General features: G+C 44.3%; 1 protein-coding gene across 3 annotated transcripts; it reads left to right on the top strand.

Moving 5' to 3' along the window:
- The first annotated feature begins 41289 nt into the window (after positions 1 to 41289).
- On the top strand, positions 41290 to 53158 carry Lrrc55 (leucine rich repeat containing 55). Of its 3 annotated transcripts, none has more exons than XM_045142212.1 (3): positions 41290 to 41519; positions 42565 to 44095; positions 48924 to 53158. In XM_045142212.1, the coding sequence occupies exons 2-3, from the start codon at positions 43396 to 43398 to the stop codon at positions 49157 to 49159; spliced, it is 936 nt and encodes a 311-aa protein (XP_044998147.1). In that variant the 5' UTR covers positions 41290 to 41519; positions 42565 to 43395; the 3' UTR covers positions 49160 to 53158. The 3 variants fall into 3 exon arrangements, with proteins under 3 accessions (XP_044998147.1, XP_004667794.1, XP_044998148.1); XM_004667737.3 differs by having other exon boundaries at positions 41290 to 41624; XM_045142213.1 differs by lacking the exon at positions 41290 to 41519 and adding an exon at positions 41793 to 41845.
- The last annotated feature ends 18931 nt before the right edge of the window (positions 53159 to 72089 follow it).

The raw sequence follows: 72089 nt of genomic DNA, 5'->3' as shown, positions 1-72089 counted from the left end.
TGAGGGCAATATCACCTCCAATCTTCCTTAAGTGTAAAGCACAGCAAAAAAAAAAAAAAAAAAAATGTAGATATGGGATATATAGTACTCAAACAGATACACATATATTGGTGGCAATAAATTCATGAAGGGGAGAAGATCAGGAAAAAATTGTTCCTGCAGTATTGATAAGCAGTTGAAACATGGTTCTAGGTTATTCATGCTTTATACAAAATCATCATACAGCACCAAACCATACACTATTAAATGATTGATAACACATGTGTGGCTCTGCATGCTTAACCCTATGTGTGATTTTCCCAGGGAAGCCTCAAGCCTGAGTCCCTGAGTCTGTATTTTTGCATTGCAGTTAAGTAGGTGGAAACCCTGAGGCCTAGCAATCCCTTTAGACAGGATCTGAGTTACACAGCTGTGAAATAAGACAGCAACACCAACTCCCTCCCAAGCTCATCATCTCCAAATGCCACATAAAATCCTTTCTCAGACAGCCCCTTGTTCACTCACGGACCAATGTCCAGGCCTTGCTTTGAGATTACACTGGTATTCTCAGGGCTTTGAGAAGACAATGATGACTGGTAATTAATTGCAAGACAATTCATTTTCTCTGCGCTAGACACCTTCATTAATTCATACACTACTCCTAGCAGCTTTCAAATGCAGATATTCTTTTGTATGTGTGTATATGTGTACATTGCTTGTGTGCATGTTCATGAGTGATCACAACAAAGTGACTAAACCGCAGGCTTCCCTGTCATCCTTATGTCTCAACGTAAGGGCTCAGGGGTCCTCCAAATGTCAGCATGCTGTACTTCTGGTCTCTGACAGTCTGCCCACCCGCACCCAGGTCTGGAATACAGCAAAAATGAGACAGTGCACAAGAAATGAAAGAGGGGGAAGTGGGGTCTGGAGAGAAAAGGCAAATGAGAAAAGGAGACAGGAAGGGTCTGAAGGAGAAAAAAGGGAAGACAAGAGGAAGGAAACAGGAACAAAGAGCAGAGGTTCAGATGCTGGAGCGAGGGGAGAAGGGAACAACTGAGCTGAGCTATTTTTATGAACCTGAGAGCTGCTGATTTACATGTTTTGAATCTCTTTGCATATTGAGGTCAGAAGGTTCCAACTTCTCATATGAGAAGGAATAGGAACTCATTAGTACAACTTTCTGGAAGGCTCTTCAAGCTCACTGTTCCCTGTTCTTCCCAGATGGATGGGGAGGGGTGGCAAGATCCAATCAATCAATCCAACAACCCATCATGGAACTGTGGCCAGCCAGACACCAGAACCATGTTCTCTTCACCACATCTCTCCGTCAGGGTTCAGATCCTCTAGGGCCTTAGTCTCCTCATCCATAAAGGGAAGTTAGTGGGCTAGAGGCTCTGGAAGGACCCAAATGAACTCCTGACAAATGTGCTTATAAATGCATTCATAGAATAAGCCTGTATCTCAGAAGGTTGGAGAGGGTAATGATTATTAACTGGGCATCTCGAAGAATTATACTTTATTCTGAAACTTTGGTTGTAAAAAAAAAAAAAAAGGAATGAAGGTAGGGAGACAAGAAGGTAGGAAGGGAGAGAAGGAAGTTGTGCCTTCTCAAGTTAACTCAAGCCCTTGCCACTTGAGTTGTTCTCACAATTCCCTTTGAAGAAAGTAATCATAGACTCCTCATTCATATGTTTTCACAAAGTTAACATTTACAAGCAAATAACTAAGATTTTTCTTGGCTATTTACCATCAACTATGATATTGGGGTCAGAGCTATGATTTGAAGCCAGAGTAGTCTGAGTCTATAGGTCTGTATTTCACTCTCAATTATTTCACTATACAAATCCAACAAATAAATCGAGCGAAAAAGGAAAGCTCTGTCTCCTCTCTCTCTGTCTCACTCGTCTTTATTTCTTTCTCTCTCCTTCCCTCCCTCCCTCTATCCCCCTCACCCTTTTCTTGGCACACCTGTTCCACTATCCAGGCACAAACAGTTTAGGGCATGCTATTAGCATACACACAGTCTTAGCATAGCAGGAAGTGCATTTGATTCTATGTAACTTCTCAGTTCAAGTCTCTCCATCAACAGAATGGGTGGTAGTCTGCATTGCTAAGTTCCAGTTCTCCAGCGGCAGTATGCTTTGCTCAGTCACTGGGCTGACTACCTTTGAGTGACCTCTCAAGTTCCCACCCCATCCACCCAGGCATGATTTGGAGACCCAGGGACAAAGAGAACTAACAGGAAAATTAGCAGCCATGGCTTAACAAGAGGAACTGGAAAGATTGTGACAGGGAGATTCTTTAAGGGAGTTCACTCTAAAAGACACTGATCTCATCTCAGGGAAGCCTTTGATAAAAGCAGGAGACAAGCTGGGTGTGGTGGTGCAAGCCTCTAATCCCAGTACTTGGGAAGCAGAGGTAGGAGGATCACTGTGAGTTCAAAGCCACCCTGAGAATACAGAGTGAATTCCAGGTCAGCCTGGACTAGAGTGAGAGCCTACCTCAAAAAAACAATAAGAAAAAAAAAATGTAGGAGGCAGTGTCTGCCCTCAGCCAAAGGGGAGAACAAGTAGTGAAGATAGAATAACGTCAATAGGAAGAATAGGTGACTACCCCCAAAAGAAGACAGAAAGAGCCTAGGAGTCCTTGCTGGAAAAAACCTTCATTGCCTGTCGTGTGCCTGAAGAAGCATCATTAGAAATTCCTGTGGTGGGCTGGCACCTAATTCAGCTCATTAAGTGTAATGCTTGCATGGCATGCATAAGGACCCAAGTTCAATTCCCAGAACCCACATAAAAAGGCATTTGTTATAGCAGAGACAGGCAGATCCTTGAAGCTTACAAGGTAGCCCATCTGGCCTACTTGGTGAAGTCCATAAGGGAGAGACTCTATTTCAAAAACGCAAATTTAAAAATGTATATGGAATTCCTGAGGAACAACACCCAAGGTTGCCCTCTGGCCTTCATACAGGCACACACACATACATGCACACACTGAAGAAAAAGCCCTGTGAAACCTGGATTGGGTCACTTAGCTTCACCCCCCTGTGAGCAGCATGATGAGTGACCCTCGACATTTTGCACTGGTGAGAGAGTAGGGAAGTTATTAGGTGATTATGAGAATGTGCATGGATGTCCTACACATGCTGATGGCTACCTCCACTTCTCCTACAAATAACTAAAACATCTGGACACATGGATACCCAGATAAACACTATCTTCACCAGTCTTAATTACAGCTAGCTGGAGACAAACACTTCAGTCCAGAACAGTGAATTATGAGCAGTAGTTAGGGTTCATGCCCTTAAAAGGGAAGAAGAATGCTCTCCTTGCTTACCGGAAGGTTCATGTGGCAATGGGAGCTGAATCAGACTCATAGCCATGAGAAAGAAGATGCATCTTGAAGAGGGATAGAACCAGCTAGGGCCATGCTCCCTGAGCCACCAGGCTCATGATCACACTGATATTTTCACATGGTTGAAACATAGTCACTTCTTGTAGAGTAGGAGTATTTGGCTTTTAGCATGACAGTGTTTCCTGGCCTCCGTTAATGGTGCCTCTTGTACGCATGCCTATGTCATTTGGTAAGCACAGCTTGGGGCCTTCCTAGAGCAGGAGAGGAAGGACTTGAGCCAAATACCCTAGGGAAAGTTTCATCCCAGTTTAAAGCCCTACCTTCACTGCTCTACCTCTGCTCTGAAGACTTGATTTTCTGATCATGAAAATAGGATTCATAGCTTGACAGAGTTTAAAGGCCTTTTGGGGAACAGGAAGCATTCTAAGAGATTGATAAAACATTGGCATGTGCTGAACATTCCAAGTCAGAGTCAGAACACTAAGTATTTTCAATGCTCAGCTTGCACAGTGGTTTGTTTTGGAGAGACTTGCACTCCATATCAGCCTTCTCTTCATCATATAGCCCACTAACAGAGGTGTCTCACACTCAGGGCATTTGGACAATGAAGGTAAAAATATCTATCCAGAATGATTCAAAGGAGAAAGCAGGCCCAAGGGAGGAAACACAGCCTGCACACTCATAATTTCAGTTCACTCTTCAAAGCCAAGTCCTGCAACCATCCCCGTGCTTCCAGTCAGGCTGAATAACTAAAGCCCCAGAGACATGTACATTCTTGGCTTTTCCCAAACTGTGAAAAAGAAGTAATTGATCTCCCTTTGTCTTTCCCAGTAATCAGAAGAGAACAGAGAGAACCAATGCTCTATCAAACCAGACATATAATGGTGGAGGATTGTATGCCATGAAGATTTAGGGAATAATTCTGAAACCAGCAATGAGTGCTGCACAATCAGTGCAAGACAGGGGATTGGTAGGTGCTCAGTAGGTAAAGCGCTTGCTGCACAAATATGAGAGCATGAGTTTGAGTCCCCAGCACATATGTAAAATGCCAGGTATGGTTGTACATGCTTGTAATCCCAGCACTGGAGAGACAGAGACAGGAAATTCCTGAAGCTTAGTGGCTACCAAGTCTAGCTGAATTTGTGAGCTCTACATTCAACAACAGACCCTTCCTTAAGGAATAAAATGGAAAGCAATTAAGGCAGATTCCACATGTCCACCTCTAGCCTTCACAAACAAGCATACCCACGTGCCCATACACCTCACACAGATGTGCACCACACACATTCCAACACACGTACACAACAACAACAACAAAAGAAAAGAAAGGGAAAGCCCACTCTAAATCTACCTCGTTCTCTCAAAGAATAAAAGTGAAGATGAACGAGACTCCAGGGAGGGACACCAGAGGCAAGGGAATTTTCTTTCCCACAGCAGAACTATCACCACTGACATCGTAGATTTTTAACAATGTCTGTGATTAGGTGGACAAGGAAGAGCTGACACTATTAGGAAAGTCATGAACAAGATATGGCCTCATCACCGTCCTCTGGAGATCAGCTGTTGAAGAGGGGAAAATGGTAAATTCCAAGGTGAGACAGCTCAAGAGCAGGATCACCTACAGTAGTCTGCTTTTGCTATCTTCCCTCATTTCATACTCTCTTGCAAGAGACCATGTTGTTTTCTTTCCACCTGAACCCAGTTGATGTCTCCAGAAACACAGTTTATCTTATTACACACCAATGCCACTCCATTGTTATTGCAACGAGACAGGACCCTGCTTCCTGTCCTTACCATCTGGCCACCTGCTCCATTTCTTAGTAGTGCCTCCTAAAAATATTCTTCTCCAGTATTCCCTGAAAAGTTATCAGATGAAAAAAAAAAATCAAAGCAAATCTGCCTAAATTGGCTTTTTAGCAAAAGATAGCTTATGATGGACAGTAGAATAGAAAATGAAAAGTCTTAAAGACAGACAAACTTAGAATAATAATAATGATAAATTTTTTGTTCCTGTGGCTAACACATATTATTACCATGTACTGTCCACTCTTCTATTCACTTTACATGGATTGTCTCATTTAATCTTCCTAGTCCTCTAAGTTAGGTAGCATTATCATTCCTACTTCACAGATAAGGAAACTGAGATAATTTAGCCAAGAAACAGCAGTCAGTTTATTTATCCATTTGCCCAATTCCTTCAGCCAACAGGTATTGAACCCCTTCCTTCTCCCTGCCCTTGCTGCTTACTGTAACCTCGGGCAAAGCACAGCCTTTTTTCCTCCAATGCCTGATCTTTAAACTGCTTCTGAATAAACATGCATGTCTTCCCCATCTCTCCCACACTCAGTTCAGACAGATTCAGACATAAGAGACATAAGGTGAAGAAAAGAAGAAAGACACAACTTGAGAGCAGAAGAAATGAGAAGTGCAGCCTGGTTGTCTTGAGGACAGATGACACAAACACACAAACAGAAAAGGCTGCCTGGCAGATACTGGCATTCAGAGAAAGCTGATGAGACGACAGACACTCAACCAAATCTCATGGTCCCAGCGTTGCGGCTCTGGGCTCTGGGCTCTGACAAGAGCTAGAAAAGATGGCCAGTTGTCAAAAATTTGCGAAGTCCTTAACTCCAGCATAGACAGACATTCATACGGATGAATGGATAGATAGATAGATAGATAGATAGATAGATAGATAGATAGATAGATAGATAGATAGATAGATAGATCGTCAGATAAATTAGACTAAAACACTATTCCAGATGCCTATCTACATTATTCCTCTGAGGAGGTGGAAAAACAGTCTGATACAGGCATTAATCTCCTGGCAGAAAATAGTCATACAAACCCTGCTCTGGTCAGAATGGCTCCTTAGCTTGTTCTAGGCTGAACAGGGGCATAAATTACTCCATCCAAGGAAAGCTTAGCTCATGTAAAATGGTGCCTTCCTTCCCTTTCCCACTTCTGAGCTCAATGTAGAGCTGAAGAGCTGACAGTCATCTCTCTGGTCTTCTCCATTATCATGACTATTATCATTAGTATTTGTTCAGTAATTACTTTGTAGCAGGCATGTTTCAAAAGGCTTCATTCATGTCTGTTTTCCATAAGGCTGTCACAACAGCCATACACATTCATAGAGTCCACCCACCATTTTGCTCCACTCTCTCTTTTACCACAGCACCCTTGCAGGCCTCATGTTTCAGACAGGGATGGCTAAAAAAACATAACCTCGCCTCCCTTGTACTTTAATAAAGTGCGAAACAAAGTTTTGTTGTGTAAACCTACTGAGAACTCAGGGTTAATGAGAATTGTGTTTACACATGCAGAGAATTTATAATCCTTCCTGATATGCAGTAAGCACTCCATAAAGTCCAGCTGCTGTTAACACAATCCCTAACCAGCTGACCACAGATACAGAGCCCCAGAGGCTGGGCCTTGCTGAGGTTGGCATTCATTCCTCCAATGTGAACGTTCACTTGACAGAGCAAGGACTGGATGGCTCAATATTTGCAAAGGGTTCTACTGGTTTCTTTAAGAATTAAACAACAACCCAGACTCCTGTGAGCTAGAAAATATCTTAAAGGTCGTTCTCCCTGGGCTTAACTCCTTTCTCCCACATTCACACTGAGGGTTCTTCCAGCCTCAGGTGACTACCCCAGTGAGATCTGATGCTTTGTACTTGCCTGAATGCATCTCCAGCAGCACCTGGCCTGGGCGGTGCTTCTTCCTGGCACAGACATCAACAGCCCAACCACATAAGACCCATCAGGCTTGGTAACAAACCAAACTCCTGATATCCGAGCACCTATCGAGGCAAAGAAAAGAGGATTGCAAGTTCCAGGACAGCATCCTCTAAATGGTGAGACCCTACCTCAAAAAAAAAAAAAAAAAGGCATGATTCATTCATCCATCTCTTCAGTTCATCCAGCAAACCGACATGAAGGGGCTGAGGAAATGGCTCAGCAGATAAATGCTTGCCACACAAGTGTGAGGGCCTGAGCTCAGATCCACAGACACTATGGAAAGCCAATAGCTCTATCTCCCATCTGCAATCCCAGTGCGCCTACAGCAAGATAGGAGCCAGAGATAGAAGAATTTCAGAATTTTGTAAACAGACAGCCTGGTGAACTCATAGGAAAACAAGAGACCCTGACTCTAGCAAGCTGAGGCTGTCCTCTGACCTCCGTGTATGTGCTATGACACATGGATGCTTAGCCTCACATACACACACAAGAGTTTTAAAAAATAGATGTTGACTTTAATCCCAGCACTCAGGAGGCAGAGGTAGGAGGACTGCCCTGAGTTAGAGGGCACCCTGATAGTACATAGTGAAATCTAGGTCAGCCTGAGCTAGAATGAGACCCTACCTGGAAAATAAAAAAAAAAAGAAAAGAAAGATATTCACTCTTGCCTTGTGCCTGGTCTCACTGCTCACTAGTAACCTCAGGCAAGTCTCTTATGCTGAACATCCAGTGTCTCATTTATAAAATTAGAGATGGGTCTGGGAAGGAAGCTGAGTCAGTAAAGCACTTGCCGAGGAGCTGAGTTCAGTTCCCCTTACTCACATAAAGCTGCAGGGCATGGTGATGTGCACCTATAACCCCAGTGCTGTGGAAGCAGAGAGAGGGATATCCCTGAGGCTTGCTGGCCAGCCAGTCTAGCCTGTTAAGTTCCAGGCCAGTGACCTTGTCTCAGAAAACAAAACAAAACAGGTGGACAGCGTCCCTGAAAATGAAGGACAGCAGAGGTTGTCCTCTGACTTCAACATGCCTGCACACACATAAATGAACACACATGCATGTATACTCCCCCACACATGTACCCCCCAAAAAGAAGAAAAAGAAAGAAAGAAATAAAAAAGTGTGGTTCTTTCATCCACTCATCTAATTGATTCAGCAAACAGATATTGAACCCGTACATTTCACCAGACTCTGCTGCTTACTGTGACCTCACACAGGTCAGTTACTTTTCCTCTCCAAAGCCTCATCTATAACATCAGAGTAACGAGAGCAGCTAATCGGGACTGTTTTCTTAAATTAAATAAGGTGCACCGGGTATATCCCACAGAGCCTAGTGCACAGTGAGAACTCAACGAATGTTAGGTTTCACTGTCACCTCTGTAGTGGTTGCAAAGTGTTGGGAAAAAGAGAAATCAAGCCAGTTAGTATAGGTCTGAGAAGTACTGCAAAAGAGAAGGTACGGGGTGCTGCAAAAACGGATGGCTCTGTACTTGTTTTGATTACTGTATATCAAGAGACCTCTTTGCAATGCAGGAACATGCAGTTGGCTATTCAGGGACCCTCATGGAGCTGCTGGCGGAGGAGGCACCAGAACCAGGAAAATGAGGCACAGCTCAGAGTGAAATGCAAATGGTGATCCAGGGGCAGGTTATGATGGTGCTTGGGACCACGTACAGAGCAGTCACCACAGTGTAAAGGAAATGGGAAGGATGAGCATGGTGGGTAAAAAACAGACAAGTCAGAAATGTCTTGTGTCACCTTCAAGCCTCCCCACAGGGAAGAAAGCACAGCCGATTGCTGCAGGACAGCAGATGTGATGGAAACCAGGCTCCTGGGAGCTGTCTGCAAACTGGAATCTTGCTATGGACCACAGCTTCCCCCAGTGCTAACAGAGGGGGAAGGGCACCAGGAATGAATGAACCAGCCCCCACCCTACCTCCTGCATCAGGGCCTAGTCTCACTATGACGTCAGACCAGCCAAATGGAGCTGAGGGAATGGGAGGTGATGGGCCCAGGCCCTCCCAGCACGTAGCCAGAGCCTCCTTGGTTGTTGGTTTATGTGGTCTCATCGCTTTTTTTTTTTTTTTTTTCAGAGAAAAGCCTGGGAGGAAGGCTTTCATCACTCTATTCATGCTGTTTGCCTGCTGGTTCATTGATTGCCCTTCATATGCTCTGGCAGTGGCTGGGATGTGACTTGGGGAGGAAAGGCAGCCCTAGAGTGAGTAGCAGAGTCACCCAGGTAGTCTATCACCTACCCCTGCTTAATTTACAGTAAAATAGAAAACACTTCCTCCCTGCGAAATGGCAATGATTCCTACAGAACCCTACTTAAACTATGGGAGTTCTTCCCTGATTGGGATATTTTTAATGTTTAAGAAAACAAGGCTTCCTTTCTCCTTTAAGGAGCTAAATCTGGGGCCTGGGGAGATGGGTCAGCTGGGTAAGGGTAAGAGTGCTCGCCACACAAGCATGAGGACCTGAGCTTAATGCCCAGCACCCATGTAAAATCTGAGCATGACAATACATGCCTATAACTCCAGTCCTGTGGGGAGCCGAGACAGGAGAATCTCTGGTGCTCACCAGTCAGCTAGTTAGTCTGGCCAAAAACAGAAGCTTGGGGTTCAGGAAGAGACTCCATCTCAAGTAAATAAGATGGAAGAGTGATAGCGGAAGACACCTAACATTCTCCTCTGTTCTGCATACATGTGCATGGGATGCATGCATCTGCACATGTGTACACACCATACAACCATACATGCACACCACACCACAACACATGCTACACACACACACACACACACACACACACACACACACACACACACACGGCAACAACAACATAAAAAAGAAAAGGTGAAATCATGTTGAGGAGATAGTTCAGTGGGTAGTGCTTGCTGCACAAACATGACGACCTTAGTTTGGAACCACAGCACCCACATAAAAAATCTGGGTATGAAGGTGCACAACTGTAATCCCAGCATGGGAGAAAGAGACAGGTGAATCCCAGGAGCTGGCCAGAAAGCTCTGGGTTCAACAAGAGACTCTGGCTAAAGACATTAAGAAGTCTGGGAGATTGCTCAGTGGTTAAAGGCTCTTGCTTCCAGTCTGCTGGCCAGAGTTCAATTTCCTAGCACACAAATAAAGCCAAACACATAAAGTAGTGAATGTGTCTGGTGGTAATTTAGAGCAGCAAGAGACCCTGGTGTGCATGCATGCACACGTGTGTGCACACACACAATTATTTTTTTTTAATTTTAGAGACAGAAAAAGAGAGAGACAGAATTGGCAAGCCAAGGCCTCAGCCACTAAAATTGAACTCCAGACACCTGCACTGCCTAGTGGGCATTGTGAACTTGCACTTGCCTCACCTGGGATCTTAAGAGTAAAATATGGGTGCTTAGGCCTCACAGTCAAGTGCCTTAATCGCTAAACCATCTTTCCAGCCCACAAATATTTTTTTTTAAAGAAATTGAGGTAAAGAAAAAAGAAAGATGCCCAAACATTGACCTCTGACCTCTAGGCTCCACATCCACAGGCATTGTACACCCACATACACATTCACTCATATAACTATTCAGGAGCCAAATCATTACATTACTACAGCAGCCCTGAGTGGTGCCTAGGAAAGTAGAGGAGAGGGTAGTGATGAGAGAGTTTACCCATAAACCAACACTCAGCTTCTCCCCAGCATCCACACAGAGGACCAGGGCTCCATTAGCATATTTCAATGAGTGACAACAATGGCCCCCATCGGCTGCCCAGTGTGATTCAGTACTTCCACCAACCTAACTGGGTGGGGTGGTGGAAAAAAATATCCATTTCTATGATATATATTCCATTTAACCTTTAGTAAGCCACAGCATCTCTCTGAGCCTCGGTTCTCTCATCTGCATAATGACCTGATGGAATTACAGGGGAGATCGGATAAGATTACCATATATCTGGCAGTACTAAGCCCATTGTAAGCACTCCGAACCAGCAACTACTAAAATTCTATCATGTACCTGTGACTGACTGTAGAAGACTTTTCCTTTCTAAAGATAAGAAAGGACCCAAGTGTAATGACACAGCTGGTAAAATTCTACTTAGTAACCCCTGGAAGCATGACAGACTCGTCTTTGTGTCTCTCCATGTTACTGCTTCCTTAGATTTACGACTTCCCCTTCCATATTCCAATTATCACCATAGCATCAAAACTGGCAGAGAGGTGAGCTGCAAAATAGACATTTAACAGGTGCCCTTGCTTCCAGAGGGGTCCAGAGCATGGAGAAAGTGAAACATTTTGTCAGTGACTCAGTGGAGAGCTCATTTGCAAGCAGAGCTAAAATGAGAAGTGCCACCTTCACCAGCGAGGCCAGAGTGCCCATGCCTGCTAACCTGGAGAAGTGGGAATTGCAAGTAGCAAACAAAAAATCACACTGCCACTTGGAAACCTGCCAATTGCTACAATTAGGATAGAAATAATCAAAAAAGTAAGTCAGGTGTGAATCAAATGCTCTGGTGCTGCATGGAGGAATGGAATCATGTTGTCAACCACTCTTCTTCCTGAGCAGCCCCCCACACTGGATTCTAGGACATGGTTCCTTCTTAAACTCACCTGTCATTTCCAGCCATACCTGCCCCCACTGCCCCCAACCATGCTCTGGCTTTCCCTTCTTTTCTGAAGCCCTAGAGCCTGGTCCTGGCTCTCTGCTTCCACTGTCCTATGGAAGGTATCCCAGCTCTCCTTCTACTCCAAGCTTACTACAGAAAACATTAAGCTAACCTCTCTAACTCCAACGCAGCATCAAATCTTCCACGGCTCACAGACCACCTTCTTTTGCACACCTTCAGATAAACCAGTCAATCAGCATTCAACTCCACCAGCAAACATCGAATGAGAATCTGTGGTGTGCCACACATCAAACTGGGTGCTAGACATGTGGAAGGGGAGCTTGCATACCCATAGGCAGTCAATTGGAAAGAAAAAAAATAAGTTAGTAAATCTTAAAAATTTGAAACTATGGGACCTGAGAAAGTGGCTCAGAAGTTAAAGGCACTTGCTTTCAACGCCTGATGGCCTTAGTTCTATACCCCAATAACCATGTAAAACTGGATACATGTCTGGTATTTGTTTGCAGTGGCAAGAGACACTAGTGTGCCTACATACACACATAGATATGCAAGTGTGCACAAATATGTAAATAAATGAATATTTGAAAGTGTGGGAAATATTAAGAATAGGACACAAGCTAAACTAAAAACAATTAGGGATGGGAAGGAAAAGTCGTATTTTTTACAAAGTAAGTCTACTCTGCAACAGCAGTACTGAAGCCAAGCCCCAAAAGGTAACCAGCAGGTACCTTCTTACTAACAGCTTTGACATGTAGCAAGGATATGAAATGGAGGGTCTCTATTTTGTTGGTTGCCAAGCAAAGGTTTAAAAATAGAGAGATAGTAGCCAAGCACCATGAGAGAAGGTATCTATCAGCCAGACATCCAACTAATTACCTAAATTGTTCCAACCCTGACATTTGTCACCAAGCCTCTCCTTAGAGGTATGCAAGTAGGAAAATAATGACAAGAAAGTTATTTTGTAATTACCCAGCATGAATTATGACTCAAAGAGGCTATTTCCAATGGGTACTTTAGAGTAATTTAGTTCAACATTATTTGAGTTTAATTTAGTACAACATTATTGATGCAGAAAATCTCTGGGACCAGACTCAAAGAGAAGGCCTCCCTATCAGTCTGTCTGTGGACATCAATTTCATTAAGCCCCAAATGCCTTCTTTGTAATGGAAGGGGCAAGAACCCCTGCTTTGGGGGTTGTTCAATGGGTAAAGTGCTTTCCACACAAGCATAAGGACCTGAGTTTGATCCCCCAGCATCACATAAAAGACAGAAATCATATCATGTACTGCAATCTCAGCTGGGGACACAGAGACATAAGACTTCCTATGGTTTCATAGCTAGCTAGTCTAGCCAAATCAGTGGGCTCTAAGTGCAGCGAGAGACCCTTTCTCAAAGAATAAAGTGGAGAGTGATTGAAGAAAAAATACTCAATGTCAACCTCTGGCACCCATATATATACAAACACACATGTTTACATACCACACACACACACACACACACACACACATTCCTGCTTTACCAGATTCACAAGCAAGTTGGAGAAATCCAGTAAATGTATGTAGAAAGGCTTTGTGAGCTAAAAGACTTCATAAGAGGTAGCTTTTCATGCCTTCCTTGACTTGAAGGATTCCTTTCCCTTTGATTACCAGTGACAAAATAAAATAATTTGAACTAGTTTAGGGAAGAAAACAACATAATAAAAATAAAAAACAAAATAACAAAAATATAACTAGGATTTGCTAGTTTTAGGTATAATTTGGTTCAGCAGCTCAAACACTATCTCCTGAATCCCAAACACTCTCTGTCTTTTACTCTTCCCTATGCTGGCCCCCTGGACAGGCCATCATGATCACTTCCAGTTGCCCTAGACTTACATCCTCCTAGGCTCAAACTCTTGAGATAGGAGAACAAATCATTGTTCCTCTCTCTTTCTTTCCCTCCCTCCCTTCCCCCTTCCCTCCCTCTCTCTTCTTTACCATCCTTCCGTCTCCCTCTCCCTCTCATTCTCCCTCTCAATAAACCATGTCTCCATAACATGCCTAACCCTTAAATAAGAAGTGCACAGACCTTGGGGGGCGGCGGTGTAGTGTAGTGGTAGAGTGCTTGCCTACCATTCACAAGAACCTAGGTTCAATCCCAGCTCCAGAAGTTTAAAAGGAAGAGGAGGAGAAGGAGCAGGAAGAAAAACCACATGGCCTAAAAATTAGGGGGAGATGGATTTCTAGAGAAAGAAAAATATGAAAGGAGGATGGAAAACAAAAATACCCCCGTAGCCTGAATCCCTTCACTAGAAAACTCCCAAGTCCGAATTCAGTAAATAAGGAGAAAGTCAAGACAGGTGCAGGTACAAGCTGCTTGAGAATTAAGTCCTATAGAAATTCAATGTTAAACCTTCTCTCCTCCCTCTTCCTGAATATCTCCTTCCCTTTCAGACTACTCTGCTGCTCCGCCAGGCAGCCACTGCAGCCTGGGAACACCTGGGCTGTGAATCTCACCCACTTTTATAAGCCTGTGCACTATCCATGAATCAACAATTCTATTTTCTTTTTTTCCTGGCTGGCTTCTCTCCTGCACCATAGTTTTGGCTTAGGTTTTCTCTTTGGTATCAATATATGTAAAAGATGCAGAAGACATATAAAACCATGATGATTGCTTTAAAAACAAAGTGGTAGGGGCTAGGGTCGTGGGGTAAGCTTCACAGGGAAGAATTATAACAAATCTTAAGTAATAATTAGGACTTTGCTAGAACAACAATGAAAGAAGCTCATTCTGAGCATGAATATTGAGATTCAAAAACCATTTTATGAATACTGAAATACAAAACTATGTTGATTTGTCTTTTGAAGAAATAAAACTCTTTTCTCAACCCAGAAGTTACATGCCAGTGGCCCATAGACATATTGGAATGGAAAATGTGTTACACTTGGCCCACAATGAATTTTGTGAAACTTAAAATAGTTGCCAACGCTTAAAAAATGGTGAGATTTTTTTTTTTTTTTTTTTTTTACCTAAGGACCCAGATTTCCAGCTGCTCTGGAAAACTCAGGAGCTCTGGCAGTCCTTGACCTGAGTTCAGGGATAACAGTCTGCATGGAGCCACACCTGTCTTCCTTAACCAGAGCAGGAGCCACATGACCTATGGCCTTGTTCCTTGCTTACCTGTTCGCATGCCTGGCACCTGTGGCCATTGAAGCTTATAATTCTTTTTGCTGCTGTTGCTATCAATTTTTTCTTTATTAGTTATGTACATACTCAGTGTGTAAACAACACATGATGATATCATCATTAGCCTCCTCCCTGTCCTCCCCCCTCTGCAGGGACCCTCCTCATTGGGGAATGTGTGTCATGCAGTGTGGGGATAGCCATCAGTTATGGGTAAGAGGCAATGTCTCTGTGCATAATGACCCAACATGTTGCTCTAACATTTTTTCCGGCCCCCTTCCATGAATTTCCCTGAACATGTTGGGTTCATTTTAGGTCTACTTCAGCGATGAGGTCTTGGGTGCCTCTGTGTCTCTGGATATCTGGTTTGGTAGGTGTTGAGTGTTCTCTATATCTCTCTCCTTCGCACTTGTGCTGATATCAGGCTCACCAAGAAAGCAGCACTCTTGTTTATTTCCCCAATTACTCTATGGTTTCAAATGGGGCCCTGGTGAGGTGTGATGGGCTGATTCTCTCCTCAGGTTCTGTATCCATCTGAAAAGGGGAAACAGAACCTCCAACAGAGAGTGAAGTCAGCACTAGATAAATGGGATAACCATTATTATTTTAGAGAGAATTGAATAGGAGTAGGCCCTCTTGTAGCCCAAGATTGGTGGGAGCTTGATAGTGGAGAGTAAACTCATTTTTTTGTATATGATTCTGACTTGTTTTGCAGCTCCAGCTATGGGTTCCATTCCACTGAGCATATCTACTAGCCAGTTCAAGAGCAGTCAGTTACCCACCATGGCTGTGTGCCACTATTGCACTTGGATGAGCATCACGTCAGGTTGTTTGCTGCTGATAGCTTAGACCATGAGTTGCTTGGACATATGTTGGCCATTTTTCGCCAGTTGCTCATGTAGCACCTTCTGGCAGTAGACAAGATAACTGTCCAGGACTGACTCTCTTCCATATTCCATCCAGGTCGCTCCATGTTACAAACCTACAGCATATGGTGTCTTTGGCAGTATGGTCTTACTGTTAACCTTTGGTGGGCAATCAAGTGCTCTGACAGAAATCTGTGTTCTTTCTGGGAAACCTTGTAGGTCTCTCTGATCAACAGCTCATTGTGGATGTTAACAGCAATCTGGTACTGGGAGTTACAGGCCAGCTCCAAGGGAAAAGAAGGAAGAAAAAGATAGGTAATATAAAAAAGAAAGAGAGAAGAGAGGGACAGAGAGAGAGAGAAACAGGAGAAGATTAAGGTTAGTCTTCATACTCTCTCCAGGGCACTTTGATTTAGATCTTCTCTCTAAGGACCCGATAAAGGTTCAACCTTTTAGTCTGTCTTTTAGGATATAGGATGTTATTGTACCAGTTCCATTTGGGTCAAGTTTTGTGACACCCCCCCCACCACCTCCCCTTCCATCCCACCCTCCCTATTGCCGGGTCCTCGAAATGCGTATTAGGTATGTCAGCATCTCAGGCAGACCCATGTTAGGAGCCACAGATGAGTGAGACCATGCAACAAGTACCTTTCTGTGATTGGTGAGTTCACTGAGAATGAACTATTCCAAGCTCAACCATTTTTCTTCAAATTTCATTATGTCATTTTTTCTTACTGCTGTGTAGAATTCCATTGTGTAAATATACCACATCTTGGTTATCCATTCATCTAATGATGGACATCTGGGTTGATTCCAGTTCTTAGAGATTATGAATTGAGAGTTGAGCAGCTATAAACATGAGGTAGAGTCTTGCTCTAGCCCAGACCAACCTGGAACTCACTATGTAATCTCAGACTAGCCTTAAACTCATGGTGATTCTCCTACCTCCATTTCTTGACTGCTAGGATTAAAGGCATGTACCAACCATGCCCAGCAGTTTTTTTTTCTTTTTTATATATTTTAATGTTAATTTATTTATTTTAAAGAGAGAGAGAGAAATTGAGTGCACCAGGGCCTCCAGCCACTGCAAATGAACTCCAGACACATACGTTATCCTTTACGTCTTCTGGAATCAAACCTGTGTCCTTTGATTTTTTTTTTCAGGCAAGTGCCCTAACAATTAAGCAACTCTACAGCCCTGGAGCTTATAATTCTTTTGACACAGAAACTAACCATTCATTCTCCAGATCAATCCTGATTATTATCACATTAAATATATGGAGTATCACATTTATTATAACAGTATAATCTGATTTAGAAATTCCCACATGAAGTCTAAACACTCAATGCACGCTAGATTGATCTCAACCACTTTTCTCAATTTTGTTGATGAAATCTTTTTTTTTTTAATTTTTTTATTTGGAAGTGAGAAAATAAGCAATCTGGGGCCTCTAGCTACTGCAAATGAACTCCAGACATATATGCCACCATGTGCACCTGGCTTACATGGGTACTGGGGAATCAAACCTGGATCCTTAGGCTTTGTAGTCAAGCACCTTAACTGCTAAGCCATCTTTCTAGCCTTTGTTGACCAACTTTTGAGACAGAAAAAAAAAAAAAACGTCAACAGTGAATGTTCACCATCTCCTAACCCATCCTTTCCTGTGACTACATATTCTTAATATACATTATCCCAACAAGTTCTACACTCCCCCAGTGTCAAACTTCCCTAGATCTTCATGGTCTACCTTGGAGGGAGGCCTTGTCCCCTAGGTGAACCACCGTGGTTTTCATTAAGCTGCCCCTCCTTTCCCAGGGTTCTGCAGAGGAGCGTATTTATTCCTACCTGGCTCGCTCTTTGCACCTGCCATGTTTCTCTCCAGCACATTTCTTTTTGATTGTCTGTTTACATGGCTGCCTCCTCTACGCCCACCCCAGACGGAGAGTCTTGAAAGCAGAAGCTGTGACTGATTCATCTTTGCATATTCAGTGCCTTTCTGTATACCTTGGCAAATATCAGACACTCAATAAATTCTTGCTAAGTGAATGAAGAAAGGAACAAACACATGGAGAACAACTTGGCACCCATTCGTGGAATGTCACATCTTGGCAATTGTAATGAAAGAACATCATTCCATTGAAGCTTTTCTGTCTATAAGGACTTGCCCTTCCTATGAATCCCTGTAGAAGTATTTTCTGATAGGTTCTAGATGACTGATGAGAGGAAGCATGCTTGAGGAAAGTCATATCTCGTGGGCATGGGCAGAGAGCTATTTACAGAGATGGCCTCAGTGCTGGTCGCCGACATTCCTCACTCCTGCAATTACAGGCCCCAAACAGCAACCTTCTACAGCCCAGCTCCCAACTCTTCTCCAGTCCAGGCAGACAAATATTAACTCCACAGTTGGGACACCCCAAGCAGAAATCTGGGATAAACTTCAGCTTTTCACTTAGCTCCAGCCACACCAGGGGCATTTGTCATTCCTACCTCAGGGCCCTTCTTCTTTCCACTCTCTCTGCTTCTAATACCCTTCACCTGTGTGTTTTCAGGACTCATTTTCTTGCTTAATTCAGACCAAAGACCACTCAAATCCTCCTCTGATCACCAAGTGAAAACACCGAAGTGTTTTCCACTTCTTGCCAATTCTGCTATATAAAGGAGATGTCGAAATAAGGGAATTGGAGACTAGAGAGAGATAGGAGTTAATGTCATCAAGACTCTACCTCTCTTCTGTATCTCTTGTCCTTGTTTCTGCTTCGTTCCATTGTCTCCTACCCGAAGGCAACCAAGACCCATGAGTCACATTCTTCACAATGACAATTGACAGGAGAAGGGCATTTTGTGCCCTTCCCAAGAGAATATTGTGGGTGGTCTATCCCATTCCTCACCACAGTGAGAAGACATGGTCATGTCTAGGTCCTGCTCCAAGATTGCCTTGCTGAGGCCTTTTTGGTTTGCTTCATTCTCCAACCTGTCACTGTGACCAGAACAAGAAATATTCATGTGCCCAGGCCCGGGTCACATGCTAAGAACAGGGAAAGCTCCATCTGAACCACATGATTGAGACTGGATGGAAAATCAAGATGTGGGCTGGATATAGCTCATTGGCAGAGTTTCTGCCTAGAAAATCAAGATGTAATATGTCTCCATGACAGAGAGGGCCACATGGATCCTGAGCACACAGGTGTAGCCTCTTTGTTCCCAAAGCACTTGTTCTCATCCTTTCTTTAGATCCACTAAATTGCCACAGCAGTTCTGTATGAATGTCCAAGTGCTGGAGAGATGGCTCAGTCACAAAAGTGCAAGCATGAAGGTCTGAGTTTGATTCCCAGAACTCACGTAAAAATAGCCAACATGGGAGTATGTGTTTATAATCCCAGTGCAGGGGAGGCTGAGAGAAGCACATCCTGGGGCTTTCTGGCAAGGAAGTTTAGCCAAGTTGGTGAGCTCTAGGCCAAAGACACACACTATCTAAAAAGAGGTGCTCAAACTTTCTGAGGAACAACATCCAAGGTTGTCCTCTGACTTCCACAAGCAAGCACACATACATGGACCCAAACACACACACACACACACACATACACACACACACACGCACACACACACTTTACAAAAAATGAAAATAGAAGCCAGGCATGGTGGTATACACCTTTAATGCCAGCACTCAGGAGGCAGAGTTAGGAGGATCACTGTACGTTCAAGTCTAACCAGAGACTACATAATGAGTTCCAGGTCAGCCTGGGCTAGAGTGAGATCCAAAAAAGAAAGGAAGAAAGTAATAAAATAGTAAACTTCATGTTGTGGTCACTTTGGTCAATAACAGAATAACAGCCTCAGTAGCATATATTTTTCACAGGATGATATAATAACTCAGAAAAGTATTTGGACTCAAGCCAGCACCACAGTAAGAGGAAGTGTTGCTAGTGGTCATGTTGGGGTCCTGCTCCAGGATTGCTTCTGATAGTGAGTCAGTAAAAGGAACATGAGACTTTAGGGCTGGAGAGATGGCTCAGACACTTTGCAGGCACTTGCCTGCAAAGCCTATCTGGGTTCAAATCCACAGTACCCCAGTACCCATGTAAGGCCAGACACAAAAATGACACATCTGGAGTTCCAGCAGTGGCTAGAGGTCCTGGTGCACCCATTCTCTCTCCCTCCCTCCCTCCCTTCCTCCATTCTCTCTCTCTTTCTCTCTCTCTCTCTCTCTTTCTCTATGTGTGTATGTGCATGTGTGTATGTGTGTTTCTCTTCTCTCTGACTCTCTCTGCTTGCAAATAAAATAAATTTGTAAAGCACAAAACAACATTAGACTCTAGGTGTCAACTCTAGGCCCGTTTCCACTGGTTCAAGCTCCTATTCCTCTGTCCTCAGCCACCAGACAGGTGAAGTGAGGAAACCAGAAGAGTTTGTTATTATGATCCTGGCCGCTTGGAAAAGGAAGGCAGCACACTGTAGCACATGAAGAGGGCTGCTTAGCCAATGCCACAAAAACCTGGAAAGCAGAGCCAGCCAGATGGCAGAGACAAGGAGCAGCCAATGGGAAGGGAGTTTGCAGCCAGCATGGCAGATGCCAGGAGGCTAAAGCTATTCTGGGATGTAGGCAGTGACTGCTCCATCACCCCAGTCCTGCCAGTCCCTACTTCTGTACAGCAGTGAAGATGTCTCCGCCACCCTCCTCCATGTTACTGATGTAGGAACTGGGGCCTGAGACCAGAGCCAAATGGTCAGACCAAAGGCAATCAGTAAAGAAAAGAAAATGACTAAACATCGTCTCTAAATATGGCAAATGCTTAGTCATTGTCCTGATTGGAACTCTACAGTCACCACACCCACTCAGAACACTTCTGGCACAATTGTCCCATGTTAATAGATGAAGAAGCTAAGGCGAGGGAGGAGGTATGGTCCCCCCCCCACACACACACACACAAGAACCTATAGCAGCATGAAGGGCAGATGGGCATCACGTGGTGTATCAGTTCAGAACTCCTTCACTTGAGCTGCCTACCATCATTCCTCGGATCATCATCCTTCCACCTATGGAGCATGTTGTGCCTGGGCCTCCCTGGCCTGATCGGGTCTTGCCCTCTTGCCCACATTTCTTGCTGAAGTTGCAATCGTGTTTCCCACTACAAGCCCTCATTCCTGTGGTAATGCACCGTTTCAGTGTATCCTTGCCCTCCCCACCCAGCTGTCTTGGGTGAATGGACTCAAAGCCTGAGCTAACCCAAAGAATCCAGGCCCTGCCTCTTCCCATAGCCTCTTTCAATACACTAAGCCAACATGCCTCTCAGGTAAAATATCTTGGCACCAAGGTTCTTCCCAAAGAGATAGCAAAACAAAAAAAAATGCATAAGAAAGAAATTCTTTTCTGTTTTTAATAGATCTCAACCTTCTTTGCACTGTCCCTACCTTTTCTACCTGAGTAGACAACAAAATTTCATTCAGTTCCATCTTGCCCTCAGTGTAGAGCTTTGTGATAAGGACACAGATTCCGCATATGCCAGTTATGCCTCAGTCAGAAGACATTCTGCCATTGCCTATGATCTGAACATGCCTCCTTTCAGCTGCCAGTGTCCCATCTGGAAAATGGGTTTGGTGATGCAACCTCAGAGGGTTTGGCAACGTGAGGGATTTGGCTCTGTGCCTGGGATACAGTGAGTACTTGGTGTCCTTTAGTCCCAGGCTGATGGAAATGTCCACACAACACAGAATGAAAATGGACACTGCTGCAGCCCACCACTTCGCCTGCTCCTCCCAACTCCTCAAGCCTGCTTCCCCAGAAGGCCTTCTTGGGCGGCTGTCCTCTGCACCACTTTCCCTTTGGAAACATGTGCATCTCCATTTCCCATCCACTCGTGCTGACTTCAGCACCATGATAACAATTCTGAGTTGGTATTAGAATTGTCTCCTCATCTAAAGCCACAAACTTCTGTGATGCAGAGCCAATGAGTTGTCATCTCCCTCTGGCAGGGCACACGCCAGGGCCAGACTTGAAATGTTATCAGTTGAGTTGGTGGAAAGTTGGTAACTGTGTGTGAAGAATACAGATTGAATATAGATGGGAGCAAAGCCATCAAAATAGAATCTTCTGTCTCTTTCGTGCTTGCTCGCTCTCTTCTCTTTCATGTTTATGTTGTATGCATGCATATTTTGCATTATCAGTGCATGTGTGTATGCACATGCATGCGTATGCACACAGGTCAGAGGTCAAAATTGGGTTCTTCCTTAATCAATCCCCACCTTATTTTTTTTTTTTTCAAGGTAGGGTCTTACTCTGGCCCAAGCTGAAGTGGGATTCACTATGGAGTCTCAGGGTGGCCTCAAACTCACAGCAATCCTCCTACCTCTGCCTCCTGAGTGCTGGGATTAATGGCATGTGCCATTAATGGCTCCCCACATTGTTTTTTTAAACAAGATCTCTCACTGAACCCAGAGCTCACTGGGCAGCAAGCCCTAAAGATCTTCCTGTCTCCACCTCCCCAGCACTAGGATTACAAGCATGCACCAACATTCCAGGCTTTTACATGGGTGTAGGGGAAGTGAGCGAGATCTTCATGCTTGTGTAGCAAGCACTTTACCATCTGAGCCATCTCCCCAGCCCCATCCACCTCATGTCCTTTTTTGTCTCTTTTTTTGTCCTACAGAGTAGGGTCTCTCTCTAGCCCAAGCTGACCTGGAATTCACTCTGGAGTCCCAGGGTGGCCTTGAACCCACTACAACCCTCCTACCTCTGCCTCCCAAGTGCTTGGACTAAAGGCTGCACCACCACGCCCAGCTTCTACCGCTTCTCTTGCTCCTTCAATTCTTTGAGGCTTTAAGATGTTTATTACCCAAAGAAGGAAACATTAGCAGCACATGCTCAGAGTGCTAGATAGTTTAGCAAACCTCTGAGTGAGGAAGTGCTCTTTTCCATCTCCACAGATGAGTACCAAGGCTCAGAGAGGTTAGGAAACTAACCCATGCTCATGCAGTGATAAGGAGCAGCCATGACTTTCTGTGGCACAGTGGACACTCCCCTCTCCACCAGCTGCCAAACCACAGCAGACTCAACAATCCTTCCCCTTTATCAAATGCTCCCCAATGGCTGCCTTGTTCTATGTATGCTTTTGTTATTATTCAAATGTGAAATGTCCTCACTTGGCCCCAGCTGGTGGCACTTTTGAGGAGGCTGAGGAACCTTTGGGATGGGAGGCATGCCTGGCAGAGATGGGTCATCAGAGGTGTGCCTCTGAGGGTACAGCCTGGCCCACTTGTGGTCATGCTCTGTGATTCCCGTTCTGCCACGATGTGAGAAGCACATCCACAGGATCCCACCACCACCGGCCAGCATCTCTGCCATGGTGAACTTTATCCTCCAAAACCATAAACAAATATAAGTCCTCCCCCCATGAAGTTTTTCCTGTCAGTGTCACAGCACCAAGAAAAGTACAGTTTTCCTAATACCCTTACCAAAACAGTTAAGAAACCCAAGTGACTAAAAAGGCAGCTCTACCAAATCTCACAGTCTGTCCTGCAGCCCAGCTCCTTCCAATGTGTGAATGCTCAGCCCTTCCCTGTTGTTTTTAAACAACGGGCTTTGGTGGTCAAACTTTGGAGAAGGAGGACAGGGCTGAGAAGACAGTGAGCTTTATACTGTTATTGTCTAGGGGCTAGACACTGATTAAAGAACTAAAAGGCAGGGCTGGAGAGATGGCTTAGTGGTTAAGCACTTGCCTGTGAAGCCTAAGGACCCTGGTTCGAGGCTCGATTCCCCAGGACCCACGTTAGCCAGATGCACAAGGGGGCGCACACATCTGGAATTCGTCTGCAGTGGCTGGAAGCCCTGGCATGCCCATTATCTCTCTCTCTCTCTCTCTCTCTCTCTCTCTCTGCCTTGTTCTCTGTCTGTCGCTCTCAAATAAATAAATAAACCAAAAAAAAATTTAAAGAAAGAACTAAAAAGCAAGAAATGGTAGAAATTTAAAGACATGGAAAAGCTTATCAATGCAAAAATTAGAAGTAGGGAAATATAGACCAGGTTCTAGAGCCAGAGTCTGTCACCCCAGTAGGACATACATTTTTATTGAGTGAGCCTTCACACCCCTGTGTCCTGATTGGTCAGCCTAAACAAAGATCAGAGCACTTATTGGTCCATTATTTGTCTCCAACTTTGTGTATCTTAGACATGTCCAGACAACCCCACCAAACAAGTCCTCTGGTGAGAAAATTTACCCACACCTCCTTTTTCTCAGGGAAGAAGAGACAGGAAGTAAGCTGCCCTCTCCACCAACTTGGAACATAGCAGGAAAAGAAAATAGAAGTTTACCTAAGGTCTCCTCTTCCCTATATATCTACCTAGCAGAGGAAGCTACCTAACTCTTATGATCTTTCAATACCTCTCCAGAAAAATGATAGGCATCCTCTCCATTTTTCAGTTTATATGGGAGTGTTCTGCTTTGAACTCTGAGTGGTAACCAAAAATAATTCTTTCTATTTAATAAAGATAATGTTGGCTTGGAACATTGGGAAGAAAATGACCCAGATATAAATTTCTTTTCTGCAAGATATAAGCTGTTTTGGGGGGGAGACTGGGGTTTTTTTTTTTGACAAGTTACTTAATTCATTTCCTCCTAACTTTTCTCATACTTAGGTTTCATAGTTGTGTTCATCACTTTTCTCATTGCTCAACAAAATATCTCACAAAAGCGACTTAAGAAAGGGTTTTCTTGGCTCACAGGTCAAGGGACTGTAGTCCACCACGGCAGGGAAGGCATCGCGGCATGCTGGTCATGTCATTACTTCAGTCAGGAAACAGAGATGGTTGAATGCTGGTGCCCAGCTTCTCTCCCCTTGGCATTCGGTCCAGGGCCCCAACCCATGAAATGGTCCTGCCCACAGCTAAGGGGGTCTACCCATCTAATCAACCTAACCTAAGAATTCCCTCACAGACATATGCAGAGGTTTGTCTCCTAAGTGATTCTAGACCCAATCAGGTTGACAATAAAAATTAAGCATGAAGAATACTACAGGGACTTTAGCATCCAGTATAAAGTGCATATTTAATGAGTCAATGGTCATAAGCTTTTCCACATAGCTGTGTTGCTTTCACCAAATTGTCTGATGTATCTGAGCCTCACTTGCTTTCCATCTACAGTATTGTGATTTTAGAAGGAAAACCAAGGGGGGAAAAAACACTTTCCTTTACAGGGCTGCCCTAAGAATGAGAAGAAATAGTCTGCATAATCTTATGCCTGGCATGAAAGGGTGTTCAATAACGTTAGCCATGCACTGATGGCCCCAAACAGGCATGAAGATGGCAGAGCTGAAGTTCCAATTCAAATCTTGTGTCTCCAATTCAGCCACGCCTGGGCAAGAGTGAACATAATAAGGAAAGGAAGAAGTCAGCCACAGTGGTCTCACCAGGGCAGGCAGGAAACAAGTCACTCTATATGTGGTAGATTTTCTGTGCCTGCTCCAGGAGATAGATGACACACCTGTTTCCACATGGTCAGGTAAGAGAATCTGGGTCCTGGTGGTGGCAATGGCCTCAATACCCCAGGGTATTGCCAGGAAAAAACTCCAGCTGACAAGACATAAATGGTAACCATCTTATAAATACGCCCAGAAGGAAACCTGACACTCTCCACAATTCCTGCTCCTCATCTCCTCTTCCTTAGACACCAAAGCTCTCTCCTTCCCCACCCCTCCCCCCAAAAATCCCTCCCTTCATCCTCTTCTCACACTCCTCAGCATGCCTGGGAGAAGGTGTTCACCCTGTCTGAATGTGTCAGAGGCATGATTTGGAGTCTGTGGCTGGCCACCAGCACTCATGAATCTAGCTAGAGAGTCAAGGAAATACAGGCCCCTCTGGGCAGCATCAGAATTGCCCAATATCTGCTCGTCCACCATAGCACCTGGTCCCTGGCAGCCAACATTTCACTTTCTGCTTCTATTGATGACATTTTTGGCACACAATTTATCACATTTTACTTATCATGAATTTATTAATGGACACTTAGGTGGATTTGATATCTTGCTTATTGTGAATAGAGTTGCAATGGTTATGGGAATAAAGATAATACTTCAATAATCTTATTTAGTTCCCTTAGGATAGCTTTGCTTTTTTGAGTGGTGGTGTGTGTGTGCGCACACATGTGAATATGGGCAGGTTCATATCACAAATGCATGTGGTGGTGAGAGGACAACCTTGCCCTCCACCTTGTTTGAGGCAGGGTCTCTCATTGTTCACCACGCTGTGTTAACCAGGCTAGCTGGCCCAAGAGCTTCTGGACAGTTCTCCTGTCTCCTACCATAGACAGGTACTCTGGAATTACAAACGCTAGCTCTTCAGTGTCCAGCTCTACATGCATTTCGATGACCCAAGCTCACATTGTACAGCAAGCCCTTGGCCCACTAAGCCACCTCCCCAGCTCAAGGACAGCCTTGCTTTTCGTGTTCGTTTTGTGAAGAATTTTGTAGCTTTTCCATGGTTTCAGGTCTTCCTGTCCTGCCCCCACCCTTCCCAAGCAGGGCCCTTGTCTGTGTTTCTGAGCTACATCTACATCTGGTGCCTGATACATAACAGGGACTCCATAAACATTTGATGACCAGCTTATGAAAAAGCCTCTTTCTGACCTCCCTTAGGTAAGACAAAAGTGAGGCTCATAGCCAGCTGCTCCCCAGTCCCTCCATTACAGATTCCAGGAATACAGGCCAAGCAGTCAGCCCTCAATTTAACAAGTACCGTTTCCTCTTAGCTCTGGAATATCAGGAAGATGATTAAACCTCTACTCTTGTACCTTGATTTGTTTTTCTCCATAGCATTTATCATCCAGCAAATAGTTGTGTGTTTTTGTGTGTTTGTGATGAAAAAGGAAGTAAGCACTTTGTTTTGTTCATGACTAAACAGGATGAGCTAAAATATTTAACATTTAGACATCATGGACACTGACCAATCAGAATGGATATTGGCTCCATGTACTGTCCAGGGTTATGTGGTGTATAGCGCAATGTAATTTGGCTATACTCCAGTGCCTATGATGAGTTTGCTGTTTAGTAGTGTTCAATAAATATGTGTTTAAGGGGGTGGGAAACACAAATCTAGACCCAAATGGCAATGGTACCATAAAATTCTACATCCTAAAAGGCAGACCAAATGGCTGAACCTTCACCAGGCCCTTAGAGGGAACACCTGAGCCACAAGACACTGGAGAGGGTATAATGAAGACTGACCTTAATCTTCTACAGCTTCTCTCTCTCTCTCTCTCTCTCTCTCTCTCTCTCTCTCTCTCTCTCTCTCTCTCTCTCCTCTCTAACTCTTTTATATTAGTTATCTTTTTCTTCTTTTTCTTAGTGGGCACTGACCTGTAAGTCCCAGTACCAGCATGTGGCTATCATCCACAATGAGCTTTTGATCAGAGAGACCTACAAGGTTTCCTAAAAGAAATACAGATTTCTGTCAGAGTACTTGATGACCCACCAAAGGTTAGTGGTAAGACCCTACTGCTGAAGGCACCTTATGTGGTTGAGAGTAAAATGGAATGGCATGGCTGGAAGCTGGAAGTGAGTCTGTCCCCAGACAGTCAGTGCGTCTAGTGCCAGAAGGTGCTACATCAGCCACGGGGGGAAAATGACCAATATCTGTCCAAGCAACTCATGGTCTAACCTACTTAGCCACAAATAACCTGTGGTGATGCCCACACAAGTGCAATAGTGGCACACAGCCATGGTGGGGAACCAACTGCTCTTGATTTGGCTAACTGATCCCCTCAGTGGCACAGGACCCATAGCTGGAGCTGGGAAACAAGTCAGAACCATATCCAAACATAAGCCCACTTTCCATTATCAAGCTACCATCAATTGTGGACTACAAGAGGGCCTACACCTATTCTCTATAAAAAGTAAGGGTTATCTCATTTGTCTGGTGCTAACTTACTCTCTGTTGGAGTATCTGCTTCTCTTTTTCAGATAGATGTAGATCCTAAGGAGAGAGCCACCCCATCATACCTCAAAAGGGCCCTGGCTAAATCTAAGAATAATTAGCGAAACAAGCAGGGGTGCTGTTTTCTTGGTGAACCGGCTACCAGCACAAGGGTGAAGGAGATCAACACAGAGAAAAATCAACTCCTACCAAGTCAGAGATTCAGAGACTCAGAGGCCCCCAACACCTCATCACTGAAGCAGACCAAAAATGAATCCAACATGACTCAGGGAAATTTTGTAGAAGAGGGGGCAGAAGGAATGTCAGAACCAAATGTTGGGTCATGATATGCAGAGACATTTATCCTACCTATAACTATGGGCTAACTCCACAATGCACGACCCATGCAGCTCAACAAGGAGGGGACAAGGGATGGGGGTAGGTCACAGATGAGCCTAATAATGGTACCAAACTGACTGTATTCACTGAGTACAAAACTAATTAATTTTTTAAAATTAAAATAAATAAATAAATATGTGTTTAATAGATGGGTGAAATTAAGTCACCCTCTCTATACCCTCCTGGAAAAGATCGGTATACTATGGTTACCAGCATATACATTGGTTACTCTTTGTTCTCACAGAGATCTTCTCCAGTCAGCTTAGAGATAGTCCTTTTCTCTAGTCCCAGCCTCTTCTCATCTGCAGTCAAGATGAACTGCCCATTCATGTCCCAAAAGTAACAGCATCTGCTATTCCTCCCTCCTACTATGATAGAAAGTGGATGTAAATGCTAAGTTTGTAGTTCATCCCTTTAACTCATTTCTCTTTATTCTAGCAGCACAGAAACTTGTCTGTCATATCTGCCAGTGGGGAACAGTACTGCCACTACATAGACGTTTGGCCCGCAGAGCTTGCCAAGGCTCCCAGAGAAGGGAAGCGCCCAGCAGGCACAGCTGGCCTGATGCTTGAGAGTGAGACACCCACTGCTGCAGCAAATGCTGCTGACAGTTCTGATCACTATGTCTCAAAAATGGAGAGCACAATAGTGAAGAAAAACGCTGTACCTGCCCACAAATTACTCATAGTCTAGCAATGGAGACATATAAACAATCACATTGAGAACTCCTGGCTAAAGAGAGGGAAGAGAGGTAGAATTGCATCTTCTTACAAATTTGTCTTTTCTCCTATAAAATTAACTTCTTGGCAAAATACTTAGCAACTCGAGTTTTATGCCAGTGGATACAATTCTAAGTCATGTATCTCCTGGGGTGTGCAGGGCAGTGGCCATTGCTTTAGGAAAGACTTGGCCAAGACAATACTGGTGATGAAAGGTGATTCCTTCCACCCACTCATTTCCCATCTGTCCTTCATGCCATGCCCCCACAAGAGGGGTGGGTACCAAGGCTGGGTAGGCACACACACTACCCACCACATTATATGTGAATGCACTTTACCTTGAGATAATCATACTCATGAGAGTTTGTTGTTTATGCTTCCAAGATATCTACATCCACCCTCCCTATGCTCTTTCCTATGTACACACTCAGTAGAACAATTAACACACACTCATGTACACACATATACCATTTTATACCCATATAAGTATAGAAACTTTAGCTCATGTGTGAAAACACTTTTATATAAACACACACACACACACACACTCATTCACATGAACATGAAATTGTGAAGAACGTCAACATCAACTGCCATTCACAAAGGCAGGGACAGGATACATCAAAATGTGTAAGTATTGGAAGAGGTATCCAGGAGCCAAAAATACTTTTTTTAAAAAGACTAAGAACTGATCACAAGTTAAAAGGATAACGTGGGACTAGAAATTTCAGTCATTAAAATCTTTTCCTGAGTTTGCTTTCTAGTACACACATAAAATGGACATGGTGGCATACACTGCAGTCCCAGCAGTGGTGAGGTAGAAATGAAGAACCCTGGAGCTCACTGGCCAGCTAGTCATGCCTAATTGGTGAGTTCCAGGCAAGCCTGAGACCCTGTCACACAAAGTAGATGATGGGGCTGGAGAGATGACTTGGCCGGTTATGGCACTTGCCTGCAAAGCCAAAGGACCTAAGTTGGACTCCCCAGTATCCATGTAAAGCCAGATGCACAAGATGTCGCATACATCTGGAGTTCATTTGCAGTGGCTAGAGGCCCTTGTACATCCATTCTCTCTTCCTCTTTCTCCCTTTCTCTCTCTCTCCCTATTCTTCTTTTTTCCCTCTCAAACAATTACATAAAAAATTGTAGGAGGTGCTTTTAAAAAAAAGTAGATAAACACTGGAGGAATGACAACAGAGGTTGTCCTCTGGCCTCTCCATACACACATACACTCATGCATGTTTACATGCACCCAAACACAGACATGTGCATGCTACACAAAATAATTAATTGATAAATAGATAGATAAATGACAGAGAGATGATGGATACACAGATGATAGATACATTGATAGATGATAGATAGCATGGGTCTTGCCTGAAGAACAGTGTCTTTATTAAGAGTGGTCCTATGCTCACCTCTACTAACTCTCTCCCCTAATAATAATAATAATAATAATAATAATAATAACTGCTGTTGATATTGATAATAATAAAAGCTGTTGAGAGTTGACTTTGCTAGGCTATGCTGTGTTTTATGTGGGTCATTTAATTCATCACTCTCAGTCAAGTACTTATTACTACTATTACTCTAAAGTTCTTACTGGTCACCACTATGATATGTGGCTTCCCACCCTGTAATGCTGCCTCCCAAGGTAAAGAAAAGGTCATAATGAGTTAGCCACAAAGAGCATCCAATCCCCTTTCTATGGTGATACATCTAAAAGTGGAGACAGCAGTGGTTCATTCACTCAGCTTTAATAAATGTCAGAGAACTGTGCCAGGCACTGTGTTTCTAGAATGCAACCCTGTAAGGTGAAAAAAAAAAAAAAAAAAAGATCAGACCATGATGGAGATGATGAAATGATGATACCAAGGCTCAGAGCATGAAGACAGTGAGCCATGAAATAAGTGGGGGCTGACTGTTGCTCAGTGTTATTTCATCACAGGATACTGTGTTTTAGTGCGTTTCGTTCGTCAGAAAACTAATGCTTTTCTCATGGGGGTTTCTTTTTGATTTGTTTTTTTTTTTTCTTTTTTTTGGTGTGTGGAGGAGTGTGTGTCATGTATACACAGTATGTACCTCGTACACCTGTGGGCAGAGACCAAAGGAAAGTGGCAGGTGTCCTCTCTAGTTTTTCTGCCTTATTTCCCTAAAACGGAGTCTCTCTCTGAACCAGAAGCTCCCCATTTTTTAACCAGACTTGCTTACCAGAGAGCCCCAGGAAACTTCTTGTCTATGCTCTGCTCTGTGCTGGAGTTACAGGCATGTTCATCCACACCCAGATTTGTACATGGGTGTTGTGAATTGATTGGACTCAGGTCCTTGAGCTTGCACAGCAAGAACTCTTACCCACTGAGCCCTCTCCCCAGCCCACTGGTGTTTCCTTTATCTCAATAAAATGCTTACTCATAGTTCTGCAGATCAGAAGTCCTAACCCAGCATAGCCTGATTTGATACCCAGGGGATCACACAGCGGTCATCAAGCTATGGGCCACCATCTCATGTGAAGCTACCTAAGGTTGGTCATCTTCCATAGCTGTCCAGGTAGTTGACAGGATTCAGACCCCTGAAGTTGTAGGACTGAGCTTCCCATGTCCTTGCTGACTGCTGGGCAGGAATCAGTCTTAGTGGCAAGAGTTGACTTTATAATTCTTTTTTTTTTTAAATTTTTTGTTTATTTTTATTTATTTATTTGAAAGCAACAGAGAAAGAAAGAGGCAAATAGAGAGAAATAGAGAGAATGGGCGCTCCAGGGCTTCCAGCCACTGCAAACGAACTCCAGATACATGTGCCCCCTTGTGCATCTGGCTAACGTGGGTCCTGGGAAATCGAGCCTCAAACTGGGGTCCTTAGGCTTCACAGGCAAGCACTTAACCACTAAGCCATCTCTCCAGCCCAACTTTATAATTCTTTGTGTGTCTCTTTCCTTTCTCCCTGCTAGCAATAGGAAAATATACCCCTAGCCAAAGACCCTTTCAGAAAGGTCCAGGTCTGCTGGTAGTGTGAACCACCTGCTGGAAGTAGGGTAAATGTGTTTTTGTGTGTGTATATGTGTGTATATAGGTGTGCACATGTGGAGGCCAGAGCACAACCACGGGGTGTTGGTCCTTTCCCTCCACCTGGTTTGAGACAGGGACTGTCTCGTTTTCCACACAGGAAAGATCACATTCTCCTGATCCTGCCTCCCTTTTCCACAGGCACATTGTGCCATGTTTGCATTCAGCTTCAAAAGGATTCTGGGAAATCAAAATTCTAGTTATTAGGCTTACAGAACAAGTGCCTTTAACCTCTAAGCTCTCTCCCTAGCCCCTCATATCAACTTTTAAACTATATTAAAGCCATTGAGTGATTGTGCAACATAATTTTAAATCTTCTAGTTAAGCAAATCTCTCATCAATATACTTAAGCATTTCCCAACAGTAACATCAACATCTAGGTTTTCTTTTTTGTTTGTTTGTTTGTTTGTTTGTTTGTTTTGTTTAGTTTTTGAGACAGGGTCTCATGTGTCCTAGGCCAGTCTCAAACTCACTATGTAGACAAGGATGTCCTGGAACCTCTGAACTCTTGTCTCCACCTTCCAAGCACTGAGTTACAGGCATGCTCCACTATACCCTACTTATGCAGAGGATCAAACATGGGTCCTTGGATATGATAGGCCAACATTCCACCAACTGAGCTTCATCCCCAGCACCATCATCACCATCTTAATATCAGCATCTATGCATTTGTGACTGGTTTTTCCCAAATGGCTTACACTACCAGCTCACCAGAGTCTGTGAAATGCTTCTTTAAATTGTGATAGCCTAGAAAAAGTCATCTTTCCTATTTTTAAACTTTCCCAACAATGTGAGATATCAGTTTTTATTTCTTTCTCTACCATCATTCTCCTAATGTTTCATACTTTTCCATGAATAAATTTTTTATACACTAGATTAAATTAATTTTGATGTTTAATGGTTTTCTGTCATTGTCACAACCAATTAATGAGGCATTCAGAAAATTGTAATAATGAAAATTATTTTTCAACTAATTTTATTTACTACAACTTCTTGATTGATTTCTGTGCATTTTCACAATAGAGTAAATTTGTTTTTGCTTTGATGCAGAGTCTAATGTAGCTTAGGTTAGCCTTTGTGGTGGTTTGATTCAGGTGTCCCCCATAAACTTAGGTGTTCTGAATGCAAGGTTCCCAGCTGATAGAAATTTGGGAATTAACACTTCCTGGAAGCAGTGTATTGTTGGGGGTGGGCTTATGGGTGTCATAGCCAGTTTCCCCATGTCAGTGTTTCGCATACTCTCCTGTCCCTGTTGTCCACCTGATGTTGGCCAAGGGGTGATGTCCACCCTCTGCTCATGCCATGATTTTCCCTGCCATCATGGAGCTTCCCCCTTGAGCCTGTAAGCCAAAAATAAACCTCTTTTTCCTAAAAGCTGCTCTTGGTCAGATGATTTCTGCCAGCAATGTGAACCTGACTGCAACAGTAAAGTGTAATTGAGGAGTGGGATTGCTGCTAGACACCTGACTGTGTGGCTTTGGCCTTTTGGAGCTGATTTTTCAAGAGGGATGTGGGAGGATTTGAAACCTTGACCTAAGAGATGCCTTGCAGTGCTGTAAGTACAGCTTGATTGACTATTCTGGTCAACCTCAGACCTGAATACAGGAAGAACTGTGGACTGTGAGGTTTGACTTATGAGGGTGAGAAAGAGCTTTGCTTGGACTGGGCTAAAGGCAGTTTGTGCTTGCATTTATGCCCATGTCCTGAGAAGTGGTGCAGGGTTGCTTTGCATAGAAATGAACTGGTGTGAGCAGAGGGACATGACACAGAAAAAAATGAAACCTTTAGGCCTAAACTGCTGCCTGCTCACCTGCAAATTGTTTGAGAGATTATAATCTTTGAGATTGGGCCAGCCAACCTGCACTGGGACAAAAGAAACAATGTAGACTTTTTTTGTTGTTTTTTGGGTTTTTTTGAGGTAGGGTCTCACTCTAGCCCAGGCTGACCTGGAATTCACTATGGAGTCTCAGGGTGACCTCCAACTCACAGCCTCTGCCTCCTGAGTGCTGGGATTAAAGGCATGCACCACCACACCCAGTTTGTAGACTCTTTTGAAGGGGCCTGAGTGCTCAAGGAGTGTCCTGTTCTTCAACGTCTGCTTTATTCCCCCCTGCATTAACAAATTGGCACCCTACTTGGTATTGTGGAGTATAACAAATGCAGGAAAGTGAGGGCCATTCAATTTGCAACACAGTCTTGTGTTTTGAAAATGGCCATGGGCAGTGTGAAGCAGGTTTGCTGGATGCCTGCTTAGAGACCCAATGGAGCTAAGAGGATGAACCATGAATTGCAGTGGAGACCCAGTGGAGATGCTGGGACCATGAGATGGCTGCTAATGAGAGCTGCCAGCCAGATGATGTTTTCCAGGACTATGAGTAGACTAGCTGGAGGGACAGGATTGGAATGCCAGAGACTTGTTGCTGGTTAGAATTATCGGACTTGGAGATTTGTCACTGGCTAGAGTTGTTGGACTTGAAGCTACAGATTTTGATGTTTGCCCTGGTTGTTTAAATCTTGTATTGGCTGAATGTTTCTTTGCTATGCCCAATGCCACCTTTTGCAGTGTGAATGTTTATTTTTTGCTATTATGGGTTTTGAGGGATTTTCTTTTTCTTTTTTTTTTTATTATAGCTACGTTAAAAGACCTTAGACTATGGAGATATATGAACATCATTTGGATTGATTAAAAACTATGGGGACTTTTAAAGCTGGACTGAATGCATTGCATTTTACATCATGGATATTTATCAGTTTATGGGGGGCAGGGGCAGAATGTGGTGGTTTGATTCAGGCGTCCCCCATAAAGTTAGGTGTTCTGAATGCAAGCTTCCCAGAGGATGGAGATTTGGGAATTAATACTTCCTGGAGGCAGTGTATTGTTGGGGGTGGGCTTATGGGTGTTATAGCCAGTTTCCCCAAACTAGTGAGTGGCACATTCTCCTGTTGCTATTGTCTACCTTATGCTGGCCAGGGGGTGATGTCCACCCTCTGCTCATGCCATCATTTTCCCCTGCCATCATGGAGCTTCCCCTCGAGCCTATAAGCCAAATAAACCTATTTTTCCCACAAGCTGCTCTTGGTTGGGTGATTTCTGCCAGCAATGTGAACCTGACTGCAACAGCCTTGAACTCAATACATAATCAAGGATGACCTTGAAGTTTCAATCCCCTGCCTGTACCTCTCAAGTGTTGGAATTACTGGTATGCACTGCCGCACAAAGTTTATGCAGTGCTAAGGACTGAACTCAACCCCTCATGAATGGCAGGTAAACACTCTACCAACGGCCCAACCCTCCCATGAGAGAAAATTTTCAACAGTCCAGAGTTTTCACAACTTGTGAGAGACCCTGAAAAGACATGACATGTCATAATTCAAGATTTTTTCAGCTGTGCTCCCATGACAAGTCTGCTTTACAGGAGAACATCACTTTGCAAAGGGAAATAGCTAACCCAGGCCAGTGTCTCAACATGGACTTGTTACTACTTATATGTGGAATACTCTCATAAAGGGAGACAAGTGACATTTCTTTGTATAAAAACATAACGAGGCTGGAGGGATTGCACAATGGTTAAGAGCACTTCCTATGCAAGCATAAGGGCCTGAGGAGGCCTGAGAGATTGCCTGCCTTCACTTCTCAGACCCACATAAACAGCTGGGTGTGGCCACACATGCCCCTAGTCCCCTATGGGAGCAGAGACCAGAAGATCACCACAACTCATGAAAACATAGCAAGCTCTGGGACCAGTAGGAGTCTCCAGCTCAAGTAAAAATGAACAGATGGAAGAGTGATGGCATCTAGCATGAGCTCCAGCTGCCACAGGTGAGCACACCCCTCCACAGGTGAGTGCACAAGACACCACATAGGCACATACCTGTGCATACACTATACACACACACACACACACACACACACACACACACAGAGATACAGTAAAAAATACTAATGCTGAGCATGATGAGGCACACCTGTAATCCAGTGCTGTGGAGATAGACACCAAAGAATCCCTGAGGGATTGCTGGCTAGCTTTTCTAGCCAAATCAAAGAGCTTTGGGCTCAATGAGAGACTGTGTCTTAGAAAGTAAGGTGGCAAGTGATTGAAGGAGACCCCACCATTGACCTCTGCCATCTGCAAACATGAGCACATACATACCTGTGCATCTACAAACATACACATCAACATACCTATGAGCACATATACACACCACATATATGTACCCCGCAGATAAATATAAGCAAAATAATAATAACCTCTATATACATCATTGTTGAGGCTACAATGAAGACACTTAAGCAAAGGACAGACTTTAATAAACTTTAGTTCAGTATCTCCCAAGCCATGCCCCACTGGAAACTATCCCCAACATTAATAGATCTGGCAAAGAAAATAAAAAAGTAAACAGACAGGAGAGGAGGAAGAAGGGAAGAAGCAAAGTGATGCAGAAAAGATAAAGAAGAGAGATAAAAGAAATAGAGAGCCAAGATGAGTTTAGGAAATGCTGGACATTATGTGCTCTTCACTCCCCAGTGCTCCGGCATCCAGACTGGCCATGACTGTACATTAAAGCCTCTGAATAATCTCCCAGAAAATACGTTCATTTCATGTATCCTACAGTTTAGTGCACTGTTTCTCAAACTTATCTGAGGACAAACTTTCTTTTTTCCCATGGCACATCTTGTACTATGAAACACCAGTGTGGGGCTCACAGAATCCCACAATGAGTAAGAGAATGATTAAAAGTAAACGATAATTGGAAATATTTACACTTCACTGAGCCTCACATTTAAAAAAGATATCACATGCTATCATAATGTTCTCAAATTGGGGTTTCCTGTAGGGTTTGCAATCTATCTCATGAAAGAATGAATGCATTTGAATCCAGCAAATATATTACCTTTCTTCATTTCCCTTTTTATTTGTTTTCCTTTCTGCACAACTATCCGGCCGTGTTTTCCTCTGCGTCTTGAGTATTTGTTCACTTAACAAACCTAACTGTAGTGCTCATCATCGTGCCAGGGGTCAGGCGCCATTACTGCTGTCCCTGTTTCAGAGACAGGAAAACCAAGGCTTCCAATAGTAATGAACAGTCTTGCCTACACCCTATTTTTTAATCTATTGCCAATTTTTATATATGTATGTAGTGTAATGTCATCATAATCCCCCACTACCTTCTCTCTACCTCAGTCCCCACCCCTTTCCACTGAACCCCTTCTTCTTCCCAACCAACTAGTCCATCTTTTGTATTGATGCCTCTTTTTTTTCCTTGTGTGTGGGTGAGACCCACTGAGTTTAAATAGGATTGACTGCATAGGCACAATGCAGGAGGAAAGAATATAAGAGCCAAAAGGTGGAGAGGAGTGCTGTGTGATGCTGTCATCCAGGCATGGCATGGCAACTGAATTCAGGACTCACAGTGACTGTCACAAGATCCACACAATAATGGGTCCATCAACATGCCATCATAGTTGATGGAAGAGGGCTTGAAGACCTCATGCTTCCCTTGAAGAGTTGCAGACAGTTAATGGAAGCTAGGTGCGGTAAGGAGGTTTCCTGCAGTGGTACAGCAACCTGTAGGACCCAAGTGCTTCAAGTAAATAATCTCCTACGTTTTATTAGGTAGAAAGTTTGTACAGATACATAGTGTGTTAGTACCATCATTTATCTTCTCCCTGCCCCCATTGTGCTGAGGGCCCTCCTCAGTGGGACTGCTGGTATTGCCCCTGGAGTTGTAGGCTTTGAGATGTGAGAGCAGCAGCCATTGTTGGTGGAGGGGAGCAAGGCCTCTTCCCTTCCACGCTGTGGATCTTACAAGCTCTCTGGCCCTTCTTCAGCAGAATTCCCTAAGCCGCATTGGGCGTGTTTTAAATCTACTTTAGTGTTGTGCTTTCAGCAGCTTCTAGGTTTCTGTTTTAGTGTGTTTTGAGCATCCTCTGTGTCTGCCTCCATTACCCTGGCACTGGTTGTCAGACTCACTATTGAAGCAGCACTCTTTCTCTTAATTTGATTTATTAGTTTTCTTTTCAGCAAATACAGGCAGTTTGGTACCATTGTTTAGGGTCATCCATGATCTACCCCCTCCCAATGGCCCCTTCTTGTTGATGTAAATGGGTCATGCATTGTGGCCTTAGCCCACAGTTATTGGTACGATAAATGTCTCTGCATATCATGACCCAACATGTGACTCTGACATTCTTTCCGCCCCCTCTTCCGCAAAATTTCCCTGAGCCATGTTGGGTTCATTTTTTGTCTACTTCAGTGCTGAGGTGTTGGGGGCCTCTGAGGCTCTGGCTCTCTGATTTGGTAGGAGTTGATTTTTCTCTGTGTTGGTCTCCTTCCCCTTTGTGCTGGTATCTGGTTCATCAGGAAAACAGCACCCTTGCTTGTTTTGCCAATTTTCCTTAGTTTCAGTCGGGCCCCTTTTGAGGTATGATGGGGCAGCTCTCTCCTTAGGATCTGCATCTATCTGCAAAAGAGAAGCAGATTCTCCAATGGAAAGTAAGTTAGCACCCAGAAAATTGAGATAACACTTTTTTGATAGAGAGTTTAATAAGTGTAGGCCCTCTTGTACCCAATGATTGATGGTAGCTTGATATTGGAGAGTGGGCTTATGTTTGGATATGGTTCTGACTTGTTTCCCAGCTCAAGCTAAAGGTCCCATACCACTGAGGGGATCAGTTAGACAAATCAAGAGCAGCTGGTTCCCCACCGTGGCTGTGTGCCACTATTGCACTTGTGTGGGCATCACACCAGGTTATTTGTTGCTAAGTAGGTTAGTCCATGAGTTGCTTGGACAGATATTGGTCATTTCCCCCAGGTGCCCATATAGCACTTTCTCGCACTAGAGACACTGACTGTCTGGGACTGACTCTCTCCTGGTTTCCAGCCATGCCATTCCATTTTACGTGTCAGCTGAAGCAGCACTCTTAATCATCTTGCCAGTTGCTCTGTGGTTTCACCTGGGCCCAGGATGATGTGTGAGTGGTGGTTCACCTCCTCGGTTCTCACTGCCTTCTGAACAAGAAAAACAGATTCTCCAACAGAGACTGAGGTCAGCATAGGTTCAATGTGATAAGCACTGTTAAGGTTTTCTACATCCTATTTTGAAAGGAAACTATCACTTAAATTTTTTCTTCATCATATTACTGCTTTCAATTGTGAATAAGAACCTCATATCATGTAAAGTATGAAAATTTTGTTTTGTTTTGTTTTTTTAATGCACCTTTCTTAGCCTTTTGTAATTACCTTTCATGATTATCTCCAGTGATATAATTATGTTTTCAACCATATTTCAGTCAATAAAGTATGACACTACCTTTGGCTTCCTAAGTCCTCCAGCCCTCAATTACAGCTGGATTAAGATAAATATTATATATCTAAACTCAAAAAATAAGATTTAACAATCATTCCTTTAAGCTGGAGGAGAAACATTTAGCTCAGTCAATCCAGAGCATAAATATCTTTAAACTATTTACCACAGTGCTCTGCACTAGATATTGTAGAACATGAAAGATTCAAAATGTGCATCCTGTGAGACAGTGCAGTGAAAGCTGACTCTCTACAGAAAGAAGAACCACATTAGGGAAGAAAAAGCCCATGACCATGAGAACCATGTAAATGCCCAGAAAACTGGATAAATTCACATTTGTTCTTTGTTACTCTCTGGTAGTTTCCCCAAACCCCAATATATTATTTAAATGAAAGAGGCCCCAGGTCAGGGGATGGAAAGAAGAGTCAATGTCAACCCATGAAGGAGTTGTCTGCATCCATCTTTTAAAAAAAATATTTAATTTAATTTTGTTTATTTATTAGAGAAAGAGAGATAGAGAATGGGTGTACCAGGGCCTCTAGCCATTCCAAATGAACTCCAGACATGTACCACCATGTGCATCTGGCTTGAGTGAGTTCTAAGGATTGAACCTGGGTGCTTAGGCTTCACAGGCAAGCACCTTAACCACTAAACCATCTCTCCAGCCCTACATCCATCTTTTTGCAACTATAAGCCCACCATCTGGCCAATTACCCAGCACATGGTAAATATTCAAAAAGTATTTTTGTAAAAGAAGAAAAGGGAGGCTAGAGAGAGTGTTCAGTCTGTAAGGTGTTTACTTGCCATGCAAGTTTGAACACCTGAATCAGATCCCCAACATTCACACTAAAATGCCAGACTGGAAACTTGTAAACCTACACTGGGGAGACAGAGACAGGAGCATCCCTGTGGGCAGACAGTCTAGCCTACGTGGTGAGCTTCCAAGCTAATGGACTGTGTTCCTGAAGAAAAATACCTGCATTTGTCCTCTGGCCTCCATATGCACAGCACAAACTTACATCTGGACATAGACATGCAGAATGAAAGGAAGATGGGCATGATGTCTGTATTCCCAGCAGCATTCAGGAGCCTGGGGCAGGAGGAGTGTGTGTTCAAGGCCAGCCTCCACTACATAGCAAGACTCTATTGAGAGAGAAAACAGAAGGAAGAGAAGAGAGGAGTGGAGGGGAGGAGAGGAGATAAATAAGCCAGTTTTCTGCTCAATACAACTAGTCAAGCCAATTTCTCAGATACAGGATAGCAATAGACTGTCAATAAGTGGGCAAGGGGAAAAGGTCCTGGGAACACTGGCCCTCATGAACTCCGCATGGGCTGCATTCAGATGAAAAGCTTGAACAAGACAACAGAAGGAATCCCTGCTACCTGCAGAAGAAAACAGGACCATTTCTTTGCTCACCAACTCCTTCCCTAGAGACAGATCCAAGTGTCTGGAAAGCCCCAGGTATTCTCACCTGAACAAAGCAACTGACAACATCTCAGGGTCTCTTCAACCTGAAGCCAGGAGGAAACTGGTCTACTCCAGCCAAAGTTCCTAGCCCCAAAGAGTTTTTAGGGTCAGGACTTAGGGATAATGAAGGAGCAGAGGAAATGTCTCACCTGTAGTTCTTCCTGACAAGCCTTCAGCTAGTCACGTGATCCTGGAGACCAAATGACACTCAGGCCTGGGGAAATAGATGGTATATAGTGACATCCCATCAACTACGTAAGTGTTGCCACATGCATTTCTCCTTTTTCTTTCTATCCCTTTTCATGTCTTCATTCTTCACCCTATTTTGCCTTTCCCCATTCCACTAAACCTCTCTCTTCTTCCCCGTTAGCGTCTGATACCCTTAAATTTTTCCTCTTTCAAGATTCCTGACACATGCCCTGCCCCTCTCCAACCACTCCTGCTGAGCCATTCTTCCCCTAAACCTCTGTTCCTGGGCGTCTGCCCTCCTCTCCGTTTCTTCCCCTAGCCCTATCCTTAGAATTCTATGGATGACTATGAATTCCGTGGAGTACTTCACTCGCTCTCTCTCCTTTTGGTGGGGTCTACAGCCAGTTCTGTTGTTCAGAGATGTGGAGGCAGTTGCTAAGAGACAGTGAAACGTCATTACCTGGCCCTCGAGGAAAAAAAGAGGGAGCGAAAAAGGGAGAGGTGGGGGGATAGCGGGAGGGAGAGCAGGGAGAGGAGGAGGAGGAGGGAAGACCTGGCGGAAGCCTCACACCGCAGCAGCCTCGGCACCAGCTGAGTTTCAGAAAGAAGCATTCGGATTCTGTGAACTTTCTTCTAAGCATCCTCTTTCAGATTCTCCTTCAGGGTAAAAGAGGGGGCACAGGGACCACAGGACAGGAAACTGCAGAAGATGCTGGCCTGGGATCCAGAGACGGAAGCGGAGAGCCGGGGGAGGGGAAGAGCCTGGTAGGCAATCTGTTCCGAAGCAAGCAAGCAAGGGAGTGGGGATTCCACGATGAGGGAGGGAGAGTCATATCTGCTGAAGACTGATGGCTGTGTCCTTGGAACGGAGTGAGTAGACTGACTGAGGGCCCGTAAGAGTGTAACAGGAGACCTCTGGGCTTAGAAAAATTAGTCTGTGTAAAGAGGTGCTTGGGTGGATTCCCAGTGGGTGAGATTGAGGTTGGAAGCCATAGAGAAAGAGGGTGGGGACAGAGGCAGGGCTGGAGAAAGGGGTGGGGGAGGACAAGTGAGGACAGCAGGTGGATAAGGAAGAAGCCAGACCACTGAGGGTAAGCGTGGTAGGTAGTGGAGAGAGGCTCCAGGTGGTCCGAGGTTCTCTGTCCTTTTGCTTGAACCAAGTGTGGGTGTGGGTTTAAACCAACCGGGTGCAGGGAGCCGGAGAGTAGAATGTTTATGGAAAAGGATGCTGGGATTAGAGATGTGTAGTGAAATGAAAGATGCTGGGGATACACCAGGAAGGGGGCTCTACGGCAATGTGTGTGTGTGTGTGTGTGTGTGTGTGTGTGTGTGTGTGTGTGTGTAGAAAGAAGCTGGAAGGAAAACTAAAGAGGTGTAACTCGTTTGTGTGTGTGAGTGTGTGTGTGTGTGTGTGTGTGTGTGTGTGTAAGAGAGAGATGCTGAAAGTGCTGGAGAGGGCTGAACAAGCGACCAGAACGTGGATGTGTGTTTTTCTTAAGGAGTTGTTCAGGGTGGGGTGTTTGATGCTGATGACAGCGGAGCTATGAGCTGTGGAAGAAAATGCATGTAACCCAGAACAGAAATCTGAGAGGATAATTTCAGGTCAGGTTGGAATGGTTCGGGGGGGGGGGGCATGAGGCTGGGATCTGAGCCCACCAGGGTTCTCATCTGTATGATGATAAACAGAACTTTGTAGTTGGGGGGTCAAAGAAGAGTGGGGGATACGTGGGGTGCGACAAAGAATCGAAATAAGGGGACAAGGATGCAGGGGCACTAGATTTCTCTGTCTAAATCCATGTCTTGTTGATAGAGTGAATCCTGCCTCCACCTGCTCATTACAAAGGTACTCTGAGAGAGGTGCCAGCTTGGAGAAGTAGACAAGCTCGCCTAGCTGAATCCTGAATTGTACCTCTAGTACTCATGGCTTTCTCCAGCTTTGGTGACCCAGTCTGTGGGTGTCACTCAAAGCCCATCCCTCCCGGGAGTACAAAGAGGATTCCTGGGAGTTCCAGCAGCCACTGACACTGAGGACTCGGGTTTCAGGAAGCCCATGGAGACCTACCCCCAGGCTCCCTTCCTAAAGCTCCCAGCCCAAGTCCTCGCCGAACTCATGCCCACTGGACCACGAGGAGAAATAGCTTCTGAGACCTCAGATGCTGGAGACCCAGATGCAGATCTGACATCCTAATTAGTCCCAGACCCAGGACCAGGCTTAAGTTTTCTTAGAAGAAGTGCCAGGATCTTTAAAGGGCACCTTTCATCTCCTTCACATCCTCCCTCCCAACCCTCAGACACAGTGCCAAGAGGAAGCATCCAGCAGGTATGGGTGACAGGGCACAAAAGATCTGCAGGGAGCCTTCCAGGACCTTGTAGCAGCTGCTCCAGCCCCTTTCTTTCCCCGTTTCTCTCTCAAGCTTTGATGGTCCTTTCACACTCCAGGAGACCTCAACTGGGTTTCTTACTCCCCAAGCTCCAGCAAGGAGCTTCCCGTGGATCTCAGGAAGCTCCTGGGTGCTTAGAGACTTCTAGAGAAGGCTTGAGCCATGAGAGCATTCTTCCAGGAGCCTCACCTTCAGAACTCAGGCCTCTTGTGGAGCTGCTTTCCTGAGCATTGATTGCTGGACCAGGAACACAGCCCCTCATGGGTTCCGTGCAGCACTGCTATTGCCAGCAGCTGAAGATGGGTGACACCTGGGCCCAGCTTCCCTGGCCTGGGCCTCCCCACCCAGCCTTGCTACTGTTCTCCCTTCTCTTGGTAGCTGAGGTGATGCACTCCAATGCAGGTAGCAGCTGCCCAGTCCTTTGTACGTGCCATAACCAGGTGGTGGACTGCAGCAACCAGCGGCTGTTCTCTGTGCCCCCTGACCTGCCCATGGACACCCGAAACCTCAGCCTGGCCCACAACCGCATTGCAGCTGTACCGCCTGGCTATCTCACATGCTATGTGGAGCTCCGCGTGCTGGATTTGCGCAACAACTCCTTGGTGGAGCTGCCCCCGGGGCTTTTCCTCCATGCCAAGCGCTTGGCACATCTGGATCTGAGCTACAACAACCTTAGCCACATACCCGCTGACATGTTTCAGGAGGCCCATGGGCTCATGCACATCGACCTGAGCCACAACCCATGGTTGCGTAGGGTGCACCCCCAGGCCTTCCAAGGCCTTGTGCAGCTCAGAGACCTGGACCTCAGCTTTGGTGGCCTGGCTTTCCTCAGCCTCGAAGCCCTTGAGGGTCTTCCCGGGCTGGTGACCCTGCAGATTGGGGGCAACCCATGGGTATGCGGTTGTACCATGGAGCCCCTGCTGAAATGGCTAAGAAATAGGATCCAGCGCTGTACCGCGGGTAAGAGAGGTGGCGGGACTGAGCCACCAAGGGGAGGGCTTCCATAAGCTAACAGTCCAACAAAAGGGAGAGACTTAAGAGTTCGTAGGCACTTTCTATGTGTCTTCATCATTGTACACCTGCTCTTTGTCAACAAGCATTTTTTTGGATACTTAAGTTGCATGCCAGGAGACCCTTTCTTAATGAGACACATGCCCTCTTATCTATATGGTATGTATGACCTAAAGAGGAAGACACAGTCAACATGTGGGAGCAGCCAATCAGTGGCCTGCTGGTTTGAAAGGACCTTGACATACATTAGTTCACTGACCTGCCCCTGCCATATTTATTTTCCTCATTTTACAAGTAAGAATCTGAAATTTGGAATCATGAAAAGGCTTTTCCAGAGTCTCTTATTTAGAAAGTGGTAATACCATAGATAAAACTCACACTTATTTGACTTCTAAGCCTGTTCCCTTCTAAGTATTATTGTAAATGCTGGGAAATCTCTGAAAGGAACTATAATGATTCATCCTGTTTATTTTAGTACTTACTATCTTCCAGGCCTTATTCTAAGCATATTTCATGTTTTATCATCTTATCCTCACAGGAACCCTAAGAAGGAGGAAACAGACACACAGAAAATTTTAGTAGCTCACCAAAAGCCACCCAACTACTAAATGTTGGGCTCAGGATTCAAACCCTAGCAGTATGGTTATCCTTTCATCTACATATTGTCAAGAGTCAGGACTGGGGCTAAGAGCTTAAGTTTTGGGCCAGTCATTTGGGCCTTGGTAGAGTCTTCTTGGTTTGCACATGAGCTGAGGAGCTTGGAGGAAGGGTTGACATGTGGAAATATAACTAGCCCAAACAGAGACTGGGGCCGGACCTGAGTCACACAGGTTTGATGGGTGTGGCACTGTCCTCAGGTGATGCTGCCCAAGCCTAGCCTAGAGGCAGCAAAGTCAGGCACTGACTCCAGCTGTCAGCTGTCTCGGGTGACAGTACTGAACCTTCTTGGCCCAGGCACCGAGAATCAGAATAATGGGGATTTCTAGGGATCCTTAAGAAGAGTTCTGTAGATCCTGGGCTGAGGATGCTCAGCAAAAACGCAGTGCTGAATGAGGCAGAAGTGAGAGGGCTGAGTGGGGAGCCCAAAACCAAAATAGCTTAGGAGGGTACTGTGGGTCACGATTCCAGTGTTTCCACAAAGCTGTGGGAGGAAGTTCTGTGGTTCCAAAGTAGCTGGAGGCTGAGATGGGGTGACGATTGAGATGGGGTGATGACGGGGCCAGGAGGGAGAGGCTGCTTGGAGCCATCTCCCCACCACCCCAACCTTTCTACAAGCTGTGCCCCCCCCCTCTTACCACTAATAACAGAATGGAGCTTCAGGCAGCTCAGCTCCAATCACATAAGGACTCTTTTGGGATTTTTCTGCTGGTTTGTGGAAGCCCTGACTTCCACAGTCAGGAGAGGGTCCCCATTTCCCATTGGTGCAAACTCAGGCATTTAGTGAGCACGTGTTCCATACTGCCACAATCACCAATTTTCCTCTCGGAGGCAAAGCCTTGCAAGGGTTGTAAACTAGGTGATGTCATCTCTTAGGTCTCTTCCCATGGCTTTCCCCCTTTTTGTATGGGATTCTCACTATTACCTAAACCTTGAGGAAAATTCAAATGTACCTTCAAGGGACTGTATGAGATAATCTAACTTTGAGATTGGTCTCTCAAGAATTCAGAACTTTGTCAGTCCGTAGCCTCTCAGCTCTCATCCAATGTGTCACTACTAATGACCCCCAGAGTCTCCTCTAGGTGGACTCCATCACCCCATCCTCACTGTCTCACTTCTACTCCACTTACATACACAATCAATTTTATAGGTCAACTTCTTCTTCTTTCCAAAGGACAGCTGCTTGCAGGTCAACTCCACACAGGCAGGACCAGTGATCCTATGTAAACAGACTGTGGGGTCAACTCAACCCAGGACTTGGGAAAGGTTCCATCCTCCCCTTCCCCCAAAAATATGACCACACACACATTTCTAAGAATAATGATTTCACCCATCTGTCAAAAGGATCAATCTAGTTTTATTCTTTGCTCTTAAAAGCTACATAATGAATTCATAGCATTTATGTATCCTATACTATATATGTTGTAATTTTTAAAATTTCACATTGAGGGCTAGAGATATGGCTCAGCAGTTAAGACACTTGCCTGAAGACTAACAACCCAGGTTTGATTCCCTAGTACTCATGTTAAGCCAGATGCACAAATTGGCATATACATCTGGAGTTTGTTTGTAGCTGCTAGAAATCCTGGTGTGCCAAAAACATCACATTGACTCTCTTAGAAGATTTAGATTGGATCATACTTTTCCTATAAAGATAAAGCAAAGCATTGAAGAGAGAAAGGGGAAGGCTTGTCCAAAGTAAGAGCTCAATTAGTATTGATTTTCTGAACAAAAGCATGACTGATTTCTTTGAAGCCACTGCCCAGCACTGTAGGGTAGAGATGCCCCCGCACACCACTCTTATTTCCAAGCCAGCCTAAGGAAAGATCACTGACAAACATCATGCATTTACAGGTGTGACCCTGGAAGAATAAGGTGGTTCCTCAAGGCCAGAGAGAGCAGCCATTCCCTCTTCCAGAAGCCTGAGCTCAGAGTATGACTCCCTAGTAGTCTGCTGAGAGATGCATCTATGGCCATTTTTGAAATTTTATGTTTGCTTAATGCATATTATGTGACAGGAAACTACCATATATGTTTTACTCGTTGAATTCTGACTACATGTTCAGAATGTGGATACTATTATATTATCCTCATTTGACAGGTAAAGAAAATGACACAGAAAGATTAAATATCCACAATCACAGAACTAAAAAGATGCACACTTGGGATTATAGCTCCAGGACCCACACTCTTCTTTTTATTTTCTGGTTTTTATTTTGTTGTTGTTTGTTTGTTACTTTTATTTATTTATTTGAGAGCAATAGAGAGAGAAAGAGGCAGATAGAGAATACACATGCCAGGGCCTCCAGCCCCTGCAAACGAACTCCAGATGCATGCACCACCTTGTGCATCTGGTTTATGTGGATCCTGGGGAATTGAACCTCAAACCAGGGTCCTTAGTCTTCACAGGCAAGCACTTAACTGCTAAGCCATCTTTCCGGCCCCCTTTCTTTTCTTTTTTAATGTTTATTATTATTAACAACATATTTCATATGGATACATCATGTGGGTACACTCGTTTCCTCATCCCTGCCCTCATTCCATTGGGGACACTCCTCAGTGGGGTTGCAGGTATTCCCCATGGGGCTACAGTTTATGCATTGCAGAGCCCACACTCCTGGCCTTCTTCCCTGTGCATGTGGAGAAGTGTCATGGGTTAGTAGCAAGATAACAAGGCTTTGGACTTGGATGGAGTCTCGTATTTAGTGATGAAAGATTCACTGGACTCCTACTGTAGATGGGATGCTGTTCTGATGCTGATGGTAGAGAAGCTTGTCTTTAAGAAGACAATACAGATAATAAACAGCCAGAGATTATGCCATAGGGAAAATTAATCAAAGTATGATGAGGACCCTAGGGGAAAGTAATGTGGGGGTGATACTTCATATAGAATGACTTGAGAAGACCTCACTAAGAATGTGGCACTTAATAAAATCCCAAAGGAAATGAGAGAGGGACAAACACACAGATACCCCTTCCCATCTAAGCGAGGATTTGCTTGGGGCCCCAGAAGAATGGCATGTGTGTCTAGACTGTAGTAAGTAAAAAGCAGAATGCAAGAGCTGGGGAATTGTCCCTGAAGCCCACAGAAAGGCCCGTAGCTTTCCCTGTGTGCAAAGATGGGAAGCTGGGGAAGGTGTTGACTTAAAAGTGACATGACTGACTTCAGGCTGGCAAGGATCATTCAGACAAGCGAGCTGGCATGGCTCGGGCCCAGAAGCCCAAAATCCAGTAGGGAGGCTATTGTGAGAGATTATATTTTGTGGTAAGGAGATAGCTCACCCGGTAAAGCACTTGCCACACAAGCATGAAGACTGGGATTTGGATCCCCAACACGCATGTAAAGTACAGCATGGCAGCACATGCTAATCATCCCAGCACTGGGGAGACGGAGAACGGAGGACCCCTGGGCTTTGCTGGCTATCTAACCTAACTGAATTGGAGATCTTCCAGCTCAGTGAAGGGCCCTGTCTCAAAAGTTAGGTAGAGAGTGGTTGAATAAGATAATAGACATTAGGGCTGGAGAGATGGCTTAACGGTTAAGCATTTGCCTGTGAAGCCTAAGGACCCAGGTTCGAGGCTCGGTTCCCCAGGTCCCACGTTAGCCAGATGCACAAGGGGGCGCACGCGTCTGGAGTTCATTTGCAGAGGCTGGAAGCCCTGGCGCGCCCATTCTCTCTCTCTCCCTCTATCTGTCTTTCTCTCTGTGTCTGTCGCTCTCAAATAAATAAATAAAATAAAAAATTAAAAAAAAAAAGATAATAGACATTGACCTCTGGCCTCCACACACACAGATGCCCACACATATACAAACATACACACACACACACACACACACACACACACACACACTAAAAGATAGAGACTGCAAGTGTCCCACAAAATACTCATTGGTAGTAGTTGTAAGACTTTCATCAAATTACTAAGCAATGATTTTTCACTTCTGTAAAAATGGGTGTAAAAATGTCATGAGGATTATTCAGGAGACAAGAGAAGATAAATAAATTAGGGGCACATGGCAAAAATTCAGTGACTCTTTCTCCTGGGAGGGTTGGGAGCCTCTCCCTTCAGTTCTGTATTTCTCACAGGGGCCTCACCTTGCCCGGGTTCTGTGTTGCAGATTCTCAGCTGGCTGAATGTCGGGGCCCTCCTGAAGTCGAGGGTGCCCCTCTCTTCTCACTCACTGAGGAGAGCTTCAAGGCCTGCCACCTGACTCTGACCCTGGATGATTACCTCTTCATCGCATTCGTGGGCTTCGTGGTCTCCATTGCTTCTGTGGCCACCAACTTCCTCCTGGGCATCACAGCCAACTGCTGCCACCGCTGGAGCAAAGCCAGTGAAGAGGAAGAAATTTGACATTGGTGCCTCTCATCCCTCCATGCTGCCAAATGCTATTGCTGCTGACCACTGGACACCCGCTCTGGCTGCCAACTCCAGATCCATGGTATCCTGGCCACCTCCATTATAGCTCTAACAAGGTTGGCAAACTAACTTTGTCTGAGCATCTATCATCCACTTTGGCCCAGGCACTGTGCTAAAAGGTGGGAATGGAACACAGAACAAACCCAGTCCTTGCCCTGGAGGTACTTACTTCTAGTAAAGGGGAGATATTCCATATGATCCTTTTGTGACAATATGTCAGTGATCTGAACATATACTTAGGGAAGCCTAGAAGAGGGTCTGTCAGCTCTGCCTCAGAGACCTCAAGAAGAATTACAAAAATGAAGTGGTTTTGAACTGGGTCATCAAAAAAAAGCCTGCTTTTTTAAGTGGACAAAGAGGGGTGGACATTAGCAAATGATAGAATCCAATGTGCAGAGTGAACAGTGAACTATTCCTCGTGGCATACGTGTTTCGAGGGGAAGCACAGAACCAAAAGTTTCCCTCCGACATTTAATCTCCCTGTTGCCAATCACTGCCTCCTGAGAATGAGAATGCCTCCAGCCTAGCCCTTTAGCTTCCTCCCACCAATAGCTACGGGGTAGGACCACCTCCCAGTGACTGCCCCTGTGCTGTGCCCCAACTGTAGCTTACTGGTGAGGTCCCAGGTACCAGGCTAAGGGTGATCACCGCCAGTGCCGTTGCTCCTACCCCCATCTACTGCCTCTCATGCAAGCATTGTCTTCAAAAAGCAGGGCAAGAGGCTCCATGATGGCACCTGGGACTCCAACTATGTGTGACTGTTCTTGCCACAGTGCTCCCACCCAGGGATCTTACCACGAAATGCACTGTGGGCCACAAATCCTAGCATGACAGTACCCAGAAAAGAATGACAAAGCTACCACCTTCATGACCACAGGAAGACGTTCATTTTCTTCTAAGCAAGTCATCCATTTGAGCAGAACAGTGGAAGAGCTGCCAATCCCTGAGCACTTGCCAACATCAAGCATTGTGACCAGGCTCTCTCCTCAACAATTCCCTTGAGCGCACAGACACACACACACACACACACACACACACACACACACACACACACGCCAGTCTTTTCAGGGGAACACTGTTGTTCCCATTGTACAGAAGGAGTCATTTAGCCTTGGAGAGGATAAAGCAACTGCTATTTCATGGACACAATAAAATCTGTATTCTTTTAATTCCCCCATCCAAGTTGGGGAGAATCCTTCTGAAGTATATAAATTCAAATTCAAGTCATGCTGATGAAATTTCTGATAAAGTCCATGCATTCCTCTGGGCACTTTTATATCTTCTGTCTTGCTTATTTTCACTCTTACTGCCTGGTAGATCTCACTTTGTAGCTGAATTAACTGTAAGGAGCTAGGTAACTTATTCAATGTTATCTGGATACACTCTACAAAGAAGGTGATAGCCAACTCCCTTCAGGGAACTTACACAGTCAATCAAAACACAAATAATATGGCTGGGGATGTAGTTCAGTGGTAGAGTGCTTGCTTAGAATCAGCAAGCCCTTGGGTTCAATCCTCAACACCACAAAAAAAACAAAATTAAGAAAAAAAATCAAGTGACTGTGCATGAAGCATAATTATCAACACCATTGTCATTGTCTTCATCTTTACCATCCATCTCATCAGTGTCACCATGATCTCTCCTGTCTTGTTCCACACTGGAAGGTACAGAAAGTGCTTTTGTATTATTCTCCAGGTCCAATCCTGTGTGGGAGACAAGCCAAACATCAGCAATGCTCTTGTACAAATGGTAAAGTCAAAGCTCAAGGTATTTTAGGATTTGGGGCTAAGTGGCAGGATTGGGTTCCATTCTCAGTTTCCCTTCTATTTCCAGTGCTTTCCCAGGTACTGGGGGAGATAGGGACTCAGTGGCCTACATTGTGGGGCCCCACAATTCATCAGTCATGAGCATGCTAGCAGATAAGATAAGCTCACTGAAAGGCAGGGAAAGCCAGGTATGCCCAAATTGAGATATGCACATGGCAAGACCATGTCAGCCCCTAAAATACAGGCAACATCTCAACAGAAGACTCCTTCTTTACAATGTGTAAATAAAGCATTAGAATCAGTGGCCATGGTGGCTAACATATTTTAACATATATATAGTCTTTGGGAAGCTCCTATCACAGCCCTGATGTGTAGTATTGCAGGAGAACTCCAGGAAGTTCTGTTGAACTCCATAGAAAGTGGGGGGTTCTTAAAGTACAGTCCAATGTATTAGCTAGGCTGGCTAGGGCAAATTTGAAAACAATGCCTTTGTACCTTGGTCCCAACCCCCACGCAAGCTTCCATTGTCCATCCTCCAGGCAGTCCTGAAGTGAATGAAGAAGAATGTTTCACCTTCTCTGCACTGAGCTAGTCAGCCAAAAGTTCTCTGAAGCTTGAATGCGTGTCTCTTGACTCTTGCTTGTATCATTTGGACTGAGCTCTGCTCCTGTGACATCTGAAGCAGAAATGTGCCCTGCGCTCTCCTATTCCCCTGTGCCCAAGGATGGTGGACTCCAGCTATCTTCCAGTGGACAACCTAAACAATACTTGGAAAGGAACTTTTAGAAGTAATACTCCTGATCAAATAGTTCAGCTTTCCATACAGGAACACCATGTTCATCTATAATAATCTCTTGAGTACTATTGTTTGCTGAATTATAGTTAATATATTCCAAGATAGGGACCTTTTCTCTGTTTTAGAACCAGGTGAAACACCAAATGCCCCTTGAGATCAAGTGTCCTTTCTAATGGGACAATTTGATCTCCATTAAGGCAAAGACTTCTGAGCAAGAGATATGACCTTTAAAAAAATGTTTCTCCAGCTTCTAGAAGGCCCTTGGTTAACTAAAAGCACAATGAGGGAAGCAATAGACCTCTGTAATAGCAAGGAATTCTCCCACCACCATCACTCGTGTATTCAGGCCATTAGAGCTCAGTGTTGAGAAATAATCTAGAAATCTTGGTCACAACTGTTCATACATCCTGGTAATCACAACCCCATTATGATGTTCCCACAAGGTTTTGTTCAGTTTGTTCCATGCTGGGTAATTATATATATATATGATGGTGCATCTCTGTGTTGATATAGCTGTCTGTGAGGTTCTACTTGTACTGGTTATCTGCTGATTTGGGGAATGCCCCCATAGTATTTCAGTTTAATTCATTTACACAGTCCACTTAGGTTTCTGGCTGTTGCATTATTTAATGGGCAAAAATGGGACTCTACCAAGCTGCTCAGAAAATATGAAAAGAGAAAACTCTATGGTTGAAATACTCTACTGAAAACCTGACTCTTCCCTGATTCCCTTCACCCTTGCTCCCTGAGAGACTTGTCCCCTCACAAAAGCTTCTCTAATGCTGAGCCTGAAAATATCGAGGTCTAACTAAACAACACAACTATGAAGGTCAAGGTCTGCCCAAGGAAATTCTTCTTTAGAATAGACCCCACATTTTTACCATACCACTCTGGACCAATTCCCTCTAATTATTCTCAGACAAACTCACATTTCTTTTTCCATTTTTACCAGGCTTCCTTGTGGGACTTTGAAGAAATAAGTCCCCCAAAGATACCATAAAGTTTCATGGCCCATCTCAAAGACCTGATGTATAGAACTTGAAAAGAACAGAGCAGGTCTTCAACCACTGGGAAAGACCAACCACCCCATTTTCACCATAGACATATTTGCTGACATTCCTTCTAGTGGTAGAAGAACATAAGGAGATGTTTATGTTCATTTGTCAAAAAGACACCTCGAAAACTAGAGAAACTGTTGCTCTCAAAACAAACAGAAGCCAGGGAGACCAGTAACAAGGTCCTTTTGTAAAGTATCATATTGGCCATAACACTCACAGGACAGTTGGACCCATGGAGCTCTCCATTTTCCTAAGCGCTGTCCTGCAGAGTGGTGGTGTCTGGTGGTGGGAGGGTTAGGGAGGTGGCAGGGGTTCAAGGGAAGATGTCAACCTTTGTATGGAGATGATTTTATAACCATGCACTTTTGTAACTGTGAAGAATTTTTCATAAATGTACATTAATAATAAAGAATGTATAGTTTAACAAAATTTTCTAAAGAGTTGTGAAAGGGAGGAAGAGGGAGGGAGAGAAACAGTGAAGGAGAGACAGAAAGGAGCTAGGCAGAACCAAAAGAATGTGTGCCAAAATGTACACACAAAAGGTTTATGGGGAGAGAATAGATGGGAATAATTAGAAGATATGCCAGCCACAGAGGGGCATGTGTGGGAGTAAAAAGACACCTCGCAGAAGCATATTTCTACCAGGCAAAAAAAAAAAAAATAGTATGCATGTGTCTATATGCACATGCCCGTGTGTAGGCATATGTTGGTATCTCAAATTACACAAGGTGGAGAGCATATGTTTTGATACATGTTGGTGTTTGCAGTTTGGGTCATCCACAATACATGCCAAGGCAGTGGGTGTGCCTGCCTAATTAACATCACTAAGAAATATGGGCCAGGGAGATAGTCTGTCCCAACAACATGGGCAAAAGGGGACACTAATTTGGGCAAGCAGGTAGTCCAGGCATCTACAAGCATGGCCTGTGGGATGGACAAGCCTATCACTGGTATAAATTCAATTTCTATCCTCATGGGCTACTTTTTAAAAAGGAAAGGTTTCTAAACTCCCTTGGCCTTGCAAGTGTTGCCTACACACCATCATAAATGAGATGGGTAGGCAGTCCACCTTGGGAACAAAGACTGAAAAGGAGACAAGCCACTTCTGCAAGTACAGTGGCTGCCATGTTTCTTCTAATGTCATAAGTAGAAAATGGCTCTCAGCAGGAAGTCAATCCAAATAGAAAGTAACTATAGGTAGCAAGTGGTTCCTTCTTCCAAGAGGGGTAAAATCTCTATATTCTTCCTACTGCAATGGCAACAAGGCACAGAAAAATGCTTCATTCGTAGAGGATGGCTGCTAAAGGGGACAGAAATGCTGGCTAAAAATATTCAGAGAAGCAGAAAACATCCCACTTGAGTAGTAGATTGGAGGAAAGCAAAACTTTTCTTTGAAAAATAAATAATTAATAAACTATACTAAACAAAGGGCAAAATCAAAACAAAGTTTTTAAATAAGCAGACATCTCACAGAAGGCTAGGCTTAGCAAACCTCATTCAACTGTCCCTAATGCCAAGCATATAGATAGCAATTGATGGTGTTGGTGATATTTCCTGAGCATTTGCTATGTGCCAGCTCCTGTGCTAAGTATTATATGAGGATTTATTCATTTAATTCTCTCCAAATGTCAAGATAAAAGCCAGGTGTGATGTTTCACACTGTAATCCTAGCACTCGGAGGACCAGGAAAGAAGGATCACAGGTGTAAGGCCCACCTGAGCTACAAAGAAAGATCACATCTCAAAACAAAAAAGTAAGTCCTGTTAGTACAACCACATTATAGATAGAGGAACTGAGATACAGGCAGATTAATATGTGCATGAAATTGTACAGAAAATAAGAATAGATCTGGGTTTAGACAGTGATATTGAGTGTAGCTTACTACCTTCATAGAATTTTTTAAAAAGTAGTGCATTAATAAAAGTTCCTGTCTCAATCAGAAGTAAGCTTTTGGTCACAAAGACCCTCTATAATTATTGTCCCTTCAGTATGCATGTAAGATTGATTCCAAGAAACCTGTTGCATGCCAAAATCCACGTTGCTCAACCCCATATATTAAAATGGCATAGCATTTGCGTATATGCTATGTACATCCTCCTTACCTTAAATAATCTCTAGATTACTTATAATACCTAATATATTGCAATGTTACATAGTTATTATGCCGTTTTGTCAAAGGGATGGTGAAAGGCAAAATCTATACAATATTCAATACAAATGCAGTTCTTTTTTTTTTTTTTTTTTTTTTAGTATTTTCAATCCTTGGTTAGTTGGATCCATGGATGCTGAACCTACAGATAGGAAACGTCAACTGTACTTAGAAGAAGAAAATTAAGAGTAATGGGTAAAGCCAACATATCTTGTCTGGTCTACTGCATGTCATTTTAGTAACTGCATTGGTCAAGGTAGGCTAATGCTGTAACAGGTGATCCCAAAATCTCAACAAAATAAAGATCTGTTCACTAAGGTTAGTTCACACAGTAAAGGAATATTTTATGCTCCTCTCACATGTCAGAGGCTGTGTTCCACATGGTGAAGCAGGGAACCAAGCTCCTTCCTCTTGCGGCTCTGCTCTGTTTGAGGCCTCCATCAGACCCTCTGCGGGTGGATTTGGAAGAGGCCACTGGGCATCAGTTCCAACCATAACTTCTTCTGACTTCAAGGAAATAAACTGTGCACCTGCTTAGAAGGCAAGCAAAAAGGCTCTAGTCTCTCACATGGACTGCAATCACTAAATACCTGTGTAAGCCCCCCATGCTGAAAATCACCAGTGACCTTATTCTCATCATTAGATCTCCTAGGAGTCTGGTGACCTATGAACTACAAAGGAAGGTTATTTGCTCCTCTCCTACCCCTGCTCTACACAAACCCAATATACAATGGTGACATGGCAAATTCAAACCACCATTTGGAAAGGGGGTAATCACACTGAGGTCACTATGATCCACTGCTGGAAGAGTATATTGAAGGCCTAGGGTTACTCAGCTTTTGAAGCCAGCCTCCTGCTGGTACAAGCATCCCAGCCTGAAATCTAGTTCAGGTCTCCATAGTTAAAAGCTTTCTTGAAAATATATCCATGCTTTTTAAGCAATTTGCTTTTCTTTAAAACGTAGTAAATTTCTGTTCTAAGTATTTTTCCCATGTTACAATACACTTAACAAAGTTCTTTCCCAAAAGGTGTTCTGAGGTCTGCTTGTTTTGCTTCTGCTGCATTCTTGCCTCTGCTGCACATCAACTTTACAACTATCTGAGGCAACATAAGAGAAGGCCGCTTTTTTACTCTTAGCTCCTTCCGCTTGGCTAACTTGCTTGAGTGGAATATTTTCAAGGGTGGGGGGTGGAGCTTGTTGCTCAAGTTCCTTTTTCAATTTTACCTCTTATTTAGTTCAAGAAGCAGTCAGACTTTTTTAATGTTTTAATGCTCCCAGTTTTTCACTTTATCTCTCATCTTTTTCATCTCAACTTTGTCTTTATTCACAACATTTATTGGTGCGTTTTAAAACAAACTAAAGCATTTAGAAGCCTGATTTGGATCCATTTGATCTGAGACCAAAAATGTTATTAGAAATGTAGTTACACAACAGGAACTTCATGAAGATAATTAACCAGCTTGTTGAAAATAGTCATTGTGATGAGAGGTAAGGAGAGAGATTGGGGAAGGGCTACTAAGCTAAACAGGGGGCTGATAGCATTGGGACTTCAGAAAATCTACCAGAAATCCCTACTGGAGGTATGACTCTGTGACTGGGATGACTGGTGATTGAAAGGTGATTATGAGGTAGCTGGAAGGGGAAAATAATTGCTGTGTTGTTTTGATGTCCATTCCATTCAATTCACTGGTCACGGAGGGGAGAAAAATCACAAAGAGATTGTATTGCTGTTGTTGGGTTTGGTTGTATGAAAGAGAACATCACTGTAGTGCTGTCTGGCCTGGAGCTCACCACATAGACCAGACTGGCCTCAAATTTGCAGCCATCCTTCTGCCTTTGCTTCCCAAGTGTCAGGATTCCAGGTGTGTGCCACCATGGCCAGCGATAAAGAGAATTGTTTTTTTCATGTCACTGTGTTAGGGTTGCAAGAAGCAAAGAACACAGGGGCTGAGGAGATGGCTCAGTGGGTAAAGAGCTTGCTACACAAGCATGAGGGCATGAGTTCAGATCTCCAGGACCCACATGAATGCTGGGCATGTCTGGCAACCTGTCTATAATCTCAGCACTGAGGAAGGGCAGACACCCAGGGGATCCTCCCCCAGAGCAAGCTGGCTGGCTAGCTAGACTAGACCAACCAGTGAGCTCTTCGTTCAAGTGAGAGACCCTGCCTCAGTAAATGAAATGGAGAGCAATAGAGGAAGATACCAACACCCACACCCACACCCACACATGCACACATGCATGCACACACATAGATACCATCATGTGTCTCTCCAGCTTTTCACTTAGCTCATGGAAACATTCAAGAAGACACAGCATAAAGTTCTAGAAAATACATGCTAATGTGACTGATTGTTTTTACAATACTTGGGATTCTGTTTCTATAGCTAAGCTAGAATTCAAAAGAGGTCCCTTATGCATAAATTAAAACCCCAAGCTGTCTGAATAGTTGATATAGGGAAACCCTGGCTAAACATTAGAGCCCCCTATGCAGAAATCACACGAGTCTTCATCCGTTCAAGTACCTTGATCATAGTCTCCTTGTGTTGGTCATATATTTCTAAATATCTGGTGGTAAGCAAAATAATGCTCCTGACCTTTTGTGCCTCCTTTCTTTTATTTTTTAATTTATTTATTTGAGAGAGAGAGAAAGAGGCAGAGAGATGAGGAGAGACAATGGTCATGCCCTGGCCTCCAGCCACTGCAAATGAACTCTAGACGCTTGCGCCCCTTGTGCATCTGACTAACTTGGGCCCTGCGGAATCGAACCAAGGTCCTTTGGCTTTGCAGGCAAATGCCTTAACTGCTAAGCCATCTTTCCTACCCGTGTGCCTTCTTTCTATATAGGGTTGGGATAAGAATGTGGGGAATAGAACAAATCAGACAATAAACAAAAAGAAATAATTTGAGATAGTGACAGTTGCTACAAAGAAGAAAAGAAGGTTGGAGTTGTTGAAGGAGAGGTCTAGTTCAAGTAGGTTTTGTTTGCCCTGGTCAGGTGTGACATTTTGTGTAAATGCAATTATAAACTACTGTAAGGGGCTGAAGAGATTGCTTAGTGATTAAGGCACTTGCCTGTGAAGCCTAAAGACCCAGGTTCGATTCTCCAGTACCCATATAAGCCAGATGCGCAAGGTGGCTCATGTGTCTGTAGACTGTTTGCAGCAGCTAGAAGCCTTAGTATGCCCATCCTCTCTGTCCCTCTCTCTCTTTAAAATAAATATTTATTTTATTTCAAATAAATATTTATTATAAATAAAATATTTTAAACTACTGGAGAGTTTTTAGTAGGGTAATAACATTACCTGGTCATATTTTTCCAAGACCATTCAGGATGCTTTATGGAAAAAATGTTCACAGGTGACAAGGAATGTAAGCTAGGTTACCAGAGAGGGGCCTTTTGTGTGAGTCCAGGGAGAAGATGTTCTAAATAGATGATGTGTTTGAGGAGACTTTGTGGATGTATTTGAAGGCAGAGCAATGGGACTTAATGAAACCCTGGATATTGAGAGAAAAGACAATAAAATAAGTTTTTAAATCTCCCAGTTTTTCTTTGTTTTGACCTCATCTTCAATTATGCTCAGCCAGAACCAAATGATTTTATTCTGTTTTTGAAAAAAATGATTCAAGCAGATAGTCAACAATCAGAAAGCCAACAAATTCTGAGGAGTAACTTGGGGGAGAGAGGAGACAGATATGCAAACAAATTCATAACGTTAGGAAACAGCCAAACCTGAGGGCTCAGTGATGAGGGTAGAAAAATCTGAACAGACAGAAAACAGTCTGCAACTTCACTCTAATGGTACCAGTGGGTCTAAAGCAGAGAACTGGAGCAGCATTTTCAGTAGGGATAGATTTGTACCCACAGTGACGTGCCAGAAGCACATCATCAATCTAAAATTGTTTTATGGAAGGAAGGTATAACACCTCTGGGCTGTGAACAAGAAAGAAAACACAGGAAACAAATAATATTTGAGATGGTTACAATTAGGTTTGGAGTAGGAATATTGCATAGAACCATGAAAGAGAAATGGGAGGAAGCAGCTTGTTCTCAGCTGAGGAATGACAGGTGATGACAGCGAGCTGGGTCTCTCCAGATGACGCTCATCCCGCGGATACACAAAACTGTCATTACTGTGCACTTACAAATTGCACCACAAGCAGCACCAAATGCTCTACTTGTAATTTCTCGCTGATGCTTCACTGCCACCCTGGGAGATAGTTACTACTGAGAAACACTGCCCTACAGAGCCACACTGCCTAGGTTTTCATGACATCTGGCTCAAACTCAGGTCCTCACGCTTGCTTACTGGGTGTGCTGTCTTCCCAGCACTGCCGTTTGCCAGTTATGTGACCTTGAGCTGGCGACGTCATTTGAGTGCCTGATCCAGTTTATCTGATGGTAAGTTTCGTAGAATATGTGTGGTGGTTTGACTTGAATGCCCTCCCATAGGTTTGTGTGTTTAACCCTTAATCCTCAGGTTTGGCACTACTCAAGACAGTGGTAGAACCTTTAAGAGGTAGGGGCTTGCCGAAAGAAGTGAGTCACTGGGAGTGGACCTAGGTGCTCCTCTCTCTCTTTATCTATCTCTCTTTTCCCGTCCCTCTCTCCCACCCATATCCTCCTACTGATGGGACAATGAGATGCCAGCCTCATGCTCGTGCACTCCCTGCCATGAGGGCCTACTTAGGATAATTCCTAGCAAACAGTGATACTCAGTCAGTGGTACTGACTGTAACTATCCACCCTTTCATAAGAAAGAGCTACAAGCTGAGAGGTGTGTAAATTTACCCAACATCAAAGAGCTCCACCTCTGTCCTTAAGACTCGGTGTTCTAAACCACTGTCATATTACAGATAGGTCATGCTGGCGACCTGTCCCAAAACCCAAGATCAACAGAGCCATGCCTCTAGTATTCATGCCCCTGAGCAGTCTAATGCCACACTGTTAGGCTGAACCCCAGGGTAGATGTGAAGCTGAGTCAATTCTAGATCTGGCCTTGGCTACTTCTGCACTGTGTTCCTGGGAGCCCTGAGCTACCATGCAGTAAGTTTGATCCATAGAGTGTATTCTGTCCACATGAAAGTCCTTTGTGGGGGCTGGGAAGACAGCACACTCAGTAAAGTGCTTGCTATGCAATCATGAGGACCTGAGTTTGAGCCAGATGTCATGAAAAATAACCGAGTGTGGTGGCACACACATATGATTCCAGCTCTAGGAGGCAAAGTCAAGTGGAATTCTAGGTCTGGCTCACTGGCCAGCCAGTCTAGTCTAATTGGAAAGCTCCAGACCAGTGAAAGACCCTATCTCCAAAGAAAAATGTGGATGACACTTAAGGAACACCATCTAAGCTTGTCCTCTGGCCTCCACATGCATGCATACATAAGTTCACACACATGCAGAGAGAGAGAAAGTCCTGTGGAGAAAAAGAAAATTTTTCAGCCATTCTCTCTCTCGGAGGAGGGTACTTAATAGGTTGGTATTGTATATATGTAAGTACAATGATTGAGATGGGGAGGTAATATGATGGAGAATGGAATTTCAAAGGGGAAACGGTGGGGGGGAGGGTATTACCATGGGATATTTTTTATAATCATGGAAAATGTTAATAAAAATTGTGAAAAGAAAATAAAATTTCAACTGGGGCTGGAGGGATTGCTTAGTGGTTAAGGCGTTTGCCTGCAAAGCCAAAGGACCCAGGTTTGATTCCCCAGGACCCACGTGAGCCAGATGCACATGGGGGTGCATGTGTCTGGAGTTCATTTGCAGTGGCTGGAGGCCCTGGCAAGCCCATTCTCTCTCTCTCTCTCTCCCTCTCTCTCTCTCTCTCTCTCTCTCTCTCTCTCTTTCTCTGTCAAATAAATAAATTAATCTCTTGAACAAATTCAAAAAAAAAAAATCTCAGCCATGTGCCAGCTGAGCTCAGCTTTCTCACCATAACTTTAAGACACCAAGCATATTAGCAATGTAGCTTGAACGTTCCACATGCAGCCATCCTCTGACTGCAGCCCATAGAAGATCCCAATATAAACAGCAAAAGAACTGTCCAGATAAGCTATCATTTACCTACTGTTTAAACTTCTATACCTAGGATTACTTGTTCAGCAATAACATGCAATTTAAGCACTAGCCTATACAGAAGATACTTACTGGAAACAAAAATGTGTCAGCAACATAAGGCTTAAATCCACTGATTATCACATTTTAGAGGCCAGCTGTGCAGAGAGTAACTACTCATCCTGGAGTACAGCTATGCAAGTTCAAGTCCAGCCTCTGTCACTTACAAGCAAAATGTTACCTAAGACCCCAACAGTAGTGGGACCCTCCCTGGTAATACTGTATGAGGAATGCAATGATATGATCCCTATTCAAGGGCTGGGACCTTAGAACAGTACCTCACACATACAAAGAACACAAAACTAGCCAGTGTTTTTTTCATTATTATTCAGAACATGTCTACAGACTTATTCTAGATGGAGTTAAGTTGGTCAGTGTAAAGAATGGATGAATGCATGCCTTCTGCTTCTGACTTTTCCTTGTTGTTTGCATGTGTATGTGTAGTATTGTGGTATATGTGTGACATACGCATATGTGTTTGCACATGTATGCACCACATGTGCAGGTACAGAGGCCAGAGAACAGCATCAGGTATCCTCGGCTTTTCAGGCACATTGGCTGCCCAGAGAGTTCTGGCAATTCTCTGGTCTCAGCCTCCCACAGGACTGGGGTTATAGGCATGTGTCACCATGCCCAGCTGTTTACATGGGTACTGGGAAATCGAGATTAGGAAAAACTTGGTCTTTTGCAGGCCCTCATGCTTGCACAGTAGGTGCTTTTCTCCAGTGAGGCATCTTTCCAGACCTGCTTCTGCTTTCTCTCAGAACGATGCTGCTGGAACTCCTGGACACTTTTCCTTTGCCTTAGGAAATTCCAGTGCTGTTGTATAGATTGTTAAGAAAATTTGATAAGGACTACAAAAATTAAGAAAAGAGAAAATAACAACCTCTCTCATATGGGTCTTGAAGGATACTGACATCTCAAGCTACTGCTGCAAAATAGCATTGTCACAAAGAAAGGCATCATGACAGGTACTTTTTCCATGAGGAAAAGTCATTTTCAACTTGGGTATAAAGTAGTATGTCACCTCTTCTATGCAACTAAGTTTGAAAGCCTGTCTCACCCTACAATAGTGGAAGGTGTTGAGCTACCAGAAACGATGAAGCTGCTAGGGATGCAGCTCAGTGGTGAAGTGCTTGTCTAGAAATGATGAACGCCCAGAAGTAATGCAGCAGCAGACAAGGCAACCACTGGGGCAATACTGAGTCCTGGAGTCACAAGGGAGAGAGCAAGTGTAAAACCCAGCCATGGCTTTGATAAGCAGATAAAGTAAAACTTCCTTAGAAATAAAAGGAACTTCTAAGGGTTCCTTTAAACAACCATCAATTACAAAGTCCTTCAAGACAGAAATAGACACTCCAACAACATATCAGGAGATAAGAGCAATAGGGAACACCCAGTAGACAAGGCAGACTGGAGAGAATAGAACTGCCAGGCATCAAGATAAAAGGTTATCAGCAGGTCTTTGGTAGAAGTGAGCACTGGTCTTTATGCCAAATGTAGCTCCTACTCTGCTTCATTGAAGATGTTCAGTCCACTGGAAAACTGTTGTTCCTTCTTTCCATAGAGAACCTCCTCTTGTGCCATTTTTGACAAACAAACTTCTAAATCTGTATGAGCCCTACCTTGTTATTTGAATCAGGATCTTCTGCTGCTCAGAATTGGCAAAACTAAAGAAGCAGCCTACTCCTCCAATTCCTCCTTAAATAACTTATTTATTTCTGTCTGAAAGTGCTACGAGCTACTCAAGGAGACTGGTAGTTACAAAAGGCAGCTACAGTGTTGTAGAACTGAAGAGATATATAAGCAGAATTGAAGAGATATATTCATTCAAAAAGTGTTTGTTGATGTCCTAGTGTGAAGCAGAGAAGTGTTTAGGCACATGAAGGATCACCAGAGACCAAAGACACCAGAGGGGCCCACTTCACCTGTGTCTACAGCATATATCACATGACTGAATATGTACAGATTTTTCCACAATTGTCTAGTAAACAACACTTATCTTGCCACTAGTTACAAGTCAGTTGGCCTGTCTAGGGTTTGTATGTCACCTCTTGTTTAAGTGAGTTAGAGCAGCACTTCTCAAGATTTTCCATGTAAAACCCTCCCCTGTGAATCTTGTTAAGGCATGGATTCTCAGTCATTGAGGAGAGACTGGAAATGGCGTTGCTGACACACCTCTAGCATCACTGGTCCATGGACCACACTGAAGTGATATCTCTCAAGGAAAGATTCAGGACTCAACGCAGGAGTCCTCCAACTCTATTATTTACAGTACAGATAACAGCAGAGACTCTGCAGAGAGGAGAAAATCACAGAAAGATGAGAGTAGGGGGCTTGGCATGGATCCAGAAGGCTGATAGAGGCTTCTCCCTTCAGCCAGCAGGAAAAGTCTACTCCTTTGTCACAATGTACAAACAAAGCTTGTGGTGTCTGTAAAAAGAATCAGTAATAATTTTGCTGGCTCCAACATCTCTATCTCTTAATAATTCTTCCTGTTTTTCTCAGACTGATCCAAGAGAATGAGAAAACAACCCTAGTGAAGGTCAGCTTAGGTCAGAGGGGCCTCTGGAGAGGGCTTCTGTCAGCCCACACCAAGGTAAAGGAGGAAGATGATGGCTGACTCCCCACCACAATCTAGTTCTAGCTCTACTCTCTACTCTACTCTCTTCTCTCCTTGAGAAGCCCAAGTCAGTACCAGTTTATTAGCACTCTTTCAATTCCACTAATATGCACTACAGCTGCCAAGGTGCCAAGGTGCTAGGTGCCCAGTTGATGTCAGATGAAATACTGTCAAGGCCATCTAGTTAGTTGCTCAAGGTCTGATAGGGGACAAAACAATGCAAAATGCAATCAAAGACATAGAAATTCATAAATACTACAAAATATTAGAACAAAAAATTAGAGAAATATGATATAAATTCCTTCAAAGGCATCAAACAAAGGCATGAGGATGGAAACATGAGGAACCTAAAGATGGGTGTGGGCTCCTTAATGAACATGGAAATGGAAACATTCCAAGTAGGAGAAAAGTCAGAGAGAAGGCACAGAGGGGGTGGAAGAGACTGAGTATTCGGAGTGGAATCCAGTGTAATAGAACAAAGGTATTTGTGAGAGAAGCCCACTGTGAAATGACTGAAATGTTTAATCTGGATTTTGTAGGTCGTTGAACCTCTCTTGCTCATTTTTAACATCTGACAGAATCTCTTCTCCATCTATACACACATACTTCCTTGGCCTATCTTAAAAGCCTTCAGGGGCTGGAGAGATGGCTTAGTAGTTAAGGTGCAGACCTGAAAAGCCAAAGGACCCAGGTTCAATCCCCAGGACCTATGTAAGCCAGATGCACAAGGTGGGTACATGTCTGGAGGTTTGTTTTTTTTTTCAGTATCTTGAGGCTCTGGCATGTCCATTCTCTCTCTTTATTTCCCCCCTCCCTCCTCCCTCCCTCTCTCTCTCTCTCTCTCTCTCTCTCTCTCTCTCTCTCTCTCTTTCTCACAAATAAATAATATAGAAAAACTTTCAGGCTGGGAAGATGGCTCAGTGAGTAAAGTCCTCACCACAGAAGTATGAAGATCTTGAGTTCAGCTCCCAGAACCAACATAAATGTCAGGTGTTGTGAGGTGTATATGTAATCCCAGCATTGCAGATAGGGATGCCATGGGATTCACTATCTAGTTAGACTAGCTGAATCACAGAGCACTAGGTTCAGGAAGAGATCCTGTGTCAAAGAATAAGCTGGACAGCTACTAAGGAACACTCCTTGCCATTGGCCTCTAGGACACATACACACATGCACACACACCAACAGCTTCATGTGCCTATATACATATGAACATGCAAACACACACACACACACACACCATACAAAAAAAAAAAATCATACCCTCAGAAATGGCACCATGTTTATCTTCCACAATTCATTATCCAACAAAGTTTTTAACTGAGGCTTGACCTACCATACAAGACAATGGAAACAGAGCAGGGAGCAAGACAGACACATCCCATAAAGTCGATGCATACTCCATTTTATGCTGCTGTTACAGAATGCCACAGAATGAATAATTTATAATGGCCAGAAAGCCATTTCTCATACCACAGAGACTATGAAGTCCAGTATCCAGGGTCTCTCATTGGGTGAGGGCTTCTGCACTGAGTCACCCCATGGTGGAAGGACAAGAGAACCACGTGAGAGTGAGCAAAAAGGAGCCAAGCCTGCCTCTAAGGCAATAACATCAAACCACTCATGAGGGAGGGGTCCTCATGACCTAATTTTATCATAAAGGTCTTAATTCTCAACTGTGTTGCATTGGGTACTCAATCCCCAGCACATAACTTTGTTAGACATGTGCAAGAAGCAGCAACAGGGTGAACAGTAAGTGAGAGAGTACAAAGAACATCAGAACAGGGGGTCTCGAGTACAAATACGAGCTGCTTGTTGTGAAGAGATTTCATGTCTCTAGCCCCCAGTCTCCACCTCTTTGGTGGGGACAATTTTACTTCCCCACAGTGTTACAGGAGAAATTACCTTTGGGGAAAGAACTTCACACTGTGTTGGTCACACTTGAGAAATGCATTTTCCATTTGTTCTTCGTTTATTCACCATGAAGAGAAGAGGCTGAATACCCAGTCAACAGGGTCCCTTTCAGCTCTATTCTGCTTGGATAATTCCAAGACTATGAGGCACCTGTAACTGTGCCCACTGACCAGGGTCCTGGCTCATCCCACTGAGGGAGGCTCCATCTCTTCTCTAGCAAGAAGCTTCACAGAGTAGCCTGAAATGAGGCCATTGGAAACAAACAGACATTGTTAATCAGGCAGCTGCCTCTCTAGATGTGGCGCCAGTAGGCTGGGCAATGTTCTGGCTGTTTGGTTCTCCCTATCAGCTTCCCCACCATTCTAACAACCCGTTGTCATGACAGTGGACCCCAAGAAATACCTAGGAGTGTCCAGAGATGAAGATAAAGGTTCTGTTGACCTCAATCAATCTGACTCAGACCTGCTGATTTGAGAGTTCTGCAGTGAAAGATAGCAATTTGAACACTTTTATCTATACTAGATAATATATCAAGTGCTTTCATCCATTGCCTCATTTCATACTCACAATGGCACTAGGAAATTAGGATCCTCCCTCCCACTGAACCAAACAAGAAATTGAGGCTCAGAGAGGTGAACTCCAATGTCACACAGGCAGTAAGTGTTAAATACAGGATACAGTTGTGCTCCTGGTTACATGAATGATTTCAAAGATCCCACACAATCCCACTTAGCATAGCTTTCCCAACCTTCTGAGCCACCCCAAACTGGTGGCTTTTTCTACTTGCCTGACTATTCCTGGGGGCTCAAAGGGACAGCTCCAGAGAACCGAGTCTCCAAGGAACAAAACCAGGTCACAATACATTTACATATTCTGGATCACCCTAATGAAACCTCAATTTCAAATGTTCTGCCTATTTTTCTCAAAAAAAAAATAAAGGAAATGAAAATATGTTGGCCTCTAAATTATCATATTCTCAAGAGATCATTCACATCTGCAAGCAGCACAGTATTTGATAACATCGGTCAGACCCTGCCACTACATTTGGGTCTGAAGAGACTGTCCCAGTCCTTGAGCACAAGCTAGCAAATGTGAGCACTAGCTGTAGCTGTTGCCCTCTGCACAACCAAAAGGGGAGCTAAAGGAGAGCAACACTTTCAGTCTTTCAGTAAACCTGGTGGCAAAAGAACAAGTTGGCATTCCTAGTTCGGCCACTTTCTACTCCCCACACCCACAGCTGCTGATACCCTGAGCCAAAGCACTGGGAGCTTGTGACATGGGAAAATCCAGCTGGCCTCTCTGGCCCCAGACATCTGGAGTCCCTAACCCCAGCAGCCAGCCCAGAGAGCAGCCAGCCAGCCAGTGTAAGGATGCTTGGGAAAGCATGTGGAGGGATCTCTGCCAAGTTATCTGCCTCCTGAACAAACACATGTCCCACTATCTAAGGGTCAACAGAGCTATGTTTATATATGCCCAAACGATTCCACTGATTAATTAATTAACTCTCTGGGTGGCCTTTGGCTGACGCCTTTGCCCTCGGTGTCCTATCTATAAAATAATGTACGAGTTAGATGAGATGATTTTTAAGGTTACTTCCTTCTCTGCCTCTTTATGATTCTGTGCTCCTAATGAAAAAGATGACTTGGCTCCGATACTGTCTTGCACTGCCAGCACGGGAAAGTCCCTCCTTATTTCAGGGCCTCAGTATCCTTAGATGAGGGAGAGTAGACCAGATGATCCCTGAGATTTCCACATCCCTGTCCTCTCAAAAACAAAGAAACGTCTTTGGCATAACCTCTCCCTTATCACCTGCATGCACCCTAGAACCAAACCCTGTCCCTTAAAACCTGGCCCCATCCTAGCCCGTATGCCACTTGTTAGTTAAACACATGCTCATCTCCCACCTGTACCATAGCAATCTCCTCCTAACAGGTCCAATAGCATCCACTGCCTCCTCCCAATCCATTATCCCAAGACACACAGGGTATCATTTCTTTGAAAGAAAATCTGGGGCTGGAGAGATGGCTAGGCAAACAAAGACACTTGCTCAGACTGGTTTCAATTCCCCATTTCCACATAAAGCCAAATGCACAATGTGGAACATGCATCAGGAGTTCATTTGCAGTGACAAGAGGCTCTGGCATTCTCTGTCTCTCTCTCTCTCTCTCTCTCTCTCTCTCTCTCGCTCGCTCGCTCGCTCTCTCTCTCGCTCGCTCTCGCTCTCGCTCTCCTCCCAACTGGTAGGTTCCCATTGTGTCTAACAAAAAGAACAACGGTCTTAATACAGCCTGGACGATCCACAGGCCTAACCAGGGCCAAGAACTCTGCATCATGTCATACCTTCCCTTTCTGCACACAAGTCACCTGGATTCCTTTTGCCTCCACAATGGACAAAGGTGTCTGGCCTTAATCTTTGTTCATGTCATTCCCTTGCCTGGAGTACTGATCTGTTCCCTCTCTATGCCACCTCACCCTTCAGTTAGTGGGTTGCTTCCCTTCCCTTGGTCTTACAGGCTCAGGAATACTCCCTGGAACTTGCTAGGCTAGCTCATATTCCCAAGTTAGAATCTCCCATAATACCATTTCCTGCAAAGCATTCTCACTCATTTCTGTGTGTGCATTCTGTGATGAGACACTTGTTTTCTCTTCTCCTCACCCTGTCATCTGCACTTCATAAATATACCCAAGACGGGCAGATGGGGCTGTATGTGCTGCCCTTAGGAAGCCTTATGATCAGGACGGCATCTCTTCCAACAAACTCTGGCAAACACCAACACTAACATGCACTGAGCTAACCATTGAAGCTTCTCAGGGGACACCTAGCTGATGCCTAGAGAGCTCTGCCCAAGGTGAGCATGTGATTTGAAGTCAACTGTAAGCTATATTCGAGGTTCACTCCAGCAGGGGGTGCACAGAAGTCCATCCTATAGCTCTCAGTCGCCTGCTACCTCCCAGTCAGGAGGCAGCACAAAGTATGGGACCCAGCACAACAGACTGGATGGTGAGGTGATCCCGTGTTTATGCATGGAAAGACAAGGTGGCTTAGATAGATCCTTCATGGGAAATACCTAAAGTGCATTTTCTCCTACGCCCTGACACCCAGTGAAAGCACTGATCATTGAAGTATGAATGTAGCCTCCTCTTCCAGGATGAGTTCCTGTACCTCCCCAGCCACACTAACAGCCCTACATCTTTGCCTCTAGCCCCCCTGGGCAATCCTTTAGCTTGGTGGACAACTGTGTATTTCTACATCTGTCTCCCCGACCAGGCTATGTGTTGCCCAACAAAAGTAACCTAATCTTTTATCATTTATCATCCTTTATCCCCAGCGTCCAATGCCTAGAAAACTTACTTGGGGAAAGGGAAGACTGTCATTTTATATTACTAACTCCCATAGAGGAAACACTGCAGGGCCCCCGAGGACACGGACACGTCATTTTCTGGCAAAGCCAGAAATATAATACAGTTCTCTTACACTGGGCTGATATATTTCCCTAGAAAAGGCACTTTAGGGACAGGCCTTTGCTATTACTCCATGGGCTAGGGCCTCCAAGGACCTCTGGGCATGCTGATTACCCCATTTTAAGGAGGACCCCCAAAGTAAGATCTCAGGATTCTTCCAGGGGAAAGAGATGTTAGTTGCTGTATCCTCTGCCCAGCTGTACAGCCTGATCCTATCCAGTCCTAGAGCTCATGAGAAATGCAGGTTATGGTCCCTCTCTCTACCCTTTGCCCCACCCAAGTGTTTCTGAGAATCTGCTTGGATTTAACAAGCATGTTATCATTTGGTCATTCAATCCCAGATCATAAGCTTCTTGCAGATGGAGAGCGATCTTATATTTGGATCATAAAAATGTATTATGCGCAAAGGCAATTAGGGTTCATCTTTTTCTAGATTTTCTGTTTGTACCTTGGAAAACATTACACCTGATTTCTATAGGGCAAAAGTGGCATTCCCAGGACACCCGTGAATGACTGGCAGAGCTAGGGATCTTGCTCCCCTGCATCTCATGCACACTCTGCTCCATTTCCCTGGACTCTGACCCCAACTAGAAGTCCCCTTGGAACTCTCTGACTTGGAAGCTGAGCAGGTCCTTGAGGTCCATTCACTGAGGAGAAGCAGCATACCAGGATGCAAACCACAAATCAGCTTGTGCCACTTCCCATTTCGCACGACCATTCAGATGAGTTCATCCTTCTGAATGTGGTCTTCAAAGCCCCAGACCTCTGGTTTACTCTCCTGCCATAGACTCTAAGAGTTGAGCTCCACCCCCTCACTTAGCATTCTCCAGCTCTTCTCACCTACTTGCCATTTCTCACTGGAGGCTGCTCCCCACCAACCACCTTTCCCAACTAATCAACTCCTGCTCATACTTTTGCTGAATGTCCATCCTCCTCCTCCTCCAGGAAGTCTTCCCTGGTGATCTCCCACTCCCCACGCAACCTCCAAAGCACTTGGGGCTCCTGAACTGCTGTTGAGCTCACTGCATTTGCATATGATCTCTGTGAACTCCCCAGGGTCTGAGCTCATCTGTATCCATCATCACTGTGTTTTTACTGCCAATCTCTCATCAGCACTTCAACAAATACTGTGGGGAGGATTTGGTTAGCAGATAAGGACTACTCCTTTTCACTTGTCCTACTGCTTGACCCAGTGGGACCACAGAAGCTGCTGAACATGGACCCAGTAGATAGCTATAGCCACAGCAGGGCCAGTGGGGGGCAGCCTGAGCAATGGGAAAAGTTCCAACAATCTATGTAAGGGAGCCAGGAGTCAGCCTCCATATCTTCCAGGACACATGTTGAAGAGGAAGTCTTCATCCTCCTGTGATCCCTAGCTGCTACTTCCTTAGCCTCCTCAGGACTAAGAGCCCAATGGGCAGGGGAGCCTAGCAATGGGGCTGCCACACGCTCCCACCCCCAGCAGTATCCTGTCCCTTCTTCTTCTAACAGGATGTTATTGTAGAGTGCAGGGCTGTTGTTGTCAGGAGATGGGCTTTCCTGAGCTCATTTAAGGTCCTATGTCCTTTCTCCAGGACCACCCACCCCTCCCCCGCTTTTCCTCTGTCTCCAGTCAACACTGAGAGAAAGAAGTCCAAGGCACCTCCAGGCAGATCAGGACAGTTTCTCCCTTCACCCTTGCTTGGCTCCTGCACGAGGCTGGCTGATGAGGGCCGTCACAGGTGGCTCCCATTTGAACGTCTATGTATTGAGGTGTTGTTGCTCATGGATTTATCCAACCATCCCAACAACCATGTAGGATAGGTCTTATTATTTTCTGCAGTTTTGCAGGACAGAAAGCTGAGGCTTAGAGAGGTTTTTAAAAAATGTGTCTAAGTATCTGGGTATGGTGGTGCTTGTGGAAAATTCCAGAACTCAGGAGTCTGAGGAAGATGAATATGAACTCAAGGCCAACCTAGAAACACACCAAGACCCTTTCTCAAAAAAAAAGAAAAGAAAAAGAAAAGAAATTTTTCATGTGCCCAAGGTCAAACAGCAAGAAGAAAAGAGAAAAAGGCTGTGTGCACGTCTGCCTGACTCTGGTACCCTTCTCACATGCCAGTCCCTTGCTGCCTGCCTGACCACTAGCTGTGTAAGTGAAGAACCGCAGTGAGCTAAGGAGACAAGGCCTTCCCAAGAGTAAGCATTGCCCTAGAAGGAATCTAGAGGCCACAGGATCTTTCCTCCCTCCTGGGAAAGAACTAGAACTAAGATGGGAAGCTGAGATAACACCCATCTTGTGTTTGCTCAGGCCTTAACTAAATCCCAGCATTTCCACCCATGGAGGGGAGAAGCAGTTGGCTCCTTGTCACTCATGGGACTATGCAGATGAAAGAACAATAATCAAAACTTGAGAGTAACAAGTTGAATTTCTCTTGAGAGATGCTGGGTGGGACAGAGACAAAATGTGACCTTCAAAAGACCACAGTGTCTTCAACATGCTACTTGCTGGGTAATAACACCTTCCAGGGGCCACCAGTGCAGTGGTTCCACAAAAGAAAATGCCTTATAAAATGAGCATAGGGCTTCATGAAGAAGGCTCAGTCAGCAAAATACTTGTCACATAAGTGTGATGACCTGAATTTACCCACGTAAATGTCATGCATGGTGGTTTACACCTATAATACTAGCACTGAAGACATGGAGATCAGGGATCCTCAGGGAAAGCTAGATAGCTGGAGAAGCAGAATCAGTGAGCTCTGGGCTCACCTGTCACAAAAGACACTGTGGAGAGTGAATGAGGAGACACCCAACATTGACCTCTGGCCTCTGTGCACACACATACACACACAAACACCTATACACACATGTGTACCCACACACGTAAACACATGCATATATGGCATATACATGCAGAAAAATAAAAACTTAAGATAAAATGAAACATACAAAATGTCCTATTCTGAAAGAAAGAAGTCCTATTCTGTTATATGGATTT

Source organism: Jaculus jaculus, chromosome 1 (genome assembly GCF_020740685.1).
Source record: "Jaculus jaculus isolate mJacJac1 chromosome 1, mJacJac1.mat.Y.cur, whole genome shotgun sequence".
NCBI classification, from domain to species: domain Eukaryota; kingdom Metazoa; phylum Chordata; class Mammalia; order Rodentia; family Dipodidae; genus Jaculus; species Jaculus jaculus.
Note: the sequence above shows the minus strand (reverse complement) of the source record. Positions and strands in the feature narration are given on the sequence as shown.

Excerpts from the sequence above, each read along its gene's own strand:
- Lrrc55 (XM_045142212.1), top strand. The coding sequence starts at position 43,396 with ATGGGTTCCGTGCAGCACTGCTATTGCCAGCAGCTGAAGATGGGTGAC. Across the intron at positions 44,096-48,923 it reads GATCCAGCGCTGTACCGCGG|ATTCTCAGCTGGCTGAATGT; the intron begins GTAAGAGAGGTG and ends TCTGTGTTGCAG.